This window comes from Sorex araneus, chromosome 2 (genome assembly GCF_027595985.1).
Source record: "Sorex araneus isolate mSorAra2 chromosome 2, mSorAra2.pri, whole genome shotgun sequence".
In the NCBI taxonomy this organism is placed as follows: domain Eukaryota; kingdom Metazoa; phylum Chordata; class Mammalia; order Eulipotyphla; family Soricidae; genus Sorex; species Sorex araneus.
In genome coordinates this window covers 43,214,170-43,275,117 of record NC_073303.1, presented here as the reverse complement: position 1 = coordinate 43,275,117, position 60,948 = coordinate 43,214,170, and the positions used below count along the sequence as shown (strand labels likewise).

The 60,948-nt window shown below is 48.2% G+C and overlaps 2 protein-coding genes across 2 annotated transcripts; one reads left to right on the top strand and one right to left on the bottom strand.

Annotated features, from left to right (window-relative positions):
- Window positions 1-2,069: 2,069 nt before the first annotated feature.
- On the bottom strand, window positions 2,070-35,111 carry LOC129401669 (NUT family member 2G-like). The gene is made up of 7 exons (XM_055124405.1): window positions 35,018-35,111; window positions 5,648-6,350; window positions 5,088-5,216; window positions 4,594-4,733; window positions 3,924-4,216; window positions 3,285-3,401; window positions 2,070-2,840 (listed from the first exon to the last, which is right to left on the bottom strand). The coding sequence occupies exons 1-7, from the start codon at window positions 35,109-35,111 to the stop codon at window positions 2,070-2,072; spliced, it is 2,247 nt and encodes a 748-aa protein (XP_054980380.1).
- Window positions 35,112-43,170: 8,059 nt separating this feature from the next.
- LOC129401668 (NUT family member 2G-like) lies at window positions 43,171-49,235 on the top strand. Its single transcript, XM_055124404.1, has 8 exons — window positions 43,171-43,186; window positions 45,127-45,829; window positions 46,265-46,393; window positions 46,748-46,887; window positions 47,261-47,553; window positions 48,091-48,207; window positions 48,630-48,695; window positions 48,909-49,235. The coding sequence occupies exons 1-8, from the start codon at window positions 43,171-43,173 to the stop codon at window positions 49,233-49,235; spliced, it is 1,791 nt and encodes a 596-aa protein (XP_054980379.1).
- Window positions 49,236-60,948: the final 11,713 nt, after the last annotated feature.

Below are 60,948 nucleotides of genomic sequence, written 5' to 3'. Positions count from 1 at the left end.
AATTTGCTTGTACATGGATAGACAAGGAGAGTATCATGCTGAGTGAAATGAGTCAGAGGGAAAGGAACAGACATAGAATGATTGCATTCATTTTCAGGATACAGAAAATACATAGGATGAGACTAATATTCAAAGGCAATGGGAACAAGGGCCAGGAGGACTGGTCCATGATTGGAAGCTTGCTAAAAGTCGGGGGTAGGTGGTGGGTATGTGGTGTGCAGTTAGGACAGAGAAGGGACCACTATGACAATAACAGTTGGAAATGCTGACTTCCTCTGTGGCAGGGCATTCCCTTTTGTTCTCTCTCCTTTTGGATGTTGTAGTTTGCAATAGAGGTACTGAGTGGCCATCACATTCGGCCTATAGTCTACATTTGGCGCACATCTTTCACCCCAAATGGGTCCTCCCAACATCCTCTACTTGGTGTTCCCTTCTCTATCTCAACTGCCTTTTCCTTCAGCATGTGAGGCCAGTTTCCAAGCTGTGGGACCAACCTCCTGGTCCTTATCTCTACTACCCTTGGGTGTTAGTGTCCCATTCTGTTACTTTATATTCCAGAGATGAGTGCAATCTTTCTATGTCTCTCTCTCTCTTTCTGACTCATTTCACTGAACATGATACTTTCCATGTTGATCTGCTTATCTGCCCATTTCATGACTTCATCTTTTCTAACAGCTGCATAGTATTCTACTGTGTAGATGTACCAAAGTTTCTTTAACCAGCCATCTGTTTTTGGGCACTCCAATTTTTTCCAGATTTTGGCTATTGTAAACAGTGTTGCAATGAACACACAAAAGCATATGTCATTTCTACTATACCTTTTTGCCTCTCTGGGATATATTCCCAGGAGGGGTATTGGTGGGTCAAACTGAGCTCAATTTCTAATTTTTTAAGAATCCTCCATATTGTTTTCCAAAGGGCTGAATCAGTCGCATTCCCATGCTCAGCGATAATTTCTGGTGATGCTTGAAAGAACAAACCCAGTGCAGGGATAGAACCAAAGATGGTTCTGTAGGAAGGCAAATGCCTTAATCTCTTCTGTGATCTGAATATTTAAAACATTTTTGTTTTACTCTGAACTTAAAGAAAATGTTTCATATGAGGGCAGCAGCAGACCAGGTTATGCTTAGGCATTACGCCTGTCATAGACTCAGGAATTCCTTTCCAATTAAAAAAAAAATAAATTAGTTTTTTAAGAGCCCTGTAACTGTTCTCATGGTGAGTCAATTAAAGAAAAATAAACTATAAAAAAAATTCCTTTTGCCAGACGACTATATGGAATGCTGGGATAATCCAGGTAGGCCATGTGCAATGCAAATGCCCTAGCAACTATACTATCTCTACAGCCCCTGAACTCTCAGGCTTGGAGAGCAGTGGGATTTACAGGACTGCCAATGATGTGGTTGTATGCAAGCACCATCGCACCAGCAAAGGCCCACCTGAGTGTCTGCCGCCCTCACCAATGTCTCAGGTTCCCTCCCACCAAGTCCTGCCTCCCTCCCCCAGACCCAGAGCACCCACTGAGTCCCTTTCCTCGGAGAGTCCAGGTGTGTAAACCATTCTCAGACTGTCCTTGGCCGTGGATCTCGAGCTGTTTCTCTCTCTCCCCCGTCTGTGAGAGCTCCCTGCGCCGTCTCTCCCAGGCCTGACTGTTCCCAGCACGAGGCCCTGGAGCTTTGATGTGCTTGTCCATGCATTCCAAGGCAAAGGCAGCGAGTGTGAGCCTTGCCCATGTACAGAGAATTGGCGGGTCTGGGGAAACCGAGCACATCTCCCTCCAGATGGGGAGGACTCCTCCACGGCTCTAGGGAGCACAAGGCCTCAGGGTCCGCACTCCCCTATAGTGCCCTTACCTGTCTTCATCTCAGGAGTCTCCAAGGAGCATGAAGGATACCAAGAGTATTTTCAATGAACTGAATTTATTCACTATTTAAACAATAATACAAAGGAGCTGCTCCAGCCCAACCCCCAACCCCATTCCAGAACAGTCCTACTGAAGATTGGGGGAGCACAAGGCTGCTGGGGCAGCCAGACCCCGGGAGTGGCTCAGGAGGGAGCCCCCCGATGTCCTACTGGCTGTGACCCGTTCTCCTCCTCTGGGTACAGGCAGGCTGGAACCTTCTCTTTGGGGGCATTGAGGGGCCCACCACATCCACAGTCAAGGCGGAGCCCCCAGACACCCTGGGGTGCCCCCCAGAAAAGGGGGTCTTCTCAGCAGTGCCCGGCCCCTGGCCCCCACACAGAGGACGCTTCCTGGAAGAGGCAGCATCAGTGGCAGCAGGCTTGAAGGCCCTTCTGTGGGTGGACGGGGGCCGAGAAGCCCCCCAAGCTCTGGGGCAGCGGGGGCCAGTGTCAGGGCCAGGGCTCTCGGGGAAGCCCCAGGGCAGCAGGCTGTGGTGAGAGGCCAGGAGGAAGGCCAGGCTGGGCAGCTCCTCCTCCTCCTCGCTGGAGCTCTCTGCTGCCCTGGGCAGCCGCCGGCCAGGAGGGGCCACTCCCAGCATGCGGGGGGCCCTGCTGTCCAGGGTGGGGGCGTTGTGGCCGGGACACACGGCCAGTCCTGCCTGCTGGGGTGGGGACTCCAGGAACCCCAGAGAGGTGACAGAGCCTTCAGGTGCCATCGCTCTGTCCTGGGCCCTTGCAGGCCTTGAGGCGTGTCCACAGTCAGTCTCAGAGGGGCAGGATTCAGCGCTGGACCCTGGCCAGTGGCCCCAGGTGGGTGTTGGGGTTCTGTGGCCTGCTGCACTCTCAGCTGGACTCGAGTCCTCTGGGGTCACCTGGTGTTGGGGATGAGCCTTGATGACCTCCTTGTCATTCGGGGTCCGCAGACGCTTTTCCACAAGCTGGGGGAGGAGGGACTGAGTGGGCATGTGGTTTGCAGAGAGGGGCAGGGCATAGGGGGAGAGAGTGACTCCGAATCCTCCCGGAACAGACATCCCAGATCTCTGTCCAGCTAGGGGCCCCCACACCCGTCAACCCTCCCTTCACCCCCATTCTCACGTCCTCCTCTCCCCTGAGGCCTCATAGGGAGGCCCCTGGCCATGACCTGGGCAGGGAGGGCAGCAAGTGACCAGGTCCCCACTGCTGGGTGCTCCCCCGACTCACGACCCACCTGCTTCTCTGTGTCCCCTGGGCCCTGTCCCCTGTGTCCCCTGCAGGGTCTCTTTCCCAGGAATCACGTGAAAAATGCCCCCTGTTAGCCAGGGCAGCTGCCCACTGCCTTCCCAGAAACACTCGCATTATTGCCCTGGGCCCCCGCATGGACCCCCGAGGCCCATCTGCCTCACCTGTGCGGGGGTGAGTCCTTCCTCCTCTTCCAGCTCCTCAGCCAGGGCCAGGAGATCCAGCTGGGACTCTGGGGAGAGCAGGTGAGCCAGGAAGCCGGGATGAATGACAGCCTCGACCTGGGCAGAGGGAAGCGGGGGTGAGGGTCCTAGTGGGGACAGGGGGGAGGGAGGAGGCAAACACACCCGTCCCAGCACAGTCTCACACAGACCCACAGCGGGAGACTCACACTCACACACACACAGACACGCAGACACACCTGCACTAACAAAGGCAAATGACTATTCACCTACTCTCACAGAGAAGCACGTGTGAACACACATGGTTTCATGCACACACCTGAAACAAACACACAGACACCGTTCTGCCTCTAGGCACAGGTACATGTATCCACACGTGTCTGCGCAGAGCCCACACAGTACACGCATGCAGACACAGAGATGTTCACACATCGGCCAAACCCACAAATGCACAAACAGGGGCCAATGCTTGTACACAGAGACACACGCACACACAAGGAGAAATATGCAAACACAGGTGAGCACACACAGAGCCCAGCAAAGACCGCGCGTCTCTGCCAGCCCTGGACAGGAGCAGCCCTAGTGGGGTCGCTCCCCCAAAAGCAGCACCCTTGCCCCCACCTTGGTGACAAAGGCCTCCTGGGAGCACAGCTCGTCCACGTAGCTCAGGAGCCCCGGCTCAGGGCAGGTCCCGGCCTCCCCCTGCTGCTCCTTCCTGCCCGCTGCACGTCGGCCGAGGGGCGCCCCCCAGCCTGTGCCGGGGGCCTTCAGCAGCTCGTCCATGATGTCCATGTACTCCTGCACGGCCTCAGGGGGGATCTCCTTGGGGGCCTTGTTCTTGGGGGGCCGCTGCGGTTTGTGAGCCTTGGGGCGGGCTGCCCGGGCCCGGGGTCCGGCCTTCGTGGGGACACAAGCTGAGGAGGAGGGAAGAAGGGAGGGAGGTGAGGGGACCCTCTTCTGTGCCCTCAGACATGAGCACTGAGCACAGACTTGGGGATCGGGTTCCTGTGGGCTGGGTCAGGTCACTAGAATCCCACAGCTGCATGAGGGACAAAGGGACCCTCAAAGGGAGGAGGGGCCCAGCGTGTGTCCAGGGTCTCCGAGCCCACCTCATAGGTGAGTCTGGTGCCCTCAGGCCGAGTGGGGTATTTGGGGGAGAGGGAGGAGCCCGGGGACAGGGCGCCGCTGAGCTCAGGGCCTGGGGCTCCGGGAGAGCGAAGGCTCCCTGCAGGCCAGGACCCCCTGGGGCCTGCCCGGGCCTGTGGCCTGAGCTGGGGAGCAGGGTCCCTACCTGGCTGCTGGCCCAGCGGTGGGCCGGGAGCCCCCTGAGGCTCAGGCCGTGGCGGGGCGGGGGGCGGCAGGCCCTGCACCCCGTTCATGCACTGCAGCTTCTGCGCCTCCATCTCCTCCTCTGCCTCAAACTCCATGAACCTGGGTGGGGAGCACAGGCCCCGCTGAGTCGGGTTGGCCGGGACCCAGCAGACGCCAGGACGAGGGGGGATCAGGGGATGCCCATGGCCCCGCCCCCTGGACGGTGGAGAATGGGGTGGGCACGGACCCCAGCACCACACCAATCCCCACAAGCCCTGGAGGGTCACAGCAGGTCAGGGTGTGAGTCCGGAGCCCCAGAGCGGGGTGGGGAGGAGTGTCCCGGCCGGGAGGGACAAGCTTCAGCAGGGGAAGGGCCCCCGGGGCAGCCCAGGCCCCAAGCCCCCTGGGAGTCATCCCGCAGCCCCAGGCCCCAGCCAGCCCCCACCCCTCACTCCCTGGGTGGGCCCGACTCACTTGGCCGCCATGTCGTAGTAGATCATGCGGTCAAAGTTGCTCTTGCCCCGCCACTCCCGCAGCGCCCTGCGCAGGCCTTCCTCCAGACTCATGGTGGGCTTCAGGCGGGCCAGCGTGCGCAGCACCGGGCTGGAGGGCCACACTCGGTCAGGGGCTGCGTCTGCCAGACCCCTGCTAACCCCCAGGGCGGCCTGGCCCCACCCGCCCAGAGTGGACTCTGCTGCCCACACCCCAGCCTGATGGCCGTGCTGGTGTCCACCCTCAGCCTGGGCCTCTGTGAGGGACCCCAAGGCCAGGCACCCACGGGCCTGCCTGAACCCCGGCGCATCTGTGCTGTGTCTTGTCTTAGGAACAGAGTGTCTGTCCTCAGAGCACAGGGCAGGACCAGCCCTGAGGAGGGACTGAGGGGAGGCTTTGGACACAGCTGGTCCCGACAGGCTCCTGAGTCGGAAGCCCTGGGGTGGCATTCCTCAGGACATGAAGTCCCCGAACCTACCCTGGGTGTCACCCCAGTCTCCTCCGAGGAAGCTCACTTAGCTCTAGGCCCCAGAGGGACTCACATGAGGAAGCAGGACAGGGCTTCAGTGTCCGGAGTCTGAGGAAGGTACGTCCGGGCCAGGGCCTTGAAGCGCTGCCAGCGCCGGAAGTTCTCATAGACACTCCTGGGGTTGCTGGAATTCTCAGGTGGTGCCTGGCTCCGGGTGGTGGCCGGACCACTGTCCCCGCAAACCCACTGGGGCTGTGGCCCACCGCTGGATGGGAGGACGGTGGGGGCCACCTGGGCCACTGGCAGGGGAGCCTGAGGAGGGTGGTCTCCCGTCCCGGCCTGGGTGCCACTAGGGGCTGGGCCAGGCCTGAAGGTCTTCGGCACCGAGGATGCCAAGTAGAGGGGAGCAGGATGCCCCGCCCCAGCAGATGGCACCTCTGCGGCCCCCCAGTTGAGTGGAGCCTGTGTCAGGATGACAGGCTGGTTCTGGGCTGACTCCACAGGCCCCGCCTCAGGGCTGACCTGCATGATGACCTTGCAGGGCCCAGGGTCACGGGGGCCACGGCCCGCAGCTCCTGCCACCACGGGCATCATGGGGAAAGGTGACAGCACCAGAGGGTTGCCGGGAGCGATGGCCGAGGTCACCAGAGGGGGCATCTGGATCGGCTCCCAGGGTGGTGGCTGGCTGAGCCCCGGATTGAGGAAGGGCAAGACCCTGAAGGCAGAACCGGAGACCCCCAGGTTCATGGTCATCTCCGGGAGCAGCACTGGAGACACTGCGGAGAGGAGGGAAGCAGGGATGAGAGGGACTCAGGGGGCAGCAGGGCCTCCACTGGCCCAACTCTCTCGAGCTCAGGCCCCTGTCGGGAGTGAGGCCGCGGGCAACGTCCCGGCCCTGAGTCCCGGCACAGACGATCCCCCCCCCTCCCAGCTGGGTTATGCTTCGTGGAGACCCTAACACCAAAGCCCTTGTGTGCAGGGATGGCCTCTGTGCTGGCCACCCTGACCCCTTACACCCCAGCCCTGCAGCCTCTTTGGAGCTTTCCAACACCCCTGGGCACAGTGTCCTGTGGGCAAGAGCCCCTGTAGGGTCAGGCACAGTGACTGGACCAGCGACCACAGGCGCTCAGCACCCACGGGCCTTGTGACAACAGTGTCTGAGGCCGGACTGTCTCCTCAGGCTCTCTGGGGCTCAGCAGGGCCTCCTGCTCCCTGACTAAGAAGCAAACACAGCTGAGACTGTTTCCTCTCAGGAAGTGCCTGGGACCCAGACGGGAGCTCAACACCCACTGCCTAGTTCTTTGCTCTCAGACCCACAGCACAACCTTCACAGTGGCTGCTGCTCAACCCTGTCCCTAGAGCACTTAGTCACAGTTTCAACCTCCAACGTTCCCTTCCCTGGAGAGGGGCCTGGAGAGTGGTTCTGGGCTCCGTGAGTAACACCAGTTCCCTCAGGTGTTACAGAGGGCCCGATGGTTCTGCTATGACGATGCTCTTCAGCCTCAGTCACTCCACCTCCCCTCAAGGAGTAGACCCTCAGAGACTTTTCTCAGGTAAACCCAACATTCTCTCTCTGTCTCTCTCTGTCTTTCTCTCTCTCTCTCTCTCTCTCACACACACACACACAGACACACACACTCACACATACACCTGTTCCCTGTCTGTGAGGGGAGCATGTGATTCTCAGTCAATCTTCACCTCAGAGCTGAAATGCAGGCTGGGGCTGCACCCTGAGATGCCAGAACATGGAAGAACAAACTTCACCAAAAGGAGAAAGATCCAGAACAACTCAGGAGTCTGAGTCATAACTAGTCATAACTAGTCACCCGTCTCCCAGCCTGCTGACCCACGACAGCTGCTGCACTCAGCCAGGAGAGGGTTCCCGTCTGCAGGAGGGTCAGGCTCTGACTGTGGCAGTTGGTCACCTGCAGCCAGCTCTGGAGAGGACGTGGCACGGCACAAGTGCACACACACAGCCTCACTCAACAGGCTCAGGCTGGACCATCTCTGCTGAGCTGCCCACAGCAGGGTGAGCTCAGCCCAAGTCCAATTCCTTCAACACTTATTCTAGAGCTCAGGAAGTGACATGGACTCAGCAGTCCTGGGTCTCCCTGTGCCTCCACAAATCAGCCCCTCTGTACACATGAGAAATGGCCTTGTTCCCCCATCCACAGCAGGGACACTCTGACACAGAGCAGCAATATGCCTGCTGCCTCCCTGTGTCCACACACAAGACCTCCCGGAGTCATTTGCCACACCTCCACGGCTGCCCTCCCAGCCCCCTCAGGTTCTCCTGGGCCCCCCTGGCTGTGCAGGTGAGCTATCTTGGAGCCCAGCCCTTTCTCCTTTCTCACCCCTTCAAAACATGGTGTCCCCAGTGAGGGGACTCTGAACCCAAAGGATTTCAGGGTGGCAGAGACTTTCTCACATACACAGACACCCTCAGAGGCTTACCTCCTTCTGACGCCATCCCCGTAGACGAGGCCAGGGGCCACCGCAGCTTATCAGCCTTCACAATGCGAAAAGTCAGGACCAGGATCAGAGAGTGAACCGCTCACGCAGACGCTCAGGATCCGAGTGGATGAGGGACGAGTTTGAATTCAAACCTCAGAATGCTGGGCCCAGACATTCCGCAGTGGGGGAGGGGAGGCCCGGGAGGGCCGGGCTGGGAAACATTCCGTGAAGGGCTCTGACTGGCGGGTCAGAACCAGAACACTCCTTCAACCTGGGCAGTGGTGGCGCAGTTGACATGGCCTGTTGTAGCAGCTTAGACATCGTTTCCGATTCTCAGCACACAGGCTGGCGTGGTCTTCATGTGCCTCAATGCTTTATCCACCATCTAGTTGTGTGACCCTCAAATCTCTCTCCTTCCTTTCTCCCTGTTGACCTACTTCAACAGAGTCTACTCTTTCTTTGCAAAACTCAGACGTTAGTGACTTTTGAACCCATGGAGGTCACCCAGTAGACTCAGTAGATGCAGTCGTTTTTTTTTTTTATTTGTATGTTTGTTTGTTTTTGCTAATCACACATCATTCAGTATGGTCCAGTCCCTAGGACTGAAAGTAATGTAGACTCATCTAAGATGTTTGACTAACATTTTCAAGGTTTCTTTCTATTAGAATCTCTTGTTCTTGCTGAAATAGCTACTGAAGGCTCAAGTTGAGACAGGTAGCAGACTCAAACTTCCATCTTTGCATTGCAATAAATTTTATGTATATTATGCCTTCTAAATATAATGTTGAATCAAGGAATATCTTTCATGGTTCAAAGTTAAGTTTTTCCAAAGGCTCAATGATGTGCGTTTAATGCAGTGATGGGTGTTCCCCTCCACATTCCCTGGTCAATACAATGCTCTCTCACACACACAAAACTGGTTTTCTGTTCTTAACACATTTCATGGCATATATTATGTACTGAAACCCAAAAGAATCTCAGTCTTTATGAACTCTTTCTTAGTTTCTCTCTGATTAAAAGTTTATGCATGTTCTACTAGCTTGCAAGTGCAGTGATTTCTTTACATTGGTCAAACGGCTTCTCTCTTGTTTAGGAGACTCCATCCCCACGCATGAACTTCTACACTTTCGAACTGAATCCTCACAGTGCCTGGCAATTGGAATCTGAGGTCTGATTTAGGAAGTGAAACAGGATGGATGTGCAACCAAACGTTTCCTAGCAGCTGCTCTGTGCACTCTGCCTTGGCTCAACAGGGATATCCAAGTGATAGGAATTCTATCAAAATCAGGAAAATCCTTCCCCGAACAACGTGGGACCTAGGGAACAAGACCTTGGGACATTTCTGGAGACTTCCACTTCGGTCAGGAAGAAGCTATACTTGATTTTCTCCAAGGATTTCACATGAGATGGATTTTGAGGTTGAACTTTGTCCTCAGGCATCAAGCAAGACTATGTTTGTTTCCTTGGTTTTTCCTGCAAACCCACCAATTATTATGGGGACTCGTGCGTGACTGGCGGAGGTTTGCACCCACCGCGGCCCGTACATGCGCGCGCATCGGGCCGTCCTGGCTCCGTTCTAAGCCGTTAGAGGTAACGGACACGCACGCGCACCTGCATCTCTCGCGGGGTCTGCAGCCGCCAACGGCCTACAGGCTATGGGTGTAATGATTCCCCCTTGGGATATTCGCACCCGTGCCTGTGTCTGGGTCAACAGAGTGTTGTGTGACCCTGTCCAGCTGTCTGCAGGGCGCGTCTCCACCAGGCTGTGGGCACCGCCGCACCCCTGCGCCAGGTGGGTTCCGGGTCCGGATGCTGAGCGCCAGGGAGGTAAAGGACTCCTGGGACCATTCAAACTGCTCCTTGGGGCCGGAGCGCCAGTGCAGCGGGGTGGGCGATTGCCTTGCACCTGGCCAACCTGGGATTTATCTCTGTCATCCCGGATGGGACCCTGAGCACCGCCAGAGTAATTATGAGTGTTTAGGAGTTACCGAGCACAGCCAGGTGTGCCTTTAAACCAAAACAAAAGAATCCCAAAACATAACAGCAATAACAAAAAAAAAGCAGCATGAACAAACAAAGCCCTAGGACCTTCTGGACCTTTTTAGTATGATGTAAAAACATGCATAAAGTTTTTCCTTATTGGAAACTTTAGCCTTTGAACATGAAGAATGTCAGGTCCGTTGTAAATGAGGAAAATGGGAAGCTCTAAAGTGCATCTTCATTCATAGAAAGGCTTCACCTTCGTTTCCCTAAACGTTTCAGGAACCAACAATTAGGTTCCATCACTATTCTCTTGTTAATACACGGAACAGTTTTGTTGACTTAGAATAATGAAGCAATCATAGTCTGATATCCAGTTGTTGTGCAATTGGTAGCCAGGTTGGCAGGAGATGCAAGAATTTTAGCAAATATCCACAAAGATATGTCAGGTTCAGTTGAGCTTACAAAATTGACAGTGAAACTATATTTTTGTACATTTTAATGCCTTAAAATGTTTAAAATGTGTGTTCATTGTCTGTACTATTGTTGGGCACAGATACTTTATTTACAGAGAACAGATAGAGGTGTCCAGCCATTGTTAGCTCACAAATACACGTGTGTAATACTGCAATTGCAGTTCTGTTTGAGTTTAAGCATCATGATTACCAATTCCAAGGAAAGCAGTAGGAGGGCCTGATGGCAGAGACACGGATTTCAGGTTGTTTTCTTTTTTTTTTTTTTTTTTTTTTTTGCTTTTTGGGTCCCACCCGGCATTGCACAGGGGTTACCTCCTGGCTCTGCACTCAGGAATTACTCCTGGCGGTGCTCAGGGGACCATATGGGATGCTGGGAATCGAACCCGGGTCGGCCGCGTGCAAGGCAAACGCCCTACCCGCTGTGCTATTGCTCCAGCCCCTCAGGTTGTTTTCTTAAAGAAGCAGCCAGTGAGATTGGTGGGTCCATCCGAGCAAGCTGAGCATGGTTACCCATCAAATATGAGGAAGCTGTGGTGTTGGTGGTTCTGGTATCATGGCTACACTGATTCAGTTTCCTTCTTCCCACGAAGAGTTGTTAGGATGATAAATATGTGCTGTAGAAAGGGCAGAGCAAACAGCAATTGGAAAGAAACTTGAGAACCCCAGGGTAAGGAAGTCAGTGTGCTGGGCACAGAGAAGGCAGCAGCCCAGTTAGTGTGTCCACTCTCTCCTGGGGGTAGCCAGTCTCTGAAGCTCTCATGGATTCTTTCCCAGGACACAGAGAAGGGGGATGAGGGGTGTCCTTCATTTTCCCCATGAGCAACTTGGGGAGTTTAGGTTGCTTCGTGTACCTGAGGAGTGAAGGTCCCGTGTTGGTGTGTTTGAAAATTAGACACACGTGTAGTGTTCGGGGGATGTGGTCTTCAGCATGTTATATGTACATCGCACACCTAAGGGCATATGTGTTGTCATCAGTAAGTCTCGACCTGGGTGCCTTTCCCACCATTGTCCTCAGACCACGTTCAGTCTGCTTCTTCCTTGGCTGAGGTTTTCTTAGTGTAGTCAAAAGTCAAGACTTTCTCTTCATTCAGGAATTTTTAGTTACCTTCTTTTGTTTACATAGCACGCTGAGATAATGCAATATTTGTCCTTCTCTGAATTATTCTGCGTGTCAGGATACGCTCCATCCATCCAAACTGCAGGAGTCTGCAACATTTTACCTTTTCTTGCGGCTGAGTACTGTTCTGTTGCCTGTGTTTAGACCAACTTTTCCACGTATGTGTTTCTGGGCATTTGGGGTTTTCCTGAGTCTTGTACCTAGCACTGCAGTGAATATCGGACTGCAGATATCATTTTGATTTTTCTATTACGGAGTTGGGGTGGTAACATGCAAATGTGAAATCGCTAGGTCTTTTGGAACCTATATTCTTGCTTTCAGAGCAGTTTCCAAACATTTCCACAGAGGCTCAACCAAATGATTCTCCCACAGACTGTTAGTGACGTTCCTTTTACACCACACCCTTCCCAGTTCTAGTTGTTTTCAGTCACATATATGTGTGTGTGTGTGTGTGTGTGTGTGTGTGCGTATCAGTTATATATATCTTTCTGACTCATGTAATTTGAAATTTATTGCTTTTTAATTTTTGCTTTGCGTTTCTTAGATAACAAGTGACTAGTCATATCTTTTCGGATGTCTACTGGCAGGCTGTACGTAGCCCTTTTGGGAAAATGGATGTTCATCTCTAGTTTTATGTAATTGTTGAGTTTTCCTAGTTGAGCTTTATAATGTTTTATGTATATGTAATATTTAACCCTTTACCAAAAGCATGGTTTGCAAATGTTTTCTCCCATTTCATAGGAAGTGTTTTAATTTTAAAGAAGTATGATTTTTTTTGCCATGCATAAACTTTCAGATATAGTCCCATTCATTTATTTCTGGTTTTAGCTTATGTATTTTTTCCCTGAGTCAATACCATTGTTCACAATAGCTGTATTTTTCTTTGTATTTTGATATTGGTTTAAATGTTTACTTTTCACGTTTTATCATTTTAGGTTATTTATTTATTTTCCTTGTCAATTTTGTTTATTATTCCAGAACCAACTGTTGGATTGGCTAATTTTCCCTCTCATTTGAGAATTTTCTTATTTCTATTTTTAAATTTTATTTTTATATTTTTAAAGTAGTTTAAAATATTTGATTACATTTAATATTCGATCACCAATCCCAATACCATTACACCTTCCCACCACCGTATTTCGGATGCGGCCAACCAAACCCCAACCCCTGCCCCAAAGCAGAACCAAAATAATTTATTTTGTATTGTTTATTATGAATAAACCTCTGAAAATGCTCCAAAATTTTTTCCTTAGAGGAAAGTGTGTGAAGATTGTTGTATTTCACCCAGGACCCACTAAGGCCTTCTATAAGAGATTCCTAGCATGTTGTTGAAGGTTGAGCCTTGTGTGCTTATGTATATGTATATACATACATATATATATTTGTAAAAATATATTTCCCTCTAGGATTGGTTGCCTTCTACCTTAAACCCCGTCAAATGTGGTGCACTACTCTTGGAATATGAGCAGTGTCAGGTGTGAGATGTGGTTGCATGGTCCAGGAATAGTTCACCTATGGTGAGGCTTGGCCTGAGCATGTGTAGTGAAATTCCATTGTGTATGTCTGCATTGGTGCACGCGTGTCCTAACTTCTTTATTCATTCATCGTTGATGTTCTTGTTTCCATATCTTGGCTACTCTGATTAGTGCTTCAATTAACACAGGTATTTTTTTGAATTAATATTTTTTGTGTTTAGGGGGGTAAATCTCTGAATCATATGGAAATTATATTTTTGTTGTTTTGGTGAAATCTCTGGGGTGTTTTCCCTAGAAGCTGAACCAGGTGATGTCCCCAGGAAGGGATCCCTTTTCACATTCCTGCCAACGGTGGTTGTTTCCACTCTTTGTGATATATGCCATTCTCACTGGTGTGTGATATCTCATTGTTTTGATTTGCAATTTCCTGGTAGTAGTTGATGCTGAACATGTTTTCATACACCTGTTGATCATTTGTATGTCCTCTTTGGGGATAGGCCTCATCTCTCTCATTTTTGGATGTGATTATTGGTGTTTTGTTGAGCTGTTCCTTGCTTTATGTATCTTGATATTAGTCCTTTACTTGATATATGTTTGCAAATATTTTCTTCCACTTAGCAGGGCGGTTTTAAAATTTTAGCCCAAGTTTCTTTTGTTCTGTAGTCACTCGTATATTTGCTTTAATCCCCTTTGTATTTTAATTTCTTTTATCAGTGAAGTCAAACCATTGCAGACATTTATGAGGTCCCTTTCCTAGACAGGTCTGCCCATGCTCTCATGAATGTATTGTATGGATTCTGGTCCAATCTTAATGTCTTTAATATACTTTGAATTAACTTTGAGGAGTAAGGGATACACATTTCATTTTTTTATATTTGATTTTCCAGTTTTCCCAACACGTTAGTTGAAGAGGATTTGCCTGCCCCACTTTATGTTCCCAGCAACTTTGTCATAGATTGTTAATAATATGTGAGTTACATCTATGTGCTCTCAATTCTACCCCGTTGCCTTGAGAGTTTGCTTACCTTCCAGTAGATCACAATTTTGGTTACTATGCTTTGCAACATTGTTTCTGACCTATTTTTAGTGTGCCCCCCTACAAGTCTTGATTCTTCCTGTATCTCCCTATCTCGTTGGTGAATCCTATAGTCTCATGCTATCCCCACCAGTTAACTAATTTTCACCCATGGCTCCTTTGGATATTTCTGGGTCTCACTGAGAACCATATACCCTATAATAAGAAAGTTTAAAGTTTCAATATTAAGTCAGGAAATGCAATACTTCCCTTCTTTTTTCTTAGAATTGCTTTTAGTTCTCAGAGTTTTCTGATTCTGTATGAATTTCACAAAAAACTTTTCTAATTCTTTGATGAATGTCATAATCTTGGATAACTGCATTAAATGTGTAATTTGGGTATTATCATTTGGGCAATATTAATTTTCAGATCCATAAACATGTAATATTTTCCCATTTCCACGACTCCTCTCCTTTTTCTTTTATAAAATGACTGATTATGCTCATGTAAGTTTTTCGCATTTGTGTGAATATGAGGTTGATTCCTAGGTGACTGTTTTTTTGTGTCACTCCCAAAGGCGCTCAGGCCTTACAGCTGCTCAGTGGTTGTGGGTGACACCCGTGGGGCTTGGGAAAACATGTGGATGCTGAGGATCTAATTTGGGTTGGCTGCGTGTTAGTGAACCCATTTTGGATCTGTACTTCTGTTCTGGGGAGGGTTTGGCTAATATTTTTTTCATATTTATTTCTTTGTTTGGGGTCTATACCAGCAGTACTCGGGGCTTTCTCCTGGCTCTATACGCAGAGGTCACTCCTGGTGGGACTTGGGGGACCCGGTGTGGAATATTGGACCCGAGTCAGCCTCATGCAAGAAAGTTCCTCACCCACTGTACTATTGCAATTGTCTCTTTACTGTCCTTATGGAATCCCTATAATTCAGTGATTGTTTCTCTTCCGTTGTCAGTTAAATAGCTTACATTTAATGATTTTAAAAAATTCTTTTCTATAACCACTTTTTTCTTTGTGTGTGGGCCACGTCCAGTGGTGCTCTGGGCTCTGCATGGCTCTGCATGCAGAGAACAATCCTGGCTGGCTCAGCAGACCATGTGTGGTACAGGGATCAAACACGAGCAGTCATGTGCAAGTCAGTGCCCTACCTGGTTTGCTGCCTTTCTGGCCTCTACCTCTTACTTATTGATGATGACATGTGTATTGTCTTTTAAAAAAACTTTTTATTTTTATTTTTTATTTTTTTTGCTTTTTGGGTCACACCCGGCGATGCACAAGGGTTACTCCTGGCTGTGCACTCAGGAATTACTCCTGGCGATGCTAGGGGACACTATGAGATTCTTTTGTGTGTCTCTGGATTATGGTCATTAAGGTGCTTAAGTAGCAGCTGAAGGCAGTTTCTGGGTGTGACCTCCAGGGTCCCATGGGGGTGGGGGAAGAGAGGAACCAGCCCATGCCCTATCCCTTTGAGGCCTGGAGTTTATCATCACTGACCCCATGTATTTGCACTTCTCACTGGGCTCTGGAAGTTGGTAGCTGCCGGGGGAGCTTTAGGGGGCAGGTGGAGGGACACGTCTGCCCCCGTCTAGGCACTCCGGTGAAGTTGGCCTGGCTTAGAGTCCAGAGGCGTCTCTGCAGCGAGCTGCTCTGTTCACACATTCTTTTGTGTCTCTGGATCATGGCCCTTGTTTCTATCTTCTCCAGAGAAATAAACTATTGGCTTATGCCCTGCAGGGCACGCCTGCCCGCCCTTAGTGCTCCACTGGCCCTAACTGTGGCTTTTGATCTCTTTCGAGATTTATGGGTGTCTGAAATAAGGCCAATAAATGAGCTTGTGTAGCTGAGCCGAAGGTGGCTTGTGGGTGTGGCTCCCACATACCTACCTTTTGGCTGTTTACTTTCCTGGTAAATTTCGCTTCAAGTTGTTGGGGTCCGGCCAGAGGTACAGCAGCAATTTGGGGGTATCAGGAAGCCTGAAGGCACCTTCAGGCTGCTGATGCACTCACCCTGCAGGTGCAGTTTGACCTGCTGGCGGCACCATACCCAGCCCCCACTTGTGTGTATAGTCTTTGAGGTCACTGATTCAATTTTGGCTTGTTCCTTTCTAATGCTGAGTCCTACTATTGTATTCCTTACCTCTTCTTTTCAATTATTATTTACCCCCTCAGTCTTTTTGCAGGTTCACTGGCCTGTGATGATTCAGTAGTTCCGTGGTTATGAAGAGCATTGCTGCTTTAGGTCATGTCAGTCAGTGTCAGAATTTATGAAGCACTTGAGTAGGATTCTGGGCTGCGGTCCCTGTCCAGAGACGGTTGGATTTCTTAATGTTTTTCATCATTCCTGGTGCTTTGTGTAAGCTTCGGGTTTAACTCTGGGTTCAGGTGGTCTGAGCCACTGTTCCCATTGGTGTATCAGGCTAGTGTCTACTGTGAGATGTGAGAGTTAAATTGTACGTTTGCTCTGCTCCCCCGCCCCCCACCCTGTACCTCTTGAATTAAGAAATGCCTTGTCGTGATGTACTGCTATAGGGACAGCAAAGTTAGAAATGTGAGCAGGAACTAGGCACAGGAAACCAGGAGACCTTCCCTAACCTTCCCTAACACCCTCTTACCTGGACGGACTTCCGGAAAAGCCCTCAGCTCCCCTCCCAGGGAGAGTCTGGATTCCGAGTCCTGTCAGAATGTGGGAGCGAGCTCCCCTTGTAGATGGAGGTTGACTCAGGCGCCAGCGCTGGCCCGCAGAGGCCACGGAGTGCTGCCTGGGTCTGAACAGGAGCTGTGATGATGGTTCTCACTCCGGGGCCCGGGAGAGACTGATCATCTAGATGCTCAGCGTGGGGAAGGGTTGAATCAGCCACCCATGTGTAGTGCTGAACTGTTTGTCTTTTTTGTTTTGGGAATTCCCAAGGATCTGGGATTCATTTCCCTGCACCCTCTTTTTCTCTGTCCTGTGGCCCCTTCTTCTGGTGAGCTGAGACTTGCTCTTCGTATTACTCTGCGTGTGGAGGAGTGAGCAACCTTTCTGTCCTAGGAGGCTGGGATCTAATATTTTGAAGTGACTTGTCCTTCTCTGTCCTCAGAAGCTCACCTTTATTTTACCAAGATTTCCATTCCCCAGGAAGCCAGGAGTTGACAGCTTCCCTGAAAGAAAGCAAAAGGGGTCCCCGACAGTTGTCCTTTCAGTGGCAACAGAGCCAGAACTACCACTCACTGCTGGCATCATCCAAGATTGCTTTGGTCATTTCCCTGAAATTTAGCTGACAGGTTCCTACACTGAACATTGAGAAATTCTTACTTTAAATTTCTTATTATCAAAATATATGGATTAAAAGGCGTGGAACGCCTTCAAGAGTGTTGAAGAAGTGGTTAAGAGGATGAAGAACTTCTGTCTCCGCGCACATCTTTTTGACTCCACTGTTTTCCCGCACTAACATAAGCCTCAGAGACCTGGGCCCTAGGAAAGAAGGATGAGAATGCTACTCGGGTCTCCCAAAGAGGAATCGAAAGAGTCATGCTTGGAGTATCACGATTCACTTAAGTGAGAGAAGGAATCCGGAGTTCTGACCTCCATCGAATATCAAGAATCAGGGACTCTGTCTCATTTGCCAAGGCGTCGAAAATCAGATGGGCCGGACACATAATGCGATTTAGAGATGACCGCTGGACTAGAGCTGTTACTGACTGGATTCCACGGGATGTCAAAAGACCGCATGACCGCCCACCTACGAGATGGTAAGACTTCTTCATCAAGACCCTGAATGAACGATTTGAGGCTCTTTGTGTTCCTGGAGCGAGCAGACGCCACTGGGCTACATTAGCACGTGACGAAAGACATTACTGGTGCCAGCTTGAGCAAATGGATGTTCAAGGGATAGCAAGTGAAAAGTGATACAAGTGATGGATTAAAAGGGCTAATGCAGAGTATTCCAACACTCGAGCTTTTGAGTTTGCTTTGTTTGAAAGACTGATACAGACCAAGAAATAGGGTAAAAATGAGCTAATCTGAGAAGTGAGATAAGAGAACTACTTTCTGGCTTCCTGTCTCTGGAGAGAGGTGTCGGTGGCGCCCTCCGCCCTCTCTCCTCTCCAGCAGGCTGCAGCCCCTCCACCTTTTCTCTTAACCTGCAGAAAGACTGTCAGCCTGAAACTCCTTGTTTGCTGAGAAAATGCCTCTCTCTCTCTCAGAACTAGAAAACTGAGAATGGTTACATTTCACTGTCTCGGTTTTGTGATGACTTGTTCATAATTTATCTTTGCCAACTCGGTGCCAAGGGAGCTCTTTCACGACCTGTTTCCCTCAGAGACAGACAGGGCGGTGGGCGTTTGGACGGGGGCTGTCTGGAGGGACACTGGCTGGTCTCAGGAGGCCAACAGGGCTCCATTTGCCCTGGGGACCATCCTATCTTCCTTGGTCCACCCCAATGTCTTCCGGCTATTTTTGGGAGGATCAGAGAAACAGCAAAATCAATGGACAGACTGTTATGTGTGTGTGCGTGTATATGTGTGTGTGTGCACGTGCATGTGAGTTTGCACATATTTGCAGTCAGTTTGTCTGGTTGTGTGTGTGTAAAAGGCTCGCAAGTTAGAGCTAGGATGAAAGCAGAAGTCGAAGCCCTTCAGGAAAGCTCATCATTAATAAAGCTCAGCCTGCGAAGTCATGAGTGTCAGTAGCTTCATATTTAGATTGAGAAAAAGAAAGTAGACCAACATGTTAAAAATATTTAGAACTATTTCAGGGTTTTGGCAACTTAAACTTTAATGATTCCAGGTTTACTGGATTAGGACTCCACTTTGATATTTATAGGTCTAAAGGAGAAAAAAATTATACTCTGAGGACTTCTTATGGTTCACGTGTGCAGATCTGGAGCCCGTGCTCTAAAATTTTAGCAACCTGCAAATCTGTTTCCCTTGCCATTTTCATTCGCAAACGAAGATTAACTAGGGAGTTAAGGTCAATCATTCCAGGGGCTGGGGCGATAGCACATAGCACAGCGGGTAGGGCTTTTGCCTTGCACGTGGCCAACCTGGGTTCTATTCCCAGCATCCCATAAGGTCCCCTGAGCACCCCCAGGAGTAATTCCTGAGTGCATGAGCCAGGAATAACCCCTGAGCATCACCATGTGACCCAAAAAAAGCAAAAAAAAAAACAAAAGATAAATCATTCTAATCAGCTAAATTCAATTATAAACTTTATTGTTAGTATGAGTAGTATCACTGTATCACTGTCATCCCATTGGTCATCGATTTACTTGAGCAGGTACCAGTAACATCTCCATTGTGAGACCTCGATTGTTGTTACTGTTTTTGGCATATCCAATACACCATGGGTAGCTTGCCAGACTCTGCAGTGTGGGCGAGATACTCCCGGTAGCTTGCCAGGCTCTCTGAGAGGGGCGGAGGAATCGAACCTGGGTCCGTCGCATGCAAGGTGAACGCCCTAACTGCTGCGCTGTCGCTCCAGCCCAGTATGACTAGTATGTATGTTAAATGAACTAAATAACCTGTAGTCTTGTCTTTTAGAAAACTAAGTTAGTTTTGAAAGTTTTTAAGTGTGTTGAAATAAATACGTATTGTTTTGTGGTAACTTTTGGAAAATAAGACTTCCAAGAACTAACCTCTAAAGAAAATTTTGAACTGGAAGAAAATAAAGAGGGTGAGGGTCTGATAAGAGTTTCTAAGACAGGGTCTGGAGCCATAGCACAGCAGGTAGGGAATCTGCCTTGCACGTGGCCAACCCAGGTTCGATTCCCAGCATCCCATATTGTCCCCCAAGCACCGCCAGGAGTGATTCCTGATTGCATGAACCAGGAGTAACCCCTGTGCATCTCTGGGTGTGACCCAAAAAGCAAAAAAACAAAAAGTTTTTAAGACAATCCATGAAATTTGCTTGGATTCAGGCCTGTTTGGAATTTCATAGGCGGCATTGTCATTTAAAAAGGGGGGGAGGGGGAGAGTTCAGAATTATATAGCTATAAAATAAAGTGATGTATTAACTAACTTTAGTTTATTCAGGTTCACTGAGTAGAAAGGCAAACGTATAAACAAGAATTGACCAGACTTAGGAATATTTTATTTTTGAGATTTTCTTGTAGTTTAAATTTTAGTGTTATTGAGTAAATTTCGAAGTAGCTCTGTTCCATACTTCTCTCCCCTCCAAGTCTCCAGCTCAGGAATTGTTTGCTCCTTAACACAGAAAAAAGTAGTAACCTTCTAAAGCACATTAATGACCATGATCCAGAAACTCACAAATTTTGGAAGAGAGCCAACACACTGCAGAGATGCTCCAAACCCCAAACCACCATCCAGATAAAAATTTAACTTTAACTCTAGCACCCTATTTAAATTTTTAGAATTCCTGGGCATTTCATTTTGTGTGCCATTGATATACCAAGAGTACCACACCACATTTGACGGGATGTAAGGAAGAAGGCAACCGATCTTGATCAAAAATATATATGTATATATATATATATATGTGTGTGTATAAAAGAGAGAGAGAGATGCACACAAGGCTCAACCTGTAACAACATGTTAGTGATCTCCTCTATAGGACTTAATGACTGCAAGGTGAAATACAACAAATTTCACACGCTTTCCTCTAAGAAAATCTTTTTGGATAATTTTAAGTCTCTTATTCATAATAAGCAATACAAAATAAATTATTTAGCATCTGCCTTTGGGGCAGACTTGGATGGTGGTGGGAAAATTTGAAATAATGGTGGTGGGAAGGTGTAAGGGTGGTGGGATTGGTGTTGAAATATTGAATGTAATAAATTATTGTGAACAACTTTATAAAAATACAATTTTTAAGAAATAATTGAGCAAGAAATGTGGGAAATTATTGCAATCAGCATTTACAGACTGTATTGCTAATTATTTTGCACAGTACCTGAAAGTGCAACATATGAAGATGATTTTATTTTGTGTCAGCTTTTTTATCATGTCCTAGATTAGTCTTGGTTTTCTGTTTTGGTTTTTTTTTTTTTGGCTTTGTTTTTGTTTTTCCTGGCTTTTGGGGTCATACCCAGCAATGCTCGGGGTTACTCCTGACTCTGCACTCAGGAATTACTCCTGGCATTGCTCAGGGGACCATTTGGGGTGACAAGGATCAAACCCGGTCAGCCACGTGCAAGGTAAATGTCCTGCCTGCTGTACTATAGCTATGACCCAAAATCCTTGCTTGTTTATGATCACCTAAGTGAATGCTTTAAACCCTTCAATATTTCTCTTCCTAGAAATTAAACTTTGAAGGCTGGGGAATGTATCCTGGTTAATTTACAATACAAAACTTTTTGCCTAGTTTACTCTATCATAAGACATTTAGTTATAAGTATAATCTTTGACAATTTGCAAAATTGACTTGCTTATTTAAGCTTTGTCACATTGGAAACTTGGTTTTGTCACTTTTGATTCACAAATGTTGTCTTCTCTGTGCATGTTAGAATTTGAGAAAAGGTGGTTCTTAAAACAGGTTTCTAAATACCTATATTTTACAATTAGAACTATGTTGTCAAATATCTGGTAAATGGGATGAGAGACCTTGTGACCAGCTTTCATGTTATTTCATAACACGACTGCATGCGCTTCTTGTGGAAAGGGTTCCACTGAACAAATAGAAGGGGACACAGCATTGTCCTGTAGCAAGCATTATGCTGCCCTATCTTTGACATGAGATGGCCTACTCACCCACAAGAACTAAATATTTTTTCTACAAAGTTCCACTGTAGAACTTCTATGCACAAGAAACCCTTAGGAACAGCAAGTATTTTTACAGTGCCAAAATAGATTCACAAATATCTGCAAAGACCATTCTTATGGTACTTGTAGTTTTATACTTGATAAGACAGTTTACACAGTTAAAAATTAAAAGTTTTTATGCTAGAAATACAATGGTACATAATTTAGTCCTTGTTAAGATATTCAGTAGGAAAGAGGAGATACTTTTATTCCCAGGTAACTCGGTTGTTTTCATTCCCAGATAAGTGATTTTCTCTCTACTACTGCTTCTTCGTCTGTCATGACAGCTCTTGTCTTCTGAACACTTGTCTGTCAGCGAAATATCATTTGTCAAGAGCACAATCATGGAATAGATTCTGGCCCAAAGAGAGCAACTAACAAAACTTTATGGGACTGGAAAAGCTTAAACAAAACTGACCTGAAGGCCTGTTGTATGGGAATATGACAGGGTGTCCCCAGAAAAAGCCACCCTGCTCTAAACTTTTACCCCGAGTCCAGAGAAACTGTTGAAGTTTTAGATGAAAGGAATTTGTATATTTCTTACTGTTTTTATGCAAAATAAGAAATGAACATAACCCATTATTTTGTGGATTATTTTGTGAATTACTAGCAGGGGAGAGAAAGCAGTGTTCAGTCACCTTCCCTTTTTGTCCTAATTAGAGCTTGCGTTCCACAGTGTGTGGGTGTGTCTTAGTAGGTTAACTCAAAGGAAACCCAGCAGATTCACCCTCAGGAAGCTCCGAGGATTTCCGGACGACTGAGAAGTTCTGGTGCTGCCCCAGTCACGTCCTGGGAACTCTCGGGCCAGCAGTGCAGAAGCCGAGGAATGCAGCGTGGAGCAGAGGTTGCTGTCTGTTACCTCTGTCTGTGCAGTGAGCTGACCCTGACTTTGGCTGTTGCATTAGCCCTGCTGCCAGCACAGGGCACTGGTGGCCACTGGTGGCCACTGCTCCTGAGGACTGGGACTGGACAGAAAAGACTTTATTAGAGGCCTTATTTACTGGGCACCCAATTTCAATAGGTGTTGACTGGATTAGCACGACCTTATTTCCCATGTTATTAATCTCTGATAGCTCAGTGGCCAGTGGTGCATATTTCGCAGTGCTGAACCTGACTGATGGCACTACATCACCCCTCCCTCAACACTGGGAGCTAAATAGCCTTAAGAGTCCCCTGACCACCTCAGGTGAGATGCTGGAGGCCCCAAGAGCACTAGAGCACCTTGGGGGTGGCCTGGGGGTCCCCAGCACCACAAAGCCCTAACAGCTCTGCTTTTGGGGGTGGAAAAAGCAAACACTGTGTTTCAAATCCCTAAAGGCAGACTGGAAAGGTTAACAAGGGTTTAGGCACATGCCTGGCATGTCACTGCTGTCGTTTATTCCCAGGTATCACATATGCTCCCCAGAGAGTGCTCCTGAGCACAGAGCCAGGAGTATGACCTAAGCAAGCTGGGTGTGGACCCAACACCACCCACCTAGAAAAACTGAAAAGGCTATTATATTAGATACAGTGAATTTCAGCACAAAGAATAATACTAGATATAGTTTAATTGGCATGTTGGAAAAATGACCAATTAATGGAGACAGCAATTTCAATAAAAAATATTGAAAATGAGGCCGAAGCAATAGCATACCTGGTAGGGCATTTGCCTTGCACACGCCCAACTTGGGTTCGATTCTCAGCATCCCATACAGTTCCCTGAGCACCGCCAGGGCTAATTCCTAAGTGCAGACCCTGGAGCAAATCCTGTGCATCACTAGGTGTGACCCAAAAAGCAAAAAAAAAATTAAAAATTAAAAAAATTAAAAATATTTATTGTTAAATTTTATTTTAGCCACTCTTCTATAATTTTACCATATCGCTCAGCAGTAAGGTTTCATACATAGAACACTCCAACACACACCAACACTCTCTCCACCCCATAATGTCTTTTTCTTTATTTCTCTCTCTTTTTAGTTTCTTATTGAATACCAGTGAGACAGATCACTACAAAGCTGCTCATGATTGGATTTAAGTCATACAATGACCTAACATCCATCCCTCCACCAGTGTACATTTTCCACCACCAATGTGCCCCATTTCCCTCCCACCATCCGCCAATATATACCCCCTCCAGCCTGCCTCTATGGCAGGCACTTTCCTTCTTTCTCTCTCTCTCCTTTTGTGCATTATGGTTCGCAGTACAGGTGCGAAGAGGCCATCGTGTTTGTTCAGGACATTCAGTAGTTTTATTGGGAAGGTAAGGCTGGTGTAGCTTTTTTCACTGGGTAGAAGCTTTTGGGGGTGGACATGAATGCCTAGGCCTCCGGAAGTACAGCGAGGTGGGGGAGGTAGTCCATCTGGACCCCTAGAGCTTGGAAATTGCAGTCACAAAGCCCACATACCTGAACTTGCAGCAGATTATATCTCAGTGAGGACCGACCTGAGACAGTGTTGTCTGGCCCAGGGTACGGTGGTGTTTTGGATTTGTGGGAGCAAGCAGCTGCCATGTCTCTACTTGGGTGGGCACCAGGCTGACCCACCCCTTCTGATTGGCCCTGGTCTGTTCAGCCTTGTACAGGTCCAAAGGATTAACTGTGGCTTTTTCAAAAAAAGTTTAATTGAATAAGCGTGAGATAGAGCATTATGAAATTATTCATGACCGCGTCATTCAGACACTGTCCCAACACCCATCCCTCCACAGTGTGATTTCCCTGCACCAGTGTCCCGATTCCCTCCCACCCATCCAAGCCGTAGCCTACCTTCCCCAAACCTCCTCTACGGCAGGCAACTCTCTCCGCTCAGTCTCTTTCTCTCATTTTAGGCATTATGGTCTGTGACACAGATGCTGAAAGGTTATTATGGAGATCCCTTTACATGCCTTCAAGAACTTAATTCTCGTCTAGAGTGATCATTTCCAACTAGTGTTGTCATAATAGATTCTTCTCTATCTTAACTACCATCCATACTATTTACCAGCCCTTGATCAATCCTCCTGGCCTGTTTTCCCTGGCATTGGGCATTAGTGCAATGCTATTATATATTACACACACACACACACACACACACACACATATAGATATCTCACAAATAAATGTAGTCATTCTTTATCTGTACCTCTCCTTCTGACTCATTTCACTCAGCAAGATACTGTTCAGATCCTTTTAATTTCAAAATAGGCAAATTTCATGTCTTCACTTTTCCTAATATCTGTATGGTATTCCATTGTGCAGATGTACAATAGCTTCTTTATCTATACATCTGTTCTCAGGCATTCAGGTTGTTTTCAGCTTCTTGGTATTGTGAATAGTGCTTCAATGAACACAAAAGTGCAGATGGTGTTTCTGCTGTGTGTCTTTGGACCTCGAAGGCATATTCCCAGAAGTAGCATTGATGGGTCAATGGGAGCTCACTTTCTAGTATTTTGAGGATTGTCCATATCGTTCTCCAAAAAGGTTGGACCAGTCAGCATTCCCACCAGCAATGAATAAGGATCCCTTTTTCCCCACGACCATGACAGCACTGGTTGTTCTTGTTCATTTGCATGTGTGCCAGTCTCTGTGGTATGAGATGATATCTCATTGTTGTTTTGATTTGCAGCTCCTCAATCATTAGTGATGAAGAGCATTTTTTTCATGGACATTCTAATTTCTTCTTTGAGAAAGTTTCTGTTCATTTCTTCTCCCCATTTTTAAAAATTAACGTGGCTTTTGATCTCTTGAGATTTGTTTATTGGTCTCAAAAGCATGCTCGACAAGTGGGCTTGTATAGCTGAGCCAGAGGTGGTGTGGGGTGTGAGTCCGGTGTTTACAAGAGTATAGGGAAGTGGGGGGAGGTAGCCCATCCAGACCCTGAAGAAGTTTGGAGATTTTAGTCACAGAACCACATCCTCAAATTTTCCTGGGATACAGGTTGACCTGCTGGCGACACCTCACCCACGGGTCTCATTTTCCAAACCGTTGTCCCTGGATCCTCTCTCTGCCTCTCCTCTTATTTCTTTCTCCCCAGCCCCACAGGTTTCTCTATTCTATAGCTCCATTCCTTGGATCAATTCATAGGTCTATTAATTTGGTCCTTTGTTATTCCCTTACTATGCTTCCTTTTATTCCACAAGTCAGTCAGATCATTCTGTGTCTGTCTCTCTTTGACTGACTTTAAGGAAACAGCAATTTTATTTACTCAATTTATTTATCTTTGGTTTGGGGGCCACAACTGGCTGTGCTCAGGGCTTTCTCCTGGCTCTGCACTCCCAATTCACTCCTTGAAGACTCGGGGTGCCAGCGATTAAACCCAGTTCAGCTGCAGAAAAAAAAAAAGTGCCCTATTTTCTCTGGCCCCAAGACAGCAATTTTAAACTTGTCTGCAATATTTAAAATAGCAAATAGCAAAACAAATAGCAAATGACAGATGTAAATATTATCTTACTCATTATTACATTTATATTAAAGAATATAATTCCTATTTATGGTCTATGACTACAGCCATATTTTAAACTTCACACTCATTAATTTCCTGTTTTATCCTTCATTTCATTTTCCTTCCTTTCGTCCTCCCTTTCCTCCATCCTTCCTTCCTTTCTTCACTTTAGGCCCACGTAAGCCTAGGTCTGCTCTATTTTGATGCTGGATGGGAAGGTGAAACCTCTTGTTAGAAATCTCACCTACTGAGATGTGGTGCTGCCAGCAGGTCAACCTGTACCCCCAGGGCAAGTGCCTTCAGGCTTCCCCAAACTTGCCACTGTGCCTCCGGCCAAACCCCAACAACTCAGGACCAAGTTTCTTGAAGAAACTTAAATGGCCAAAAAGACCCACATTCACAAATCTCCTCTGGCTCGGCTATAAAAGCTCGTTTAATGGCCATGCTTCAGAGACCCATAAATAAATTTTGAAAAAGATCAAAATCCACAGTTAATCTCAGACCCGAGCAAGGCTGAACAGACAAAGGTAAATCAGAGAGGGGTGGGTCAGCCTGGTGCCCTCCCCAACAGTGCTCCCACCAGTCACTGCCATTCCCCTGACCAGACGCCAGTCTTGGGTCGGACCTCACCAAGATATCATCTGTTGAAAATTTAGGTATGTGGGTTTTGTGACTGAAATCTCCAGACTTTCTTCAAGTCAGAATGGGCTACCTCCCCCCCACCTCCCTGTGCTTCTAGAAGTCTCAGCAGTCATGTCTACACCCCAAAGCCACCACCAAGTTAAAAAAGCTACTCCAGCCTTATCTTCCCGATAAAAATACTTAAGACCCTGAAAAACATGATGTCCCCTTAGCACCTGTATTACAAGCCATAATACATAAAAGGAGAGAGAAGAAGAGGAAGAGTACCTGCCATAGAGGCAGGCTGGTAGTGGTGGTCAGCAGCAGGGGTGGGCTGGGGGCAGGGGGTGGGAGGGAAACAGTGGACACTGTGGTAGGAAAGGTGCACTGGTGGAGAGACGAGTGTTGGATTACTGTATGACTGAAACCTAATAGTGAACAGCTTCGTAATGGTCTAGCTCATGGATATTGAATTAAAAAAATTTTAAGAAATTTATTTTATAAAACTTCTTATTGACTACTGTTATGTACAATAATGTTCATGATGCTTTTCCGTGTATATAAGTCCAGCACCATGCCCATGACCGGTGAACCGTCCTCTGTCCCCTTATGTTGCCAGTGCCCTCCCTTTTAAACCTGCCCCCCTTGCCTAAGTAATTCATATGGATCAGTTCCCCCATGGTGTGACCTTTGGCCCTTGCTGATGATAACTTGCTGTGTGTCTTCACACCCACATTGGAAAGAGCTCATCCTGTATTTATCCCTGTTCTGACTGACTTCACTCAACATAATAGCCTCTGGATCTATCCACATCACAGAAAACTGCATGAGCAAGAATATACTTTAGATTCTAAGACACATAAAGGTCAAAAGTAAAAGGATAACGACATATGTAGAATAGAAACCAAATACTGAAGAGAGTTGAGTGCCTATGCTAATACCTCATAGAAAATTTAAATTAAACAGTGACTTGAAATGAAGAACACCTTGTAACGCAATTTACAATAATTTGTTTTCTAACAGAGAACCAATAATGTTGTTTCATCTGACCAGAGCTGCTCACCGTGCCCACCACCAGAATGCTGCACCCCTCCGCCCTGATTCCAAGATCCCCCCTCACACCCCAGCACCCTTGGTATGTCACTGCTGTGCCACTGACTCAGAATCCACCGACGTTAGGTACTGTGTTCTGAGCAGGGAAGTGATCAGGATGCGCCCTCCCCAGGGCTCCAGTGGGATCCCTGTAGGCAGGAGTGCCCTGAGACCACCAAGCGGAGAGTCGCGGAAGGCGCCCTGTTAATTCCCGCCCTCAGGATGACTGAAGGCCAGATCATCAGGCCTAAATTCGGTGCTAAACTATGACGCCGTTGGATCACGTAATGAACAACGCTGGCCTCCACTGGGCAATCTGGAGGTGCCCTCTGGGGGACAGCTGTGCGACCTGGGGCTCCCGAGAGCAGTACAGGCTTCATGGGCAGGGTTGGTGAGCTGCAGCTTGGACAACAGAAGGGCACACAGAGTGCACCTGACTCTCCATGGCGCGTTTCTAGCTTCATGGGTGAAATGGTTGAGAGGAGTATTCCCTTCGGGCAGCCAAACCTGTGGCTCAAGGAGATGAAAATGCAAAATTTGCTTCCGGACCCAGCCTGCTCCGAGGCCCTGAGCACCCTGGGCTTCCCTCCCCTCCGGACTGCTGGCCGAGTTGCCGGCACGCCACCCCCAGCACGTTGACCGCTGTCGGGTTGTGGGAAAGGGGCGTGGCCTAATCACCGGGGGCGTGGCCTAAGAAAAGTGGGCGTGGCCTCATTGCCAGCGGCCAAAGCTCAAGCGGTGGCAAGTAGTTTCCTTGACATCCTATCCAAGACTAACATCCTAGCTATTCGCAAGCAGTAGGACAATAAAACACAAGACTTCACATAAGAATTGAAGGAAACATCTCAGTAGGAGACCAGGTTCTACAACTGGCAAGTAAAAAGCCAACTACTATTAACTGAGCCTATTCACAATCCTTTTTCGCAAAAAAAGGAAACAGGGACACTCATCATCAAGGGCCCTCTTTCATATCACCACAAACAACATGAAGAAACAGCGAAAATCCCCATTGCAACCAGAAGACGATCAAAGGAGTCCGGAAACCTCAATGGGCGCTTCCTACAAAATTGACCTCTCTGAGAAAGAATTCAGAGTTGAAATCCTCAACATGTTCAATGAACTCAATGCAAAGATGGACAACTTCAAGGAAGACCTGGCGGAAACAATACAACAGACAGCCGACAAAATACGGGAAGAAATGAGAGCAGAAATAAAAAACCTTCAAAAAGAAATGAAGGATTCCATACATGAAATCAAAAACTCTCTGGCTGCCCTCAACAATAGGATGACTGCAGCCGAAGACAGAATCAGTATGCTTGAAGATGAGCTGCAAGAGGCCTACAGGCAACATCAAACCATAGCAAGAGACCTCAAAATAGCTCTAGCCAGAATCAGAGTCCTAGGGGATGAATTCAAGAGGAACAACATTAGAATCATTGGACTACCAGAACCACAGGGAACCAACCCCAACGAAAAAGACACAGTCAAACAAATCATTGTGGAAAACTTCCCACAGCTGGACAATGCGGGCATCCAGATTCAAGGCGCCCGAAGAGTGCCAGCTAAAAGAGATCCTAACAGAAAAACCCCAAGACATATCATAGTTACAATGATGGACATCTTCCAGACAGACACAATACTCCAAGCAGCAAGGTTCAAGAAGGAAATCACATACAAAGGAGCACCCCTTAGGCTCACAGCAGATCTATCAGAGGAAACCCTCCAAGCTCGAAGGCAATGGTGGGATATAGTGAAAAAACTCAATGAAATCAATGCTTCACCAAGAATACTTTATCCGGCTAAACTCTCATTCAAACTAGAAGGAATCATACACTACTTTGGGGATAAACAACAGCTCAGGAACTTCATAGACTCAAAACCAAACCTAAGAGAAGCACTAAAGGGGCTATTGTAAGACAAGAACAACCCCTACAAGCACAACAAACCCTTGCACAAAGACGGCACAAAATCCCATAACAATAATCTCCCTTAATGTCAATGGTCTGAATTCACCAATTCACAGACTGGCAAAATGGATTCAGAGTCTCAACCCAACATTCTGTTGCCTGCAAGAAACACATCTGAATAGCCAGAACAAACACAGACTCAAAGTCAAAGGATGGAAAACAATCCTGCAAGCAAACAACTCCCTCAAGAAAGCCGGGGTGGCTTTACTAGTATCGGACAACATAGACTTCAGGTTGAAAAAGATTAGAAGGGATAGTGAAGGCCACTTTTTATTAATCAAGGGATGTGTACATCAGGAAGAAATCACACTCCTAAATGTCTACGCACCCAATGAGGGACCAGCTAAATACCTACAACAGCTGCTAAGAGACCTCGAGAAGGACATCTCGAGCAACACAATAGTAGTTGGAGACTTCAACACCGCACTGTCTCCTCTGGACAGATCTAGAAGATTAAAACTCACCAATGAAATACTGGCTTTGAAGGAAGAAATAGAAGAGAGAGGGCTAATAGCTCTATACAGGGCTCTATATCCCCCCAAAAAGGAATACACATTCTTTTCCAGTGCACATGGAACATTTTCCAGAATAGACCATGCGCTGGGCCACACAACATACCTCAACAGAATCAACAAGATAGACATTGTACCAGCTATCTTTTCAGACCATGATGCACTGAAGATAAAACTTAACTGTGGACAGATGCAGAAAACCAAATCAAACACCTGGAAATTAAATAGCTCGATATTGAACAATGAGTGGGTCAGGAAGGAAATCAAGGAAGAAATCAAAAGGTACCTAGAAACAAATGAGAATGAAGACACGAGCTACCAGAACCTGTGGGACGCAGCTAAAGCCGTTTTAAGGGGAAAATTTATAGCTCTGCAAGCATATTTCAGGAAGGAAGAAAGGGCCCACATAAATAACTTGACTTCACAGCTCAAGACCTTAGAAAAGGACCAACAAAAGGAGCCAAAACCAGGCAGAAGGAAAGAGATAATAAAACTTAGAGCAGAAATTAATGACATGGAAACCCAAAAGACAATCCGGAAGATCACTGAAACCAAGAGCTGGTTCTTCGAGAAAATAAACAAGATTGATAAACCACTAGCAAGACTCACAAAGAAAGAGAGAGAGAGAACCCTTATAAGCCGAATCAGAAATGAAAAGGGGGACATCACAACAGAAACCAATGAAATTCAAAAGATCATCAGAGACTACTTTGAAAATCTCTATGCCACGAAACAAGAGAACCTAGAAGAAATGGATAAATTCCTCGACTCCTATAATCTCCCAAGGCTGAACCAAGAAGACCTGGAGTACCTGAATAGTCCAATTAACATCAAGGAAATTGAAATGGTAATCAAAAGTCTCCCCAAAAACAAAAGCCCAGGTCCAGACGGATTCACTAGTGAGTTCTTCCAAACATTTAAAGAGGACCTTTTGCCAGTCCTTCTCAAGCTCTTCCAGGAAATTGAAGAAACAGAAACCCTCCCTAACAGTTTCTATGAGGCTCATATCTCCCTAATACCAAAAGCAAACAAAGACACTACAAAAAAAGAAAACTACAGGCCAATATCCCTGATGAACACAGATGCAAAAATTCTTAACAAAATATTAGCAAATAGAATTCAACAACTCATCAAGAAGATCATACACCACGACCAAGTGGGATTCATCCCGGGGATGCAAGGATGGTTTAACATCCGGAAATCAATCAACATAATCCACCATATCAACAAAAGAAAAGATAAAAATCATATAATCATATCAATAGATGCAGAGAAAACATTTGACAAGATCCAGCATCCGTTTATGATGAAAACACTAGCCAAAATGGGTATAGAAGGGACCTTCCTCAATATAGTCAAAGCCATTTATCACAAGCCTATGGCAAGCATTGTCCTCAATGGGGAAAAACTAAGAGCCTTCCCTCTGAGAACAGGGAGGAGACAAGGATGCCCACTCTCTCCACTTCTGTTCAATATAGTACTGGAAGTACTTGCAATAGCGATCAGGCAAGAAAAAGACATTAAGGGCATTCAGGTAGGAAAGGAAGAAATCAAGCTCTCACTATTCGCAGATGATATGATACTATACTTAGAGAACCCTAAAACCTCTACCAAGAAACTCCTAGAAACAATAGACTCGTATAGTAAAGTTTCAGGCTATAGAATCAATACCCAAAAGTCCATGGCTTTCCTATATGCAAATAATGAGAGAGTAGAAAGTGACCTGAGAAAAGCAATCCCATTCACAATTGCGCCTCAAAAAATCAAATACCTCGGAATCAGCTTAACAAAGGAGGTAAAGGACTTGTATAATGAAAACTATAAAACACTACTTCAGGAAATAAAAGAGGACACGAGGAAATGGAAAGACATCCCCTGCTCATGGATTGGAAGAATTAATATTGTCAAAATGGCAATTCTCCCCAAAGCATTGTACAAATTCAATGCGATCCCTATAGGGATACCCTTGACATTCTTCAAAGAAATGGAGCAAGCGCTCCTGAAATTCATATGGAACAATAAGCCCCCACGAATAGCTAAAGCAATCCTTGGGAAAAAGAAAATGGGAGGAATCAACCTCCCCAACTTCCAACTCTACTACAAAGCGGTAGTCATTAAAACAGCATGGTACTGGAACAAAGGCAGAGCGGCAGACCAATGGAACAGGATTGAATACTCTGACATACACCCCCAAATATATGATCATCTAATCTTTGATAAAGGAGCAAGAAATGTGAAGTGGAGCAAGGAAAACATGTTTAACAAATTGTGCTGGCAAAACTGGACGGCTACATGCAAAAAAATGGGCTTAGACCTCCATCTATCACCATGTACAAAAATCAGATCAAACTGGATTAAAGACCTCAACATCAGACCAGAATCCCTAAGGTACATTGAAGATAAGGTCGGCAAAACCCTCCACGACATTGAAGCCAAAGGTATCTTCAAAGCTGACACGCCACTGGCTAAGCTAGTGAAAACAAAGATAAATAAATGGGACTATCTCAAACTAAGAAGCTTCTGCAACTCAAAAGAAACAGTGACCAAAATAGAAAGACAGTCTACAGAATGGGAAAGGATATTTATGCAGTACCCATCCAATAAAGGGTTGATAACAAGGATATACAATGCACTGGTTGAACTCCACAAGAAGAAAACTGCCAACCCGATCAAAAAATGGGCTGATGAAATGAACAGAAACTTTTCCAAAGAAGAAATCCGAATGGCTAAGAGGCACATGAGAAAATGTTCAACATCACTAATCATCAGGGAGATGCAGATCAAAACAACAATGAGATATCATCTCACACCACAGAGACTGGCCCACATCCCCAAAAACAAAAGCAACCGGTGTTGGCGTGGATGTGGGGAGAAAGGGACTCTCCTTCACTGCTGGTGGGAATGCCGACTGGTTCAGCCCTTTTGGAAAACAATATGGACGATTCTCAAAAAGTTAGAAATTGAGCTCCCATTTGACCCAGCAATACCACTCCTGGGAATATATCCCGGAGAGGCAAAAAGGTATAGTAGAGATGACATCTGCATTTCCATGTTCATTGCCGCTCTGTTCACAATAGCCACAATATGGAAAAAACCAGAGTGCCCGAAAACAGATGATTGGCTAAAGAAACTCTGGTATATTTACACAATGGAATACTATGTAGCTGTCAGGAAACATGAAGTCATGAAATTTGCATACAAGTGGATCAACATGGAAAGTATCATGTTGAGTGAAATGAGTCAGAAAGAAAGAGACAGACACAGAAAGATTGCACTCATATGTGGAATATAATGTAACTGAGAAGTACAAGTTGGCAATGATGCAACTTCTGGCAGATATCTCTCTGGACTTAGTTACTAAAATACTAAAATACAGAAACCCAAAACTGAGGGGCCGCTAAGTGTGGTCACTCGACCTCATACCTCTTCATCCTCAGCAATGGAAAACAAATTATCTAATGCTTCCTTTTCAGCAGGTCTGACTTTAGGGGAGAGACTCTCCAAACAATAATAGTGAGTTTTGTTGAAATATTGTATGCAATCAAAGTGAAAGTGAAATTTATTAGTTACACAGGCGGGGGGGGGGGGCTTAGGGTGGGGGGGCTAGGGGCGTGGGGGGTTTGGGGTGTGAGGGGGCGGGGTGGAGCTATACTGGGATTCTTGGTGGTGGAATATGAGCACTGGTGAAGGGATGGGTATTCGAGCATTGTATAACTGAGATTTAAACCTGAAAACTTTGTAACTTTCCACATGGTGACTCAATAAAAAATTTAAAAAAAAAAAAGAAAATGCAAAATTACTGCCCCTGGAAGAGGAGCAGGAGTGAGGCCACTGCCACAGGAGCACTTTCAGACCTTCCCTGTCACACGGCTATGAAGATGGTGGAAATCAATATGGAATGTTCCACTTTCGACACGCACAAATGTGATAAGGGGCAAAAATCGCTTTGCAAGTGGTCTAAGACTTAGGGCTCGGTGTACTTCCTGCACTAGCCATGAGTTTAAATTATTCAGGGCTGTCATCATGAAATACCACAGGCTTGAGGGCTTAAAGAAATAGATTTTCTCACAGTTCTAGAGTTCTTTATGCTCAAAGTGAAAGCCACTGTGTTGTAGGTTTGCGTCCTCTCCTCTCTCTTCTCACGTGTCTCCACAAGGCCTCTTGGCTGTGTACACTTTTTAAAAATTTTGTTTTCATAAGGTTCAAAATAATTGATTACATTCAAGATTTCAACACCAATCTCACCACCATTACACCTTCCCACCACCATTATTTTGAATTTTCCCACCACCTTCCAAGCCTGCCCCACAGGCAGATGCTAGATAATTTATTTTGTGTTGCCTGGTATGTGTGTTCTTTCCACTGCCTCTCTTTATCTAGAAGAAAATTAAACTTCTATATACTAGGTAGGACACATCACGATGACTCTAAACATTTCCCTACTAAAGATCCCAACATGTGAAAAGTCATGTCATGGGTCTGTCTTCAACATAATGAACTGGGGCTGGACGGAAGGAGGAAACCCTCTGGACTCTCAAAATTCATATTTTACCTATAAAATGTTCCCTACAAAATATTCGCCTTGTCTGTCTCACCCCCAAGATTTAACCTCAGGCTGCCATCATCCGTGCTCTCGGGGTCTGAGTCGCAGAAGGGCGGCAAGTCCTGCAGGGTGGCGTCCTCGTCCATCACAAAGAGCCCTCCATCCACCCCACATTGAATCCACCCCACATTTAAATACTCTAAATCAAGGGTAGTGAGACTAGAAAACCATTTTATCCTAAGACAAAAACCCCAGATAATGTCTGAGTCACGTAATAAAGTGGCAGTACAGGCACAGAATTCTCATTCACATTCCTAAAGTGGAAAGAATCAATGAATGCAAAGTAAATCTATGACCTAAAATGGAAAATCCGAGGCTTTCAAATAGTCTTGCTGACTGCTGTGACCCCTGGTTCTATGGGTTGGGCCGGGGTGTCAGTGGGTCCTGGTGCCCTGAAATCATCCGAGAGACTTATTGGTACCTTCTGTTCTCTGAACATGCTGAGGGAATGGCTCACCTGCCTACTGACCTCTGCGTCAGCTTTGCGGGACATTATTTCCTCCTGACGGGTAACATGTCTTTGCAGCTGGATCGCTCTAGTCTCCCGCAGGTTCCCAGAAATCTGCCAGCCTGCCGTCACGTACTGTACTGCCTTCAGTCCAGCCTGCCAGAGTGTGCTGAGATGGTTCATTCATTCCAAACGAGTCTTGATCTTTTTCTTAGAGTGGAGATGCAGGGATTAAACTGAGGACCTTCTTGTGACCTCCCAACACTGAGCCAGTCTTTCTGGTCACTGTGTAGCCATGCCATTGTTCCTCAGAATAGACTTGTTGCTTTTCACACTGTGGGCAGGGATGCCAAACAGTCCCTTCAACTTCTTCTTCCTCATGTACTTCATCGAGTAAGGGGAAAACAGGCCTCACCTTCAACATCCTGCCTATCTTTTCATCTAAATATTTTCACTTATGTCACACGTTTATCTTTCTCTAACACAGGGACTCACAATTTGGCCAATTTCTTCAAACCTTTATAATGAGGATCGTGTTTCGTGAATTTTTCAGTAACATCCAGTACTACACTAGAATTACTTTCAATGTCCACTTTCTTAGCAATATCCTCTTAAAGGCAACCCAGGACTATTAACAAAAGTGCCTTAAAACTTTTCCAGTCAACCTTACTTGTGATTCCAAAGCCTCCTATTCTATTTTTAGGGTTGTATTATAATATTATTCCCGTCTCAGTTCAGGAATTTTATATTTTAACAGAGTTTCCATGGCAAAAAAACACATGGATTGATGAACAGAATAAATTTTCTCACTTTTGTGGAGACTGGCAGTCCATGATCATGGTGCCAAGGGCTTGCTTTCTACTACAAATATTTTCTTAGCATGCAGACAGATGTCTTTCTTTGTGCATATGGCAGATAGAGCAAGTAAGTTATGGTGTGTCTTACTTTTGTATGGACACCACCTGATCAAAACCACCCAATCTTAATTAAATCCTAATTAAATCTTCCCTATACCTATATTTATTTTTGTTTATTTTTAATAATTCATTTATAATTAGTGAGTCACAGTGAGGGTACAGTTACAGATTCAAACATTTTCGTGCTTGTTTTTCTCTCATGCAATGTTCGAGAGCCCATCCCTCCACCAGTATCTATTCTCCACCACTTATAAACCCAGTATCTCTCCCACCCCCCTATCCCATCCCCCATCCCCACTCCGCCTCTGTGGCAGAGCATTCCAATTTGTTCTCTCTCTCTCCTTCTGGATGTTGTGGTTTGTAGTAGGGGTACTGAGTGGTCATCGTGTTCAGTCTCTAGTCTACTTCCAGTGTGCATCTCCCTCCCCGCTCGGGATTTCCAACCACCTTTTACTTGGTGTTCCCTTCTCTATCTGGGATGACTTTCCCCAGCGCCGACACCTATATTTCATAATGTCAATATTGAACTTCTACTGTTAACTTTTGGGAGAAATCTCATGCATAAGACACTGTGCGTTGAATCCTGCAGAATTTACATCTGGCCACAAATTGCTGTATCCAGGGTTGCTCTGACCTTCCTCCATCATCTCCGTGAATATGAAATGACAGAAATCACTAGGAAAGGTCCCACTTCCCTGAAAAAAAATTGAGAAGCAACTGCTTTCTTTCAATGTTCATGAGAGTTTCCTATCTTTTTTTTTTTGCTACCACCAACCTTGAAATAGGTATGGGTGAGTTGCTGTGTCCTGGGTTTTCCAGTGCTGGTCTGTGTGAGAGAAGAGCATTAGAAAAGCCTTCATCATCGTCTCTTCCAAAAGTCTGAAGCTAGTCCCATTCATCTGCACATCTTAGATACCTTAGTATATAAAACCCTGCATCATAAAGTTCCATCCTTTCAGCAAAGGCCAGAACACGGTTCCAGTCCTTCAGCCTCAAGCCTTGTCAGCAGTGTTCCACTCGTAGATCTGGAACACCCAACTCAGCACGCAGGTCGGGGAATTACCACTTGCTTCTCTCTCTCTGATATCCAGAACCTAAATGTCTCAGAGTCTGATTGCTCTTGAGGCCTAAAATGGCCAGGCCCCCTTTCCTGCCATGACTGGCCACTGTAAGATTATTCTCACTAGGCTCAGAAATGCTCCTGGGTAAAGTGTAGAGATAATAAACATTCATGAATTTCTTATTAAAGTTTACTTTTTTGGTTTACGGGCCACACCAGCAAAGCTCAGGTTCTATCCTGGGTTTATGCTCTGGAATCACTTCTGGCAGTGCTCAGAGGACCACATGCCCTGCTGGGCATCCACCTGCAAGGCAGATGAGCTACCCACTGTACTATCTCCCTGGCCCCATTCTGTCCACTGTTTTTAAAAAGAAGCAAGAACCCACCAGTAGCAGTTATTTCCCCTTCTTTATTGCATTGGAGGTAATAAATCGTACGCACTTTTTTACTCTTGTATTTTAATGTAACAACAGTTCCTTAAATCACTACATACTATTTCATTCATTTTCTTCATCCTCCTTGTTTTTATCAGACTCATTTTACTCTGTTGTGTGCACACACCAGTTTATTCAATTAGTTGATTCTCTTAGATCCATATCTTACTCTTTACGAATTTTTATCCTCTAATAGGAACTACAGTTTCTGGGACTTCAGTTGTTTTCAATTTAGGGGGAAAATGTGTATAAGGTGATCCCAGAATACCTTACTGGGCCGGATAGTAGGGAAGTGTAAAAAAAATCTCACAGTGCTGGCAGCCCAGTAGGAGCACAGCAAACATGGGAAAGTTGCTGAGAAGCCCACTAAGGTCAATAAGCAAAGACTATAAAACAAAAGACTCAACTGGCATATCCCTGCTTAGAAAATCCTCAGAGAATGGCTTAGTAATACCATTGTGGGATATAACAATTTTCACAAAATTTCTTTTATTGGGATATTATTTGAGAGCCCGGCAAGCATCCAAGAGTATCCCACTCGCACAGCAGGGCCTGGCAAGCTCCCTGTGGTGTATTCAATATGCCACAAACAGTAACAACAAGTCTCACAATGGAGATGTTGCTGGTGCCCGCTCGAGCAGATCGATGAACAACGGGACGACAGTGCTACAGTGCTACAGTGCCATTTTATTGTAAAAAGCAATATACCGTAAAGTATTTTGTGCCTTCTAAGGGGGCAGGCGTGGGGATGAGTGGGAAACTGAGAACATAGGTTGTGGGAAGGTCATACTTGTGGTGGGATTGGTGCTGCACCATTGAATGCCTGAAACAACTGTATTGTGAAAAACTGTGAATTACAGTGTTTAAATAAAGTTTAAAATGTTAAAAATATTTAAAATAAATGAGATACCTGAGCGAGTCCATTTCCAGTTCAACCTGAATTCAAGAGTTCAGAGAGAGCTTCACAGATTTCACACACTTGCTCACAAACGTTTCTCAGTATACTATTAGCCTTGAATCTTTGAAGACTAGGTCAAGCAGCTTATAGAATCAAAAAGATATGAGAAAAAACAGGAAATAAAGTAGGGATCTGTGTAAAAACACAAAAGGGGTGCGAGGCAGGTGAAGGAAGGAACGGAGCCAAGATGGTTGGTCTCACCGCAGTTTATTCCAAACTTCTTTCTAAACACTCCCGTCTCTCTCTCTCTGCTCCTCTGGAACTTCCCCCCAGCCCCCTCATACAGCTACCTTAAATCCCCCACATTTGCTCCGGATGTGGCGGGCCAGGGCTTATGCGTAGGTGTGGTTACAATCCATAGAGGGTAAAGTTCTATCCCTTAGGGGATGCTTTCACTAGGACAGAATCTCTCTCAGCAGGACATCCGCCCAAGAGCAGAATCCCATGGGTGTGTTTCTCCTCTCTTTGTCCGACTAACATATAAGTATTAATATTATAAATCATTTTGTATGGACATAGCAAGAGATGCATTAAGCTTATAGAATTGCTCTCCGGGAGTCACCTCGATCTCAGACTACAGCACTAAGGCCAGATTAGTCTTTCTTAGCCCTAGCAGGGCCCTAGTCTCGTCCTTGCTTTTGGATCATGACATGACATGCCCATGACCAAGCACGTAACATATAGTTAAGCATTAGGTGCTTTGGCCAGGCCCATCAATAACTTCATAAAAACAGAGATTGGCCTAAAGTTACTGATGGCAACATGTATGTCCTTAGGGGTGATGCTACATGTAACACAGGATGAGACCCATATCCCATGAATACTACACTTGTACCTCACTTGCAAACACACCCACACTGAACTTGACTTCCCCGGTCCACATGCACCTTAAACTCCTACAGCTGCTCATGAGGAAACTGAAGGACGCTGACCTCGAGCTTCCATGACCTGCTGCTCCCAGGAGAGGATGGACACAGGGGGCCGCAGTCTTCTCTGTGCCCACTACAGCGTCTTCCACCCCGCGGGGGTTTCTCAAGACTGTGTCCAATTGCTCTTTGCTCTGCCCTTTCGATAGCAGACATACCCTCCCCTGACAAAAGCCTGGTGGGGTAAAGGAAACAGAACTAGCATTGTCCTGGTACCAGAACTGCCCAACACTGTGTCGTTCCCCTTGTTTGAAGGGTTCGATGTGCTCACCACTAATCCGGCAGACTGCCTCCCTCAGTAAACAACAGGAAATCTCTCCCCACTAGCCTTTCTAGTGCTTTCTTTGGGACTAAGGTGCTTGACCTGCCAGAGGTCTGGACTGCAGCACTGCACGCATGCACTGTGTGATGTGAAGCCGGAAGCACCACTGCACTCTGGAAAACACGTCTCTGCGTCCAACAGTATCATGGAAACAGAGCAAACACTTCACAAAGTAAAAACATACACCAAAGTGTAGTTCCATTGTCAATTTTAAATGCTCACCAGAATCTGACCTACTTTTTTCCTTTTTGGGTCACACCCAGCGATGCTCAGGGGTTACTCCTGGCTCTGCACAAAGGATTCACTCCTGGTGGTGCTTGGGGGACAGTAAGGGATGCTAGGGATTGACTAACCCAACTAACCTGGGTCAGCCGCGTGCAAGGCAAACACCCTATCCCCTGCACTATCGCTCCGGCCTCCAGAGGCAAAATTTTTATGTTTGCTAAAATCGTACATCTCTCAAAGGCAATATTTTTATGTTTGCTAAACTGTTACATCTCTGCCAACTTAGGTACCAACTGCACCATAATTGGGCATTCAGATTATGATGATTTCACTATTCTTAGTCAACAAAATTGTTTCATGTACTGAAAAGGGAATAGTGTAGAAACACATGTGTTGCAATGGCCACTCAACACCTCTATTGCAAACCACAACACCTAATCAGAGAGAGAGAACAAAAGGGAATTCCCTGCCATAGTGGCAGGGTCGGGTGGGGGGAGACGGGCCTGGGGAGGGGGGGAGGGATGTTGGGTTTACGGGTGGTGGAGAATGGGCACTGGTGAAGGGATGGGTTATTGAACTTTGTATGGGGGAAGCATGAGCATAAAGATGTATGGATCTGTAACTGTACCCTCACGATGACTCTCTAATTAAAAATAAACTAATTAAAAAAAAAAAAAAAGAAACACATGTGTTGGTTTCTAATTCCTGTAGGAAAACAAAAGTGAAGCTCTGAGAACATACTAGCAGGTACTATTGTGACCTGAGACACTTCCTGCTCAGGGGATAAGGGACTCAAATGAGGAGCAACTTTAGGCTAGCTTTGGCATCACTTCAAACTGGTCCACAAGAAAGCAGAGGTTCGTTTTGGTTTTAAGGCACACCTGGCTGTGCTCGGTAACTCCTAAACACTCATAATTACTCAGGCGGTGCTCAGGGTCCCATCTGGGATGACAGAGATAAATCCCAGGTTGGCCAGGTGCAAGGCAATCGCCCACCCCGCTGCACTGGCGCTCCGGCCCCAAGGAGCAGTTTGAATGGTCCCAGGAGTCCTTTACCTCCCTGGCGCTCAGCATCCGGACCCGGAACCCACCTGGCGCAGGGGTGCGGCGGTGCCCACAGCCTGGTGGAGACGCGCCCTGCAGACAGCTGGACAGGGCCACACAACACTCTGTTGACCCACACACAGGCATGGGTGCGAATATCCCAAGGGGGAATCATTACACCCATAGCCTGTAGGCCGTTGGCGGCTGCAGACCCCGCGAGAGATGCAGGTGCGCGTGCGTGTCCGTTACCTCTAACGGCTTAGAACGGAGCCAGGACGGCCCCGATGCGCGCGCACGTACGGGCCGCGGTGGGTGCAAACCTCCGCCAGTCACGCATGAGTCCCCATAATAATTGGTGGGTTTGCAGGAAAAACCAAGGAAACAAACATAGTCTTGCTTGATGCCTGAGGACAAAGTTCAACCTCAAAATCCATCTCCTGTGAAATCCTTGGTGAAAATCAAGTATAGCTTCTTCCTGACCGAAGTGGAAGTCTCCAGAAATGTCCCAAGGTCTAGTTCCCTAGGTCCCACGCTGTTCGGGGAAGGATTTTCCTGATTTTGATAGAATTCCTATCACTTGGATATCCCTGTTGAGCCAAGGCAGAGTGCACAGAGCAGCTGCTAGGAAACGTTTGGTTGCACATCCATCCTGTTTCACTTCCTAAATCAGACCTCAGATTCCAATTGCCAGGCACTGTGAGGATTCAGTTCAAAACTGTAGAAGTTCATGGAGTCTCCTAAACAAGACAGAAGCAATTTGACCAATGTAAAGAAATCACTGCACTTGCAAGCTAGTAGAACATGCATAAACTTTTAATCAGAGAGAAACTAAGAAAGAGTTCATAAAAACTGAGATTCTTTTGGGTTTCAGTACATAATATATGTCATGAAATGTGTTAAGAACAGAAAACCAGTTTTGTGTGTGAGAGAGCATTGTATTGACCAGGGAATGTGGAGGGGAACACCCATCACTGCATTAAACACACATCATTGAGCCTTTGGAAAAACTTAACTTTGAACCATGAAAGATATTCCTTGATTCAACATTATATTTAGAAGGCATAATATACATAAAATTTATTGCAATGCAAAGAGGGAAGTTTGAGTCTGCTACCTGTCTCAACTTGAGCCTTCAGTAGCTATTTCAGCAAGGACAAGAGATTCCAATAGAAAGAAACTCTGAAAATATTAGTCAAACATGCTAGACGAGTCTACATTACTTTCAGTCCTAGGGACTGGACCCTAATGAATGATGTGTGATTGACAAAAACAAACAAACATAAAAAGAAAAAAGAAAAACACTGCATCTACTGGGTCTACTGGGTGACCTCCATGGGTTCACAAGTCACTAACGTCTGAATTTTGCAAAGAAAGAGTAGACTCTGTTGAAGTAGGTCAACAGGGAGAAATGAAGGAGAGAGATTTGAGGGCCACACAACTAGATGGTGGATAAAGCATTGAGGCACAGTGAAGACCACGCCAGCCTGTGTGCTGAGAATCTGAAACGATGTCTAAGCTGCTGGAAGAGGCCATGTCAACTGCGCTGCCACTGCCCAGGTTGAAGGAAAGTTCTGATTCTGACCCGCCAGTCAGAGCCCTTCACGGAATGTTTCCCCAGCCGGGCCCTCCCAGGCCCCCCCTCCCCCACTGCGGAATGTCTGGGCCCAACATTCTGAGGTTTGAATTCAAACTCGTCCCACATCCACTCGGATCCTGAGCGTCTGCGTGAGCGGTTCACTCTCTGATCCTGGTCCTGACTTTTCGCATTGTGAAGGCTGATAAGCTGCGGTGGCCCCTGCCTCGTCTACGGGGATGGCGTCAGAAGGAGGTAAGCCTCTGAGGGTGTCTGTGTATGTGAGAAAGTCTCTGCCACCCTGAAATCCTTTGGGTTCAGAGTCCCCTCACTGGGGACACCATGTTTTGAAGGGGGGAGAAAGGAGAAAGGCCTGGGCTCCAAGATAGCTCACCTGCACAGCCACGGGAGCCCAGGAGAACCTGAGGGGGCTGGGAGGGCAGCCGTGGAGGTGTGGCAAATGACTCCGGGAGGTCTTGTGTGTGGACACAGGGAGGCAGCAGGCATATTGCTGCTCTGTGTGTGAGTGTCCCTGCTGTGGATGGGGGAACAAGGCCATTTGTCATGTGTCGGAGGGACTGATTTGTGGAGGCACAGGGAGACCCAGGACTGCTGAGTCCATGTCACTTCCTGAGCTCTAGAATAAGTGTTGAAGGAATTGGACTTGGGCTGAGCTCACCCTGCTGTGGGCAGCTCAGCAGAGATGGTCCAGCCTGAGCCTTGTTGAGTGAGGCTGTGTGTGTGCACTTGTGCCGTGCCACGTCCTCTCCAGAGCTGGCTGCAGGTGACTAACTGCCACAGTCAGAGCCTGACCCTCCTGCAGACGGGAACCCTCTCCTGGCTGAGTGCAGCAGCTGTCGTGGGTCAGCAGGCTGGGAGACGGCTGACTTCAGCCTAGTTATGACTCAGACTCCTGAGTTGTTCTGGATCTTTCTCCTTTTGGTGAAGTTTGTTCTTCCATGTTCTGGCATCTCAGGGTGCAGCCCCAGCCTGCATTTCAGCTCTGAGGTGAAGATTGACTGAGAATCACATGCTCCCCTCACAGACAGGGAAGAGGTGTATGTGTGAGTGTACTTGTGTGGCTGTGTGTGAGGAGAGAGAGAGAGTGTGTGTGTATTTGGGTTTACCTGAGAAAAGTCTGTGAGAGTCTATTCCTTGTTAGGGAGTGTACTGAGGCAGAAAGAGGATCGTCATAGCAGTTAAAAAATAGGGGCCTCTCTCTTGAGCATGATGTACACACCCCTCTCTCTCACTCAACCCTCTCTCATCCCTCTCAGGGGCGTCTCTTGGTGAGACTCTGCCTGAGTTCCTCTTGTGCAAGGATGGTTGCAGAGAATTTTGTCTGTCCTGGCACCTGGTTTAGGCCTGAGGTTGAGGATCCTGTGTCTGTCACTGGGACAAAGTCTTCGATTATTTAGAAGATGTCACCAATTTTCAATCTAACATGACCAGCAGCTCCAGAACGCTGAAACCTCCCCAGAGAGTCTGACTGGTGAATCTCTGGCCTTTCCCGTCCCTGCTGCCGTCCCTGAGGGAACTGGCGTTACTCACGGAGCCCAGAACCACTCTCCAGGCCCCTCTCCAGGGAAGGGAACGTTGGAGGTTGAAACTGTGACTAAGTGCTCTAGGGACAGGGTTGAGCAGCGGCCACTGTGAAGGTTGTGCTGTGGGTCTGAGAGCACAGAACTAGGCCGTGGGTGTTGTGCTCCCGTCTGGGTCCCGGGCACTTCCTGAGAGGAAACATTCTCAGCTGTGTGTGCTTCTTAGTCAGGGAGCAGGAGGCCCTGCTGAGCCCCAGAGAGCCTGAGGGGACAGTCCGGCCTCAGACACTGTTGTCACAAGGCTGAGCACCAGTGGTCGGCTGGTCCAGTCACTGTGCCTGACCCTACCTGGGCTCTTGCCCACAGGACACTGTGCCCAGGGGTGTTGGAAAGCTCCAAAGAGGCTGCAGGGCTGGGTGTAAGGGGTCAGGGTGGCCAGCACAGAGGCCATCCCTGCACACAAGGGCTTTGTTCTTAGGGTCTCCACGAAGCATAACCCAGCTGGGAGGGGGGGATCGCCTGTGCCGGGACTCAGGACCGGGACGGTGCCCGCGGCCTCACTCCCGTCAGGGGCCTGAGCTCGAGAGAGTTGGGCCAGTGGAGGCCCTGCCGCCCCCTGAGTCCCTCTCATTCCCGCTTCCCTCCTCTCCGCAGTGTCTCCAGTGCTGTTCCCGGAGATGACCATGAACCTGGGGGTCTCCGGTTCTGCCTTCAGGGTCTTGCCCTTCCTCAATCCGGGGCTCGCCCAGCCACCACCCTGGGAGCCGATCCAGATGCCCCCTCTGGTGACCTCGACCATCGCTCCCGGCAACCCTCTGGTGCTGTCACCTTTCCCCATGATGCCCGTGGTGGCAGGAGCTGCGGGCCGTGGTCCCCGCGACCCTGGGCCTTGCAAGGTCATCATGAAGGTCAGCCCTGAGTCGGGGCCTGTGGAGTCAGCCCAGAACCAGCCTGTCATCCTGACACAGGCTCCACTCAACTGGGGGGCCGCAGAGGCGCCATCTGCTGGGACGGGGCATCCTGCTCCCCTCTACTTGGCATCCTCGGTGCCGAAGACCTTCAGGCCCGGCCCAGCCCCTAGAGGTGCCCAGGCTGGGACGGGAGACAACACTCCTCAGGCTCCCCTTCCGGTGGCCCAGGTGGCCCCCACCGTCCTCCCATCCAGCGGTGGGTCACAGCCCCAGTGGGTTTGCGGGGACAGTGGTCCGGCCACCACCCGGAGCCAGGCACCACCTGAGAACTCCAGCAGCCCCAGGAGCGTCTATGAGAACTTCCGGCGCTGGCAGCGCTTCAAGGCCATGGCCTGGACGTACCTTCCTCAGACTCCGGACACTGAAGCCCTGTCCTGCTTCCTCATGTGAGTCCCTCTGGGGCCTAGAGCTAACGGGAGCTTCCCCGGAGGGGACTGGGGTGACACCCAGGGTAGGGTCGGGGACTGCATGTTCTGAGGAATGCCACCCCAGGGCTTCCGACTCAGGAGCCCGTCGGGACCAGCCATGTCCAAAGCCTCACCTCAGTCCCTCATCAGGGCTGGTCCCGCCCTGTGCTCTGAGGACAGACACTCTGTTCCTAAGACAAGACACAGCACAGATGCGCCGGGGTTCAGGCAGGCCCGTGGGTGCCCGGCCTTGGGGTCCCTCACAGAGTCCCCAGGGCTGAGGGTGGACACCAGCACGGCCATCAGGCTGGGGTGTGGGCGGCAGTGTCCACTCTGGGCGGGCGGGGCCAGGCCGCCCTGGGGGGTCAGCAGGGGTCCGGCAGACGCAGCCCCTGACCGAGTGTGGCCCTCCAGCCCGGTGCTGCGCACGCTGGCCCGCCTGAAGCCCACCATGAGTCTGGAGGAAGGCCTGCGCCGGGCGCTGCGGGAGTGGCGGGGCAAGAGCAACTTTGACCGCATGATCTACTACGACATGGCGGCCAAGTGAGTCGGGCCGCCCAGGGAGTAAGGGGTCGGGGCTGGCTGGGGCCTGGGGCTGCGGGATGACTCCCAGGGGTCTGGGGGCCTGGGCTGCCCCGGGGGCCCTTCCCCTGCTGAACCTTGTCCCTCCCGGCCGGGACACTCCTCCCCACCCCACTCTGGGGCTCCGGACTCACACCCTGACCTGCTGTGACCCTCCAGGGCCTGTGGGGGATCGGTGGGGTGCTGGGGTCCGTGCCCACCCATTCTCCACCCTCCTGGGGGCTGGGCCATGGGCATCCCCTGACCCCCCCTCGTCCTGGCGTCTGCTGGGTCCCGGCCAACCCAACTCAGCGGGGCCTGTGCTCCCCACCCCAGGTTCATGGAGTTTGAGGCAGAGGAGGAGATGGAGGCGCAGAAGCTGCAGTGCATGAACGGGGTGCAGGGCCTGCCACCCCCCGCCCCGCCACGGCCTGAGCCTCAGGGGGCTCCCGGCCCACCGCTGGGCCAGCAGCCAGGTAGGGACCCTGCTCCCCAGCTCAGGCCACAGGCCAGGGCAGGCCCCGGGGGGTCCTGGCCTGCAGGGAGCCTTCGCTCTCCCGGAGCCCCAGGCCCTGAGCTCAGCGGCGCCCTGTCCCTGGGCTCCTCCCTCTCCCCGCACACCCCACGTGGCCTGAGGGCACCAGACTCACCTATGAGGTGGGCTCAGAGACCCTGGACACACGCTGGGCCCCTCCTCCCATTGAGGGTCCCCTTGTCCCTCACGCAGCCGTGGGATTCTAGTGACCTGACCCAGCCCACAGGGACCCGATCCCCAACTCTGTGCTCAGTGCTCGTGTCTGAGGGCAGGGAAGCAGGTCCCCCCACCTCCCTCCCTTCTTCACTCCTCAGCCTGTATCCTCACGAAGGCCGGACCCCGGGCCCGGGCAGCCCGCCCCAAGGCACACAAACTGCAGCGGCCCCCCAAGAAAAAGGCTCCCAAGGAGATCCCCCCTGAGGCTGTGCAGGAGTACATGGACATCATGGACGAGCTGCTCAAGGTCCCCGGCACAGGCTGGGGGGCGCCCCTCGGCCGACGTGCAGCAGGCAGGAAGGAGCAGCAGGGGGAGGCCGGGACCTGCCCTGAGCCGGGGCTCCTGAGCTACGTGGACGAGCTGTGCTCCCAGGAGGCCTTTGTCACCAAGGTGGGGGCGAGGGCGCTGCTGTGGGGGGAGGGCCCAGGGCAGCCCCCACCAGGGCTGCTCCTGTCCAGGGCTGGCAGATACTCGCGGTCTTTGCTCTGAGCTCTGTGTGTGCTCACCTATGTTTGCATATTTCTGCTTGTGTGTACGCATGTGTCTCTGTGTACAAGCATTGGCCCCTGTGTGTGCATTTGTGGGTTTGGTTGATGTGTGAACATCTCTGTGTCTCCATCTGTGTGTACTTTGTGTGCTCTGCGCAGACACGTGTGGATACATGTACCTGTGCCTAGAGGCGGAAGGGTGTCTGTGTCTTTGTGTCAGGTGTGTGCATGAAAACATGTGTGTTCAGGCATACTTCTCTGTGACAGTAAGTGAATAGTCATGTGCCTTCGTGAGTGCAGGTTTGTCTCCATGTCTGTGTGTGTGAGTGTAAGTCTCCTGCTGTGGGTCTGTGTGAGACTGTGCTGGGGCCGGGTGTGTTTGCCTCCTCCCTCTCCCTTGTCCCCACTAGGACCCTCACCCCTGCTTCCCTCTGCCCAGGTCGAGGCTGTCATCCATCCCGGCTTCCTGGCTCACCTGCTCTCCCCAGAGTCCCAGCTGGATCTCCTGGCCCTGGCTGAGGAGCTGGAAGAGGAGGAAGGACTCACCCCCGCACAGGTGAGGCAGATGGGCCTCGGGGGTCCATGGGAGGTCCCAGGGCAATAATGCGAGGGTTTCCGGGAAGGCAGTGGGCAGCTACCCTGGCTAACAAGGGGCATTTTTCACGTGATGCCTGGGAAAGAGACCCTTCAGGGGACAAAGGGTGAGGGTACAGGGGTCTTAGAGGTGCACCATGTCTTGAGTCAGGGAGGGGCACCCCAGCAGTGGGGCCCCGGTCACTTGCTGCCCTCGCTGCCCAGGTCATGGCCAGGGGCCTCACTGTGAGGCCTCAGGAAGAGGAGGACGTGAGAAGTGTGTGGGGGCCCCTAGCTGGACAGAGATCTGGGTTGTCTTTTCCGGAGGAGTCGGGGTCACTCTCTCCCCCTATTCCCTGACCCTCCCTGCACCCCACATGCCCACTCTGTCCCTCTTCCCCCCAGCTTGTGGAAAAGCGTCTTCGGACCCCGCATGACAAGGAGGTCATCAAGGCTCGTCCCCAACACCAGGTGACCCCAGAGGACTCGAGTCCAGCTGAGAGTGCAGCAGGCCACAGAACCCCAACACCCACCTGGGGCCACTGGCCAGGGGCCAGTGCTGAATCCTGCCCCCCTGAGACTGACTGTGGACACGCCTCAAGGCCTGCAAGGGCCGATGACAGAGCGATGGCACCTGAAGGCTCTGTCACCTCTCTGGGGTGCCTGGAGTCCCCACCCCGGCAGGCAGGACAGGGCATGTGTCCCGGCCACACCACCCCCACCCTGGACAGCAGGGCCCCCCGCATGCTGGGAGTGGCCCCTCCTGGCCGGCGGCTGCCCCGGGCAGCAGAGAGCTCCAGCGAGGAGGAGGAGGAGCTGCCCAGCCTGGCCTTCCTCCTGGCCTCTCACCACAGCCTGCTGCCCTGGGGCTTCCCCGCGAGCCCTGGCCCTGACACTGGCCCCCGCTGCCCCAGAGCTCGGGTGGGCTTCTCGGCCCCCGCCCACCCACAGAGGGGCCTTCAAGCCTGCTGCCCCTTCCAGGAAGCGTCCTCTGTGTGGGGGCACTGCTGAGAAGACCCCCTTCCCCGGGGGGGCACCCCAGGGTGTCTGGGGGCTCCTCCTTCACCGAGGAGTTGGTGGGTTCCTCACTGCCCCCAAAGAGAAGGTTCCAGCCTGCCTGTACCCAGAGGAGGAGGACGGGTCACAGCCAGTAGGATATCGGGGGGCTCCATCCTGGGCCACGACCAGGGTCTGGCTGCAGCAGGAGCCTTGTGCTCCCCCAGTCTTCAGTCGGACTGTTCTGAAATGGGGTTGGGGGTAGGGCTGGAGCAACTCCTTTGTGTTATTGTTTAAATAGTGAATAAATTCAGTTCATCCAATATGCTCTTGGTATCCGTCATGCTCCTTGGGGACTCCTGAGTTGAAGACAGGTAAGGGCACTACAGGGGAGTGCGGACCCTGAGGCCTTGTGCTCCCTGGATTCGTGGTGGAATCCTCCCCATCTGGAGGGAGATGTGCTCGGTTTCCCCAGACCCACCAGTTCTCTGTACATGGGCAAAGCTCACAGTTGCTGCCTTTGCCTTGGAACGCGTGGACAAGCACATCAAAGCTCCAGGGCCTCATGCTGGGAACGCTCAGGCCTGGGAGAGACGGCACAGGGAGCTCTCACAGACGGGGGAGAGAGAGAAACAGCTCGAGATCCACGGCCAAGGACAGTCTGAGGATGGTTTACACACCTGGACTCTCCGAGGAAGGGGACTCAGTGGGTGCTCTGGGTCTGGGGGAGGGAGGCAGGACTTGGTGGGAGGGAACCTGAGACATTGGTGAGGGCGGCAGACACTCAGGTGGCCCTTTGCTGGTGCGATGGTGCTTGCATAAAACCACATCATTGGCATTCCTGTAAATCCCACTGCTCTCAAAGCCTGAGAGTCCAGGGGCTGTAGAGATAGTATAGTTGCTAGGGCATTTGCATTGCACACGGCCTACCTAGATTATCCCAGCATTCCATATAGTCATCTGGCAAAAGGAATTTTTTTTATAGTTTATTTTTCTTTAATTGACTCACCATGAGAACAGTTACAGGGCTTTTAAAAAAATAATTTATTTATTTATTTTTTAATTGGAAAGGAATTCCTGAGTCTATGACAGGCGTAATGCCTATGCATAACCTGGTCTGCTGCTGCCCTCATATAAAACATTTTCTTTAACTTCAGAATAAAACAAAAATGTTATTAAAATTCAGATCACAGAAGAGATTAAGGCATTTGCCTTCCTATAGAACCAGCTTTGGTTCTATCCCTGCACTGGGTTTTTTCCTTCAAGGATCACCAGAAATTATCATTGAGCATGGGAATGCGACTGATTCAGCCCTTTTGGAAGACAATATGGAGAATTCTTTAAAAAATTAGAAATTGAACTCCCATTTGTCCCACCAGTACACTCCTGGGAATTTTTCTCGGAGTGGCAAAAAAATATAGTAGAAATGACATCTGCATTTGTATGTTCATTGCAGCACTGTTTACAATAGCCAAAATCTGGAAAATATTGGAGTGCCCAAAAACATATGGCTGGTCAAAGAAACTTTGGTACATTTACAAAATGGAATACTATGAAGTCATGAAATCTGCAAATAAGCAGATCAACATGGAAAATATTGTGTCAAGTGAAATGAGTCAGAAAGAGAGAGAGACATAGAAAGATTGCACTTATCTCTGGAATATAAAGTAACAGAATGGGACACTAACACCCAAGAGTAGGAGAAATAAGGATTAGGAGGTTGGCCCCACAGCTTGGAAACTGGCCTCACATGCTGGGGGAAAAGGCAGCTGAGATAGAGAAGGGAACACCAAGTAGAGGATGTTGGGAGGACCCATTTGGGGTGAAAGATGTGTGCCAAGTGTAGACTATAGGCCGAACGTGATGGCCACTAAGTACCTCTATTGCAAACTACAACATCCAAAAGGAGAGAGAACAAAATGGAATGCCCTGCCTGACAGAGGAAGGGTGGGGTGGCGGGACATGGTGTGGGGGGTGGGGGTGGTGGGACGGATACTGGGAGCATTGGTGGAGGAGAATGGATGCTGGTGGAGCTATGGGTAAACAATCACTGTATGACTGAAATGCAAACATGAAAGTTCATCAGTTATTAACTGTACCTCTTGGTGATTTACTAATAAAACATTTTTAAAAAATAATAAAATCAGATTTGCATTAAAAAAAAAGAAAGAAATTATCCCTGAGTAGAGAGCCAGAAGTAAGCCCTGAGCACAGTTGAGTGTGTTCCAAACATTCAAAAATGAAATTTAAAATAAATGTCCATTAAAGTAATTGAATATTATACCATTAATCAACTAGAATGTATAAGTGCTATGGAATTTGGCATACTCAAACTTCAAATTTTTTAATAATACACTCTTACCCCTTTTTATGGAATCACAGTGAGACACAGTTAAAAATTGTTCATGACTGTGAGTTGGGGTGGTGGGAGGGAAACTGGGGACATTGGTGATGGGAAATGTGCCCCAGTGGAGGGGTGGGTGTTGGAACATTGTATGACGGAACCTGACCATGAAAATCTTTATAAGTATGTAACTTGCAGTGATTCAATTTCTAAAAATTGTTCATGATTGCGTTTCAGTCATGCAATGTTCCAAAACCTCTCCCTTCACCAGTGCGACATTTCCCACCACCGTTTCCACTTTCCCTCCCACCACCCTTCCTACTCTGCCACAGTGTATAGCAGACACATTCTCTCTGTTACTCTCTCCTCTATCTCTGTGTCTCTCTACTCCCTTTTGGGCACTGCTGTTTGCAATACAGGCACTGGAAGGTATAACCTGTCACCTCCTTTCTGCACTCAGTTCTTGACCTGAGTCAGCATTTCCAACTGTTATTGTCATAGTGGTCCCTTCTCTGTCCTAACTGCACACCACATACCCACCACCTACCCCCGACTTTTAGCAAGCTTCCAATCATGGACCAGTCCTCCTGGCCCTTGTTCCCATTGCCTTTGAATATTAGTCTCATCCTATGTATTTTCTGTATCCTGAAAATGAATGCAATCATTCTATGTCTGTTCCTTTCCCTCTGACTCATTTCACTCAGCATGATACTCTCCTTGTCTATCCATGTACAAGCAAATTTTTGACTTCATTTTCTTAGTGGCTGCATAGTATTACATTGTGTAGCTATACCACAGTTTCTTTATATACTCATTTGTTCTTGGGCACTTGAATTGTTTCCAGATTCTGGCTATGGTGAATAGTGCTGCTATCAACACAGAAATGCAGATGGCTTTAGTGCATTGTGTTTTGGGGTCCTGGGGTGTATTTTTCCAGGAGCACTATTGCTAGATCCTATGGAAGCTCAATTTCTCATTTTTGAGGAATGCCCATACTGTTTTCCAAAAAGGCTGGACCAGACAGCGTTCCCACCAGTAATGAATGGAGTCCCTTTCTCCTGCCAGCACAGGCTGTTCTCTTAGTTTTTGATGTGTGCCAGTCTCTGTGGCATGAGATGATACTCAATGTTGTTTTCATTTGCATCTCCTTGATGATTAGTGATGTTGTGTATTTTTCATGTACCTTTTGTTCATTTTTTGTTTCTTATATGAGGAAGTTTTCTTTTCCATATTAAATTTTTTAATTTTATTTCCCCCTCTATACCTTATGTAAATACTTTAGTTTACAAAGTTGTTCATGATGATTTGTTACATTCAATATATCAACAGCAATCCCACCATCATTGCATTATTGCATCCCACCATCATTATTTCCAATTTTCCAAGCCACGATTTACGTCTTCCTGATAGCAGGTCCTCAATAATATGTTTTATATTGCTTGTTTTAATTTGCTAAAAGAATGTCAAAAAACATTTCCTCAGAATAAAGTTGGTGAATCTTGTATACTGCACCGTGGAGCTATTACACCCTTGTATAAGAGATTACTAAGATGTTGTTATAGGTGAAACCTTCTGTGTTGATATCTTGTTAATGGAGATTGGATGCCTTCCACATGACATCCCATCCAATCTCTCTTATCAGCATTGTAGAGTTTGAGATGTCGCTCTGGGTAGTCCAAAATTTTTAACAAAGTGATACAGCTGGAGTTAAATTTTTAACGGGGTGACATTTCGGGGCATGTGTGTGACTGCCAGAACTTCTGGAAGTATAAGGGGATGAGGGGGACGTAGTCAATCCCCAACTCCATGAAAGCCTGAAAATTTCAGTCACAAAATCTGCATCTCTGAGTGTTTCAACAGATTAACTTCTGGCTGAGGCTCGTTCCAAGCAATGGAATCCGGCTGGGAGCATGGCAGAGATTGTTGTGTGGAGACTTTTGGCCACGGGGGCTCTGTTTGGACAGGTATTGAGCTCACCCACCCCTCTCCAGGGTATCCTGGACAACTTAGCCTTGAGTGGGTCCAGAAGAATCTCTGCAACTTGTTGATCTCTTTTGAGATTTGTGAGTCTCTGGATCATGGCGCATGAAGACGTGTGTGGCGCCAGAGGTGGTTCATGAGCATGACTCTCTGCATCTTTGGATTGGGTGGACGTTTTCCTCTGTCAACGTCTATCAGAATTTTATATATATTGGACATTAATTCCCTTATCATTGGGTGTTGGGTAAATAATCTTTTCCCACTCTGTGGCCTGTCTTTGTATCCTGGTCATCATTTCCTTTGAGGTGCAGAAGCTTCAGAGTTTAATGCAGTCCCATTTGTTTAGCTTGGTCAGTGGTGTTTTATCTTTGAAGAGGCCTTTAGCTTCCATGTCATTAAGAGTTCTCCCTATGTTTTCCTCCATGGACATTATGGATTCAGGTCTGATATTGAGGTCATTGATCCATTTGACCTAACTTTTGTGGAGAGCGCAGATAGAGGTCTAAGTTCATGTTCTTGCATGGAGCTGCCCAGTTTTCCCAGCACCACTTGCTGAAGAAGCTTTCCTTGCTCCACTTCCTGTATCTTGCTCTTTTATCAAAAATTAAATGGTCATATAATTGAGGGTTTCTCTCAGGATATTCAACTCTATTTTATTGATCTGATATAACATATTTTTATAACATTACTCTTTCTATTTCTTCCCTGAGTTCCTGGGTCATATCAAACAGTGCCTTGGTCTACAGAGCTACTTGTTCTAGGACTCACTCCTGGTATAGCACAGGGGATAATGTGGTGCTGGACATCAGTAGAACCAGGGCTGTCCACATGCAACATGAGCATCTTAATGTGTATGCAATTTTTCCACTTCTCAAAATTCAATTTTATTTGTTTTAGGGTCACACAAAGTGTCCCTTACATAGTGGAACTTTCTCTGGCTCTGCCCAGGAATTACTCCTTTCTGGGCTCAGGGGACCAAATGGAGTGCCGGGAATGAAATCCAGGTTGGCCATGTCCAATGCAACTGCCCTCTCAGCTTATCACCTCTTCAGTTCCAAAATACATTTTAAAACATTTTCATCATACCTTAAAATAGAGCTCAGAATCCTCAGGTGTCCATAACCTCCTCCCCTCAGCGTCACCCTTTGTCTCCCCATTGGTCCTTGAGTCCTAAACCCCCCACTCCTCTTTCTTTCTCTCGATTCCACACTCTGGCCTTAAGTGGCCATCTGTTGCCTTGAGCTATCTTTGGCCTCTTTCACTGACAAAGGTTTTCCTGGAACATCTATGTCAGCACAGATCCACAGTCCAGACTCTAACTACAGAGTCCTATTTCAGGTGTAGAAGGGCTGCATCTGGCCAACCTGTTCAATGGTTGATACACAATGAGCTTCTTTCTACTCCCTAGTACTAGTTGACATCAGACACGCAGATTTTTTTTTTTATTTTATCGAACCACCGTGAGATAGTTACAGGCTTTCATGTTTTGGTTACAATCTGACAATGATCAAACACCCATCCCTCCAGCAGTGCACATTGCCCACCACCAATATCCCCGGTATACACACCGCCACTTTCCCCCCTCCTGCCTCCATACTCCCTCTCTAATTTTGGGCATAATGGCTTGCAACACAGACACTGAGAGGTCATCATGTTTGGTCCGTTATCTACCTTTGGCACACATGTCCTATTTGGACTGATTCCTCCAGCCATCATTTTCTTAGGGATCTCTTCTCTATTCCATCTGCCTTTTCCCCTCCGCTCATGAAGCAGGCATCCAGCTGTGGGGCAATCCTCCTGGCCCTTGTATCTACTGTCCTGGGTGTCGGCCTCATGTGATGTTACCCTGCACTCCACAAATGAGAGCAGTCCCTCTATGTCTGTCCCTCTCTGACTCATTTCACTTAGCATGAGAATCTTCACATCTATCTATTCATAAGGAAATTTCATGACTTCATCTCTCTTAACAGCTGCATAGTATTCCACTGTGTAGATGTACAAAGGTTTCTTTAACCAGTCATCTGTTCTAGGGCATTTGGGTTGTTTCCAGATTTTGGCTATTGGGAACAGCAGACACACAGATTTTAAGTGAGTTTCTCAAAGAGTTTCACTGAGAACTCAAGCCTGGGAAAAACTCTCTCACTGCTGGCAGAGAATCCAAAATTTGGGATTCTGGAGTAGAGATTTTTATACACTGTGCAATGCAACCTGAGTGCGATGGTTCCGATAATTGTTTTAGCAATGCAACGAGTTGTGTTATCCAGAGAACATGTGTCCTGTCCTGGTGTTTTCTTTACATGAAGACAAACAGCAAGGACATTTTCTGCCCCGCCTTGTTTACTGGAACTGAGGTTGGGTGTCCTGGACCTGCAGTTTTCTGTATCCCTGATAGTTAAGGGTCTATAGTGCCTTTGGTGTTCTGTTATTTTCTGCGTATTTGGAGAGTCGAAAGTCACTGGTGGTTCCTGTCAGGAATGGGGTCTTTTTTGGTACCCAAAATTATTTTTTAAATTTTATTTCCATTAAGTTGTTCACAATAATGGATTGCCTTCAATATTCCAATCCCATCACCGTTAGTCCTTCCCACCAACATTATTTCAAATTTTCCCATCACCACCACTCAAGCCTGCCAACAGATACTTGATTTTGTATAGCTTACTATGAATAGCATGGGAAGTCTCATAGCCACAAAACTGTCTGCACTCCTGGAATTCTAAAATTTTAAATAATTAGGGTCTGAAGAAATCTCTTCAGCGAACTGCTCGGTTCTGAGATTCATTTCTGAGACTCTGGATCATGGCCGTTAATGTGCTTAAATAGCACCTGGAGGCAGTTCGTGGGCGTGACACAGGAGCAGGGAGATAGGAAGGAGCGGCCCGTCCCGGATCCCTTGGTCCCACATATCTCGGGTTTTCACTGCGCTCTGGAATTCATAGGGGGCAGGTGGAGGGACGACACCTGCTCCTGTCTGAGGCACCCTGGTGAAACCGGCCTGGTGCAAGATCTGGAGACATCTCTTCAGTGAGCTGCTTGGTTCCGAGGTCCACTTCTCGTCAGGAATGTTTTAGGGTCACACTTTGGGCTCCTCCCCGGCACCAGCAGCTTCTGGTGTGAAGTGCTCAGCCTGGCTACATGCCTGAGCATGTGTGTGGTCCCTGGGAGCAAGAGCAGTTCCTTGGGCACCATACGAGCTGTGTTCTGCTGCCTCCCGTAGGGGAGTCTCCTTGCCACCTGGAGCTGAAACAACACCGGCCAGTCTGGAGAAGGCTCTGCTCTCCACTGGGGGCCCTGGGGAAGCCCCACACTCACAGGGAGCTGTGGCGTCCCTGGGCTCTGCCTCCTTCGTGGAGCAGACCCTAGAGGGGCAGCCCGGCTGTGATGCAGGATTGATGTGCAGGCCCTGACGTGGTGGCGCTGATAAAGGACCTGAAAAAGTTGGGACAAGGGGCCGGAGCGATAGCACAGCGGGTAGGGCGTTTGCCTTGCACGTGGCCAACCCGGGTTCGATCCCCGGCATCCCATATGGTCCCCCAAGCACCGCCAGGAGTAGTTCCTGAGTGCAAAAGCCAGGAGTAACCCCTGAGCATCGCTGGGTGTGACCCAAAAAGAAAAAAAAAAAAAGTTGGGACAAGCAACTGGGAAGCCCTGGGAGCCTGGCTCTTACCTGTTAGACCTGGGGCGGCTGCTGGCCGAGACCAGCACTTTGTTCCTCTGTAGTGGGAGGGGGCGAGGGGTGGAAGGGTCTAGCTGGGGCTTGGGAGGTATTAACATGGTCTTCTCCCAAGCGAAGGCACACCTCAAAGTCCCTGGGGAGGAGACCATGTTTTATATGAGCAGGATAAATATTGAGGGGTGAACTTTCATGAGATAGGTGGGGAACAAAGGTCCCAGTATCCGTTCTTGAGGATCCTTGAGCCCCAGAAAAGTTTTGCTGTTTGTGTTAAGTTCCTGGGCTTGGGTTGGGTAAAGCCATCCCAGAGCAGTTATAAGCAGATGCAGGCACACCTGGGGCCCTGCCTGGCAAAGCCTTGCAGTGTTCCTTGCACTGTTGGCACTTTGGTTCCCACCTTGCCCAGATCCTGTGCTCCCTGGCTACGTTGTCTCCAAAAGGGGCAATCTGGGATAGGCTCCAGAAATGGCAGCAGCATCTGCAGCTGCCAGAGGGCCACGTTCCACACGCCACAGTTGGAAAAGCTCTGGTGAGGGTCCAAACTGCATGTCCAAACTGCATGGCTGGGAAAGCGCCGAGCCACTGGATCAGGAAAGGGAAATGAAAATCCCCACTAGAGCTAGGTGAGAAGAGTTTCTGCAAACCTGTGTAGGCAGGTTCAAGCTGTGCAGGAGCTAGGGACTTATGTGAGCAGATGGTCCACAACTCTGGGCCAGAGGTGAGCTTCTGTCAACCGTTGCTTGATGGGGCAGGATCAAACCCAGGTTCTGGTAGAAACCTGGTACGTGGATGACTCTGTTAAGGCCAGCCAGGTGGAGCCCAGTGTTTACCCAGCCTTCTATAGAGGGGATTCGGTGTGGCCCCTAGAGGTGGGACATGCACTCCTGGCCTCCCTGCGAGTTGGCTGGCTGGGCTCTGGTGAGGGGGCTGCGGCCCAGTGCTGCCCAGCGGACACAGGGACAGAGCCCCCTGGAGGCTGCCTGCCAGGCTGCTGCATGCTGGCTCCAGGGCTCTGTGGGTGGCAAATCGGGCTTGGTTTAACCCCTTCCCCCTGGGAAGGAAGTAGGGCTTTGGGCCTCAAAAGTGTTTCTAATGATCAGACCCATTCAGAGGGAGAGCAGAAACAAAAATACACGATGGCCACCCAATACCTCCATTGCAAAGCACAACACCAAAACGGAGAGAAGAGAACAAAAGGGAATCTACTGCCACAGAGGCCATGTGGGGTGGGGGGATGGGACGGGGGTGGGAGGGATGCTGTGGTCATCAGTGGAGGAGAACGGGCTCTGGTGGAGGGATTGGTATACTCAAGCAGTGTATGACTGAAACACAAGCACAAAAATATGTGAAGAGGAGGGCAGGTTAAGGATTAAATTTGCCTTTGGCTGCTTTGGAAGATGTTTTAGAGACCTACCACTGGGGCAGGAAATGGTCAACAAATGGGCCAAGAACTGCTCTAGGAACTGTAAACAAACATTTTGGAGGAAAAAGTTAACAGTTAATAAATGTTGAGATTAGCAAATTAAGTGACCTATGTGTGATTCCCTTTGGTCCAATAGGTGTAATTCCCTTTGGTCCAATGTGGGTGATTCCCTTTGATCCAAAATGTGTGATTCCCTTTTCTCCCCGAAAAGGGTACAAAAAGGCTCGATTTCTGAGTTCGGGGCCTTCAGCTTTGCCGCTTTTCAGGCAGGGTTGAGGGTCCCGATATGGCCATGTTGCTTGAATAAACCCCGTGATTTTGCAGAAAGAGTTGTCTTGGTTTTGTTCTTTTGTTCCTCCGCCCTCCCCCGGGCAGAGATCTGCCAACCCCTAACATATGTAAACCTGTATCTGTACCCCATGGTGATTCATTAATAAAAAAAAAAAAATTCAAAAAATACAGTCGAGGAAGAGGAGAAAGAGGAGGGGAAAAAATTAATAATAAAAAAAGCTATGCCAGCCTTACCATCCCAGTAAAAATACTGAATGCCCTGAACAAACACCATGACCTCTTAACACCTACTGCAAACCATAATGCACAAAAGGAAAAGGAGAGAGAGAGCAAGAAGGAAAGCGCCTCCCACAGAGGGAGGCTGGGGGTGGAGAAGGGGGTGTTGGGGGATGGTGGGAAGGAAACAGGGGACATTGGTGGTGGGAGGTATACCTGGTGGGGGGATGGGTGCTGGATCACTGTATGACTGAGACCTAATTATGAACAGCTTTGTAATGGTCTATCTTATGGATATTCAATTAAAAATTTTTTTAAAAAAGTAATGTGGAGTTCATGCCCAATTCAATCAACTTAACCAATGGCTGAATAAATAGCAGTAATCCTACATTAAAATATTAATAATATGTGCCCGTCCAGAAGACAGGAGGCTGGGGGGAATTTGGGGGGATGGACTGAGCTACCAGGGCGAACCCAAGTAGACTGTACTACAGACAGGAACATTTCCCCTTCAAGCTGCCTTCAGAAAATAATTTCAGTCTATTGAAAGAGGCAGTTTTTCCTTCTCTCACAGAAGCCTGGCTGGTCTTTGACATGCAGATCTCAGGTGTTAGCCAGGCCTGACCTTTGAGATTGTAAATTGTAGGCTCTGGCCCACCCTAGTCTTTGGGGATATAGATTTCAGGTGCTGCCTAGTTTGTAATTGACATGTAGATTTCCTGTGGCAACCCAGCCTTGTCTTTGAGATGTAAATCCAAGTGCTTTTTGCCCAAGAAAGGTTTCCATTTTGGTTTTGTATCTTCTTTCAGGAGGCCTAGATTACTGGCCTGCAGATAAAAGGAAATAATGCTACCTCAATGTTCATCCAGTAACATCTTTTGATGCCTTTGGTGATACCACTGTATCACCTTTAGAGGTACCGTGATCAATAAAAGGAGATCCATGAGGCCCTCTGCCTTTGCCAAGAGCCAGAGCGAGCCTTGGACCTCCATGAGACACATTTCTTTAGTGTTCCTTATCTCAGCGCCTCTGATCACACGAATATTCACGCAACAGGGAATCTTAGGGAAACTTATGGAGGGAAGTCAACAGCAGTGGGGAGATTGAATTGGAACATTGTATACCTCAAAGTCAACTATGAATAACTATGTAAGCAACATTGTCTTAATGCTTAATAAACTTTTTCTAAATTTAAAAAGGAAAGAATAACTGTAAGCCTGAGAGGAGCAAAGAACAACCATGATTTTATCATCATGGGGAATGAGCAGCTACCGCCAAACTCACCCTTAAAGTAGTGCCAGAAGGTCCCACAATTCTCTCACCACACTCAGCAGTTCATCATCCGAGGAGGCCTGAGGACCACACAGCTGTCTCCCTGAAGGGGAGGAGAGAGGCACATGGAGTGGATGGAGCCCTGTGAGTGGAGCCACAGCTGTCAGCTGACCTGGCTGGGGAGGGGAAAGCTTCACCCCCAGGACCCCGTGGACTCCACGGAGAGATGGCGGGTTTGTGCCAACTATCAGGACTGGCCGCTGGACGCAGACACCTGGCTCTGGAGACTGGCTCTGGCAGGTGTGTTCTTCCCCCCGCTGCCCTCCCCTCTTCCCTGGGGATGGAGAGTGTGAGGCCAGAGGGAAACCCAGGTGCTGTCCACAGACACCACAGACAGGGGCTGAGATGGGGAGAACAGTGAACTCTGTGCTCAGGTTCGCCCTCCCTGCCCCAGACTGTGGCTAAGGGAAGTTGTCTCTGGTTTGCCTTTACCCGCCTCCAACTAGGACCCGAAAGAAACCCAGAAGTAAGG

Coding starts and splice junctions, on each gene's coding strand:
- LOC129401669 (XM_055124405.1), bottom strand. CDS start 35,111: ATGGACGAGGACGCCACCCTGCAGGACTTGCCGCCCTTCTGCGACTCA. Junction 4,734..5,087: donor TACTACGACATGGCGGCCAA/GTGAGTCGGGCC, acceptor CTCCCCACCCAG/GTTCATGGAGTTTGAGGCAG. Junction 4,217..4,593: donor ACCGCTGGGCCAGCAGCCAG/GTAGGGACCCTG, acceptor CCTCCTCCTCAG/CTTGTGTCCCCACGAAGGCC.
- LOC129401668 (XM_055124404.1), top strand. Junction 46,888..47,260: donor ACCGCTGGGCCAGCAGCCAG/GTAGGGACCCTG, acceptor TTCACTCCTCAG/CCTGTATCCTCACGAAGGCC. Junction 48,696..48,908: donor AGGCTCGTCCCCAACACCAG/GTGACCCCAGAG, acceptor CCACCCCGGCAG/GCAGGACAGGGCATGTGTCC.